The sequence below is a fragment of the Solanum lycopersicum genome, chromosome 2 (assembly GCF_036512215.1).
Source record: "Solanum lycopersicum chromosome 2, SLM_r2.1".
Taxonomy (NCBI): Eukaryota; Viridiplantae; Streptophyta; class Magnoliopsida; order Solanales; family Solanaceae; genus Solanum; species Solanum lycopersicum.
In genome coordinates this window covers 26,391,335-26,463,423 of record NC_090801.1, presented here as the reverse complement: position 1 = coordinate 26,463,423, position 72,089 = coordinate 26,391,335, and the positions used below count along the sequence as shown (strand labels likewise).

The window sequence follows — 72,089 nt, the reverse complement described above, 5'->3', positions numbered from 1 at the left end:
GTGACATTTATAAAGAAGTAAACACATGCGATATAAATAAATATATAAAACATTAGAGAAACTAAAACAGTCTTAGTTTATCAAAATAAAACAGTCTTATTTAAAGTAAACATCACTTTGAGCGAAAGTGTTGATACAATATTTTACCTCTCGCTGCCAAAGGACCATCATATACCTTGCCACAGGTATGCAAACTTACTTAACTTAGTGGATCCCCTTGCTCAATTTACGTGATCATCTAGAAAGTATGACTTGTTAATATCCAATGATGGCTATGTGGTTTTATGGAGACTTGTGTTTATATGAACTATCATACCCACATAGGTCCTCTATACTACTCCAAAAATATAATCAAGCTCATGCTTTAAAAATTAACTTGTTGTTTTCGGTCGAGATAATTTCTCAACACTTATCTTTAGAAAGGTCTCTAGGAATAAATGTTCCTTTTTATTACTCAAAACTCTTTTGGAAATCTTAGTTTCCTCTTATCTTAAATATGAACAATTATAAACTCTTAGGGAATATTTAGTTCCTTTATAACTTTTGAGAAATGAGCTCAGCTCATAGCTTTTGACAAATGAACTCAACTCTTTACTTATCTTGAAACTTAAGTCTTAAATTAGCTTTTAAGGAATAATTTGTTCCCTCATATTTCATTGAAGGAAGAACTTCAAATCATTACTCTTTGTATACATGAAACTTGAGTCATAAAATGAAGTTAAAACGTTTAGTAAAGACTCTTGAAAACTTTTGAGAACTTTGTTTTGACTTACTTCTTAACTTTAGACTTAACCCTTTAATTCTTTGACTTTAATCTTAATTTTTCTTGAACTATATAATGGATTGAAGGTTCATGATATCATGTTTATGGATGATTTCTTGATGTTTAGATGTACATTAGAGTGTTTGAATCAACCAGGAAACATGAATACATCAATTAGGAACCACTATGCAAAGATCCAGAATGAAAGGGGTGCACAAGCGTCCTTTGTGCTATGAGAGGCGTGGCGCCAAAAAATAAAGAAGCCAAGTTGGTCACTCTATCTGGCGCACTGCACCAAGGTCATATAGACAAACACTGTCCTATGGGAGGTGCGGAGCCTCAAGACCCTACTGACAGGTGTTTTGCCTTTGCTTCCCTATTTTTAATATCTAAACCCTCTAAACTTCAATGGTTCTTTCCCAAAAAACATAGAAACGTTAATACCCTACATACCCAAAAGATTCGAATCGAAAAACAACCCCCAAACACGAATCAAATCAACTCTATGCATGCAAAAACTCAACCAACAAGCGTTTCCTCAAGAACATCAATTTTAATCATTCAATCTACTAAAAATAGTTGAATTTAACAAGATTGTGTGTGGATGAACTAACCCAACACGAAAAGATCTCACATACCTTAATGGGGATCACCCACGACGAATTCCTCTCGCAATTCATTGTCATTCTTTGAGAAACCTTGCTCATTCTCCATTTTCTTTCTTCTCTTTTCCCTTTCCCAAGCCCTAAACTTAAAATAATTTTTCTTATCTGAACATAAACTTATTTTTACCCGAAATAGATCCTTAAACAAAATAGGAAATAAATGAGTAAAAACACTAGTTTTCCCTTCCTTATATCCAGAATTGGACTTTTGTTGCTTCAGCAGCCCAACTTCCAATATGCATATCTCCTTCATACTATATCAAAAATGTGTAAAATCGACAATGCTAGAAAGATATCTCCATGATAATTCCAACCATATAAAGGACTACCTCTAACTAATCCTAAGTTAGAAATTATGAATGTTTCAAAATGACCAAAAATCACTTTCTTATTTTAGGCAATTCTCTAGATTTTTTTCTTTTTTTTCCAAAAGTGAATATTTTTTAGTTCTTAGCATATTCATGGCTATTACAAGTTACGAAATTTTACAATATCTCCCCCTTGTAACATTCATCCTCAAATGAAATTTTATTCTTTAAGTTAAGAATATTAAGATAAAGTTCAACACTCAAAATCGAAAGCAAGTACAACATGCTTACTAATAGTTTATAAAATAGTAAGATGAGAATTAGTACCTTGATCTGCATTCTCTCAAGATTCAAAGCGATTTAGATATCTCTTCTTCATATACTCTTCAGCTTCCCAATCCTCTTCTTCAAAAACTAGTTCTTTCTAAGGCCATTGACTAACGCAACATCCTTTGTTCTCAATGTGTGAACTTTGTGATCTAAAATATGAACTGGAATCTCAAAAAAGGATAAGCTATCATTAATCCCAACATTTTCAGTTGGTAAAATCAATGAAGAATTATATGTGCACTTATCCAACATTGAGATATGACATACTGAATTTACCGTTGCCAACTCTTTTGGTTGCTCCAACTTATAAGCTACGTTACCAATTTTCTTGGATATTTTAGAAGTTCCACTATACATAGGACAAAGTTTCCCCTTCTTCTGAAACCTCATAATACCCTTCATGGGTAAACTTTGAAATATACCCAATCATCCACTTCAAACACGAATGGATTTCCCCTCACATCTGTTTAGAAGTTTTGACGACTGTGACGTTTTCAATCTCTCTTGAATAACCTTCACCTTCTCCATGGCTTGGTGAATAAGATATGTTCATATAAACTTTACTTCACCAATTTTGAACCACTTAATAAGAGATCTGCATCTTTTCCCATATAGAGCTTCACGTAGAGCCATTTGGATGCTTGAATTGTAGCTATTGTTGTAAGCGAAGTCAATGAGTGGTAGGTGATCATTTAAATTCCCCGTTAAATCATTCACACAAGCTATCAACATGTATTCTATGGTTTGGATAGTATGTTCTGCTTACCCATCTTTCTGAGGATGAAAACTAGTGCTTAAGTTAACCTTTGAAGCCAAACCTTTCTCGAAAGATAGCAAGAACTGTGCAGTAAATTGTGCACCTCTCTCTGAAATGATTAGAACTCCATGAATTCTCACAACTTCCTAAATATATAATTTTGCATAGTCTTCCACTAAATTAGTGGTCTTTACCTGGAAGAAGTGGCTGAGTTTCTCATTCAAATTACAATAACCCAAATTGAATCATGTTGTTTGCGATACCTTGGCACGACTGTGATTCAGTTCTTGTTAATCATCTCCCACTTTCATTTAGGAAATTCTATCTTCTCAGCCAAACCTCGAGGCCTTTGGTGCTGGACTTTCACTTGCTTGTTATTCGAGAACTTTGTAACAAACTAAGCAATGTCCATCTACATACCTTACCTCAAATATACCTCTATCAAATTGCGGTACATCTTTATGGAACCCGAATGGATGGAATATCTGTATTTATGATATTCCTCCATGATTCTTTCTTAGAGTACATCCACCATAGGTACACACAACTTGCCTTCATACTTTAGCAAACCATCTGCCCCTTGTTCAAAAGAAAATACTTTTTGCTTATGAACATTAACTTTCAAATCAAGCAAAATTAGGTCTTGGTCATGCTTATCTTTCACCTTTGACACTAGTGATGATCAGCCCCATTAGTCACCCCTATATCTCATCTGTGGAATCCATAAGTTTGACTCTAAGGTATGAAAGTTTGTGCACATATTTGGCTAACTCCCTCTTTTCATAATCAACACGAGCGGTACTCCCATGGTTAACCTTCTTAAAGCATCAACAACCTCATTAGTGTTACCTAGGTGGTAAAGAATACCCATTTCATAATGATTGAGTAGTTCCAACCACCTCTTCTATCTTATATTTAACTCCTTTTGTGTGAACACATATTGCAGTCACTTATGATTAGTAAGTATGTCAACATGAACACCATACAAGTAGTGACGCTATATCTTCAAGGCAAAAACTACAACTGCAAACTCTAAGTCATGGGTGGGATTATTATTCTTGTGAACCTTCAACTGTCAGGAGGCATAAGCTATAAGCTTGCCATGCTTCATTAACACACATCCCAACCAAACTCTAGATGCATCACAATACACCACAAAACCTTGAGTACCCTCTGGTAAGGTCAAAACTTCGACAATAGTCAACCTCTTTTTCAACTCCTAAAAGTTTTTCTCAGAAGCTTCAAACCATTGAAATTTAATTGTCTTCTAAGTCAACTTTGTCAAGGGAGATGAAATAGACCAAAAACCATCAATGAACCTTCTATAATAGCCGGCCAAACCCAAGAAAATTCTAATATCGTTTGGTGACGTGGGTCTAGGCTAACTATAAACTTCTTCTATCTTTTGGGTATCAACTTTAATACCATCACCAAAAACTATATGTCACAAGAACTCTACAGACCTAAGCTAAAACTCACACTTGGAGAATTTGACATATAACTCCTTGTCTTTAAAAGTCTGAAGGATTATTCTGAGGTAACTAACATTATATTCTTCAATACTTGAATATTTTAGTATGTAACCTATGAATACGATAACAAACATGTCTAAATAGGGGTGAAGATTCTGTTCATAAGATCCATGAGCATTTTTGGTGCATTGGTCAACCCAAAAGATATGTCAAAAAATTCATAATTCCTATATCTGATTCTAAAAGTTGTTTTCAGAATGGTACATTTCCCAACTTTCAACTAAGAGTAGCCATATCTGAGATCAATATTAAAAAAATATATGGCACCATGATGTTAATCGAAAAGATCATCTATCCTTGGGAGAGGATATTTATTCTTGATGACAACTTTTTTCAATTGGAGGAAGTTTATACATATCCAAAGGGAACCAGTTTTCTCTATTACAAACAAGACCTATGCGCTCTAGGGTGAGACACTTGGTCGAATGAATCCTTTATCTAACAGATATTTTAGCTATTCTTTCAACTCCTTTAACACTGCAGGTCTATTTTATATGACAGAATAGTGATAGAACGAGTATGTGGAGTGATGTCTATACCGAAGTCTATTTCTCTCACAGGATGGAATCAAGGTAGATCATTAGGAAAATTTTATTGAAACTATTTTACTTTAGAAACTAACTAAAATGAAGGTACCGCAGCGCTTGAGTAATTAACTCGGACTAAGTGATAGATACATCCCGTTGAAACTTATTTTCTCGCCATAAGGTATGAAATTAAACGATTCTTAGGCACTACTGAACTACTACTCCACTCTATGACTAGCGTAGTAGGAATTTCAAACTTGAAAAATCTAGTTCTACAGTCTATTGATGCATAACATGCATGAAGGCATTAGAATTACATCATAATATACCATGTCAAACTCCACTAGGTCAGCCATGGTGTTCTTGTTATTAATAGAAATAGGTCAATCACGATATACTCTTTCATCAAGAATAGACTCTCCAACAGGTGTCGAAACATAAAAAGGATAACAAAGTTTTTCAGGAAGAATCTCAAACTTATTTAAAACATAAATAGTTACAAAAGACAAACATGCTCATGTGTCTAGCAAAGCATAAAAATCAAAAGTAAATACTTTGATCATGAAAGTGACAACATCTGGAGTGTTCTCTTGCTCTTGGTGGCTAGTGATTACATAGAAACAATTTGGCCCTTCGCCAGTGCTAGAAGATGCTCCTCCAGGTGCAGCCCTGTCTAGTGGAGCAACTAATAAAGATTGGGCTCTGTTTCCCGTATTTCAACTACATTGTGAGTTCTTAGGGCACTTTTTCATGAAGTGACCCGCTTTACCACATTTAAAACAACATGTCTGTCCATCAGGAAATTCACCTGGGTGGTTCCTACCACACCTAACACATGCAGCAGCCCAACTACCTCATTGTGCCATACTTTCTTGATACTACACTTTTCTAAATTGGAAGTTCTACGAATTCTTGTCACGACCAGGGAGTACACCCAAGAATTAGCATGGCGTACTTGATCTCTCGGAGATCTTATACGAATCGATAATCATCATTCACCGCATTTTCATAGGTTAATTTAGCAAAAAATTGAAAACATTCATAAAACATCATATGCTAGCACATCACTTCAATTATATATATAAAAAATCATATTTACATAGTTAGACTCTAAGTCTCTTTGCTATATTAGATTGAACATCATTCAAATACATTAAGAACACGACCCTTACAACATAAAATATTACTAAGGTATTGCATCACTTTACATCAAGCATGACATAGGAAATCGTTGAACTTAAGGCTCCCTTTTCTTGAGTTTGGGAAACACATATCAAGCCCTTCACCTTATAGACATCTTTAAAGCATCCACAACCTACACTTTGTGTAAAAAGGTGAAGAAGAATGGTCTTAGTATAAGAATGTAGTAAGTATGTTAACCATGCAAAACATACATTTAAAAAGGACATTTTATTTTGAAACCATGCATTATTAATTTTTTAAAACTTCACAAAACTTTTATACCATAAGCATCATATAATTTACATACTTCATTTAGGCATATACATTAGTCACAACGTCTCATAAATACTTCACTTCATTCATGCATAAGTGTATAGGTGTAACTATACGAGCAATCCTTTCATATAAACTTTTTTAGGAAATATGCATATTCATACTTCATCATATCATATAAGACAACATAGCATATGAGACATGTTCATAACATACTCATGCATTCATATTCATATACATAGATAGCAACCTAGGAACTATCCTATCAAGGTACACATGTTCAATGCATAGACAATGTCAATACTAGAACACCTATCAATTTATCCTACTTAAGAGATACATAACATACTTCATGCACATATTTTACATTCATAGTACTAGACATAAGTTTGTATGCAAATATCCTTTCATTAGCCACCATTAAGATATACTACTTGGAAGCATGCATAAGGTGTGAGCATGTGTGTATATTGGTCAACATGCTCAGATAATGGCTATCAACATCACATTGAGGAAGACACCCTCTTAATACCACAATACACATTTAAGCATAGACAATCACCACATAAAAACATAGGAGACAAGATAATTTCAACAATTTCATTGTAAAAGATAGGAGACAAGATAATTTCAACAATTTCATTGTAGACTCCTAACATTAGCTATTATCATACATTAATATAGGGTACATAGGTAGGGGCCATAAACCATTATTACTTCATCAATGGAATTACCTAAACCACATTTAACCCTAACAACTTCATTCAATCAGAGTAGACATCATCAACACCTAGATCATGATACTAGAATAGAAGACTAGGCATGGTACTCCAGATTGTCATCATCATAACAACACTCATAGTTCAAAATCATTCCTTCAAGGAATGAAAAACACACATAAGGATTGGCAAGAAAGTAAACACCGCAACCATAAGTGGAAATTCTATAGAGAAGTAGAGATAATAGGTCCAACTTACAATTTATGCAAACTTTGATCATCATTGATGAATGCTCATAATTCATCCACAATTAAAATATAGGGAAGTATATAAAAGTATAAGACATAACCGAAATCATGCTTCAACCATCATAGGATTGAAGATCACATTATCTACACTACATTATCAATGTAGAGTATATGTTGGACTAAAGGTCAACTTTACAAAATATACTATACATTAAACATAATTCACCATCAATTAAAATAATAGGTACTAGCTATAATAAATTTATCATATTTGAATGACATCATAATCAATCTGACATAAATATCACAATAACAACAATATATGCTAAATTGAGAAATTAGGAGGATCATGGATTCATCATAAATTTTGATTGAAAATCACATTAAAATAATATCTAAGAATCAATTCATTATCATCATGCTTTTGAAATAGATTTTCGAATGAATTCATGGCTTGATTAAAATAATGACAATTTGATCATGAAATCTCTTTGAAAACCTTTGAAGGAGCTCTCTAGATGAATGTATATCTAAATTTAAAGGATCACTATACTTCATTATTGAAGAAAACAACGTAAACTTGATGAAGAAACCATCACAATTTGATCTACAAGTTCTTCTTGAGCTTCATCTCTTATGGAGGTATTTCTTTAGAGGGTTTGTTTTGAGAGGGAAGTTTAATTTTGAAGAATGAATTAGGTATGAGTTTTTATCTTAATAACAACCTTAATACCCATAAATACATAAAATAACCACCAATAGTCAGGTTAGGACGTGGGGTGAATTTTCCGATCCATTAATGAAATAGTGCACCTAGCAGCAAAATGCAGGTTACATCGACGCCAACCATTGACGCCTATTAGAACCATCAACGAGCCATGGTGGCAACCATAGTTTCGGTCTGAGGTTTAACATTTGGGGATTTATATCCAACCTAAGTATTGTAATACTCCCCCACTATACGGGGCGTCACCATGAATACTGACCATCGTTCTAGGCTCGTAGGTAGATAGTATCTTGGCAGTGTTCGGGGTCCTCCTCGAGGGCCTTTTGTGGGGCCCTTGGTGATTCGTGCCAGGATGTTTTAAACATAAATACGATCATATACAATATAGGGACCTTTCATATCAATTTCAATCAAAACTAACACATAAAACATATCACGGCACACCAAGACACACATGCTGGTCTCAAGGCTAACTTTTGAACGTCATCAATTTTTCTTGGACGTTTGAATTCCAAATCACTTCACATAAATCATATATAATGTAAAATACTTGATTAACATATTTTAAACCTTGTTAGACACATGTGAGTCAATTTGCCCCTTAATTAATTTTGAGGGTCCTACAATTTTTGCCATGATGCTCATTTTTGTTTCTAGGTGCAGGAGAACAAGCAGATTACAGTGCAGACCCCTTTTCTATCTGGAACTATGATCAATTCAAACCACCCTTTGCTGCCCAGACTGATTATAGTCTTAGCTTTCTGACTTCTATACTGCTCAGTCCCTCAACTTCTCGTCTTAATTTTTTTGCACATACACCATTAACCATAATATGTTTTATGGTGCTGATCAACATTGCAGCTCTTCCCTCTTTTCTTGCAAGCTCATTCTGCTCCTCATATTCATAACTATTTAAGGAGAATAGAGGGATAGATGGGTGAAATTCAACCCATATTCATGTACAGTCAATAAGTCCTATTTCTGTATGAGTATCTCCTGTACCTTAGCTTTTTTCAGTTCTCGGGGAAAGAAACAACCCGTGGGAGCTTCTTTAATGCAAGACCAACATTGATATTGTGCATACTCATTGTTTCCCTGCTTCCACTAATCAAAGCAAGTGCTAACCACGCTCTTCAGTTTGTATGCTGCTAACTCAACCTTTTCAAAATCAACAACATGCATCATATGAAAAACATTCTTCAACTCTTTGACAAAGTTTTTTTAGTCCTTGGTGGTGCTCGAACCTTTGAAAATGGGAGGATTCATTCTCAAAAACTCACGAATCCTTGATGTGTCGGCCTCTTCTTGTCAATCCCCTCTTTTTTGTCCGATTTATTTAGTCACTGCTTGTCTTAACATCTGAATACCCTCAAGAAACTAAGCATTTTTGACTTCTCCTTGAGGTTACATGATCATTGTATTAGGTACCTCTGGTGCCTCCAGATTCCTTCTGGTTGGATGACCTCTTGATTCCCTTCATAGATGAATTGTTATCCGAAACATTCACAAGTACGAATTAAAGAGTTACTTTTAGAGACAAACACCAACACATGAAAAGGAATATGAAATAAGTCAGAAATTCAATGTTGCAACCACCTAATAATAGATGTGGCACACTTTAAACTGATAACTAGGACAGTAAAGACATAGAATTATAGACTCCCTAGGACTCTTGAACTCTATATTCATAGACTTTGTAGGACACTTGAACTCTGTGCTCTTCTACCAAGTTTTTTGCACCACGAGCCTACGCCCTAGACGTAGCAAGCACGCAATGACTATTGCATCTTCAGTAAACCCTTGGCCTGTCTTATTTAACTCAGCGAAAGACCTAAGTAATTAATAAGCAAGTATTATTCCCACAAGAATAACTTTAAATAAAATGTCTTGGCCAAAATGACACATATGTCTCAAAATAGAATATATGTAATGCAAAATAAAGAGAGACTCAAATATAACCATCTTATTGACTACCTGTTTATGAATCCTCTATAACACTAAGAAAACATAGAAAGCACTAAAAGAGTCCTCCAAAATGAAAGGAGGCTCACCACTTACTTTGAGTGCTCAAACTGGATCAACAGGTCACTGGATGCTAATCCTGGTTACATGTGTTTACATATTAAGACGATGCAGGCCAACTAGAATAAGTACATTTAAAGTAGGACTATGCTAGTTTGAATGGTAACAAAATTTAAGCTTTAAGCGAGTACGGAGAAACACTTATCTTGTATCTTCTCACCTTATGGATATTAAACTAAATATATATAAGACAGTAAAACACTTGTGATATATATATATATATATATATATATATATATATATATATATAAAACTTTAGAGAAATAGAATTAGTTCATTAAAATAAAATAATAACGAACTTAACTTTACTCATTTAAATTAAGATAACTTATCTGGGAGATTCCCTAACCGACAACTAGAACTGTGAGCCTAAGTGATGATACACCATTTTACCTCATGATGCAAAGGACATTCTACATCTTGCCATCTTTATAGGACCTTACTTAACTTAGTTGATCCAATAGCTTAATTTACTTGATCATCTAAAAAGTATGACTTGTAAATACCCCAGATTCTACATGGTTTTCATGGAGACTTGAGTTAATATGAACTTTCATCGCCACATTAGTGCTCAGATTACTCTCAAAATATACTTTAGTTCATACTTTTAGAATTAACTTTCTTTCTTTGGTTTGACAGAATTGCTCAACACATAACTTTAAAAAGCTCTCTTGGAATCAATGTACCTTTTCTTCCTCAAAAGACTTTTGAAAATCTTAGATTCCTCTTATCATAAATGTGAAAACATTTATAAACTCTTAGCCAGTAATTAGTTCACTTATACCTTTTGAGAAATGAACTCAACTCTTTACACATTAGCTTGAAACGTGAGTCTTAAATTAACTCTTAGGGAATTCTTAGCTGCCTTATATTTCTTTGAAGGAAGAACTTCAACACTTTACTCTTTCCTTAACTTGAAACTTCAGTCATAAAACGAAGCTAAAACGTTTAGTAAATACTTTAGAAAACTGTAAAGAACTTTGCTTTGACTTACTTCTTAACTATTAGATTTAACTCTTAACTTGTTTGACTTTGATCTTAAATTTTGTTAAATTAGATTATGAATTCAAGATTAATGATCCAATGTTTATGGATTATTTCATGATGTTTAGATGTACCGTAGAGTGTTAAAATAAACTAGGAAACATGGGTACAACACTTAGGAACTAGTACGGAAATATGGGAAATGAATGGGGTGCACAAGCATCCATGGAGCTCTAGAATACGTGGGGAGCTAGGACCCATACTTCATGGAACAAGTTGGGGCTCTGTAGCTGGCGCGCTGCCCCATGTCCATACACACAAATATGGTCCTATAGGGCTGTGGGAGGTGAGCGCACCCGAGGGCCCTATGGGTAGGCATTTTGACTTTTCTTCTCCGTTTTCATATCTAAACCCTTAAAAATTCCATGGTTCTTTTTCAAAAACATAGAATCATTAATACCATCAATACCCAATAGATTCGACTCGAATAACAAACCGGGAAAACAAATCAAATCAACTCTATGCATTAAACAATTCAACCAAAAAGAATACAACAATGTTCTTCAAGAATTTCAATTGTCATTATTAAACCTACTCAAAATTGATGAGTTAAACAAGTTGGTATGTGGGTGAACTAACCCAACACGAAATATCTCACATACCTTAATAGGGATTACCCCAACGTATTCCAGCTGTAATTCGTTGGCGTTCTTTGCGAAACATTGATGTTCCTCCCTTTTCATTCGTTTGTTTTATCTTCTCCAAGCCCTAAGCGTAAAATAACTTTGCTAATCTGAAATAAAACTTACTTTTTCCGAAAATAAATTCCTAAAATGAAATAGGAAATGAATTAATGAAAAAACTACTTTGCCTTTCCTGAAATCGGAAATTTGTCTTTCCCTTCTTCAGAAGCCCAACTTTCGATAGACATATCTCCCTCATATGATATCAAAAATGTGCAAACTAGACGGAGCTGTAAATATCTCTCCAAGGGATTTCCAACCATATAGTGACCTACCTCTTACTAATCTTGAGCTAGGAGTTATGACCATTTGAAAATGATTGAAACTCACTCTCTTAACATAGGAAATTTTCCAAATTTTTTCCCTTTCATTCTAAAATTGATTATTTTTAGTGTCTTATCTTATTCTTGGCTATTATGAGTTACGAGAGGTTACATATCAACTCCTTTAAAAAAAGTGTACATAGTCACAAAAATAATTATGTACATGTGAATGATTATTTAATTTTTTATTTATAGGTGAGAATTATCACAACTTTTTATTTTTCATCACAATCTCAATGATTCACAATGACGTGAGTGTAGTGCTGTTGTTGTTGTTGGTTGTCATTATTTGTTTGTTTTTCAGATTATTTGTTAGTTATGTAGATTTGAAAGTGTGTAGCTCTTTGGAACTTCATGGGAGCCATGGTTGAAGTTATGAGTCTCCCTACAGACGTGTAAAATAAATCAAAAGAATATAACCGCAAAGGATAAGGTAATGGGGTCTTGTTTGGTGTTTGTTGGGGATTGATTTGGATTTTGAGTGGCTGTTTTGTGATTGTTGTTTGCTGGCTGATGTTTCATCAAAAAATAAGAATAAATGGTTTTATGTAGATGGACATATGGTGGTGATGGGTTAGTTTTTCTTTTCCGGAGAAGATAAAGAAAATATGTATAATTTCTAATGAAAGATTTCATCTATGACATTAGAGATAAAGTGAGTGGGATTTAGTCATACAGAAAATATAGATATTAGAGAATTTTAATAATCAATTAGAGATTAACTAGTGTAAAATAGAGTTAACAAAAACAAAGTTAATTAATAAAAGAAAAGACACTAAAGAATATAATAAACTTTAAAATTTGACGTGGCGCTAAAGTGACACTGACGTGAAAGCTAGCGTCATACACTACATGATACCAGAGTGGTGTTGCACATCTCAGGGTGATATTAAATTTATTTTTATACAGTTAAGGTTTGTAATAGTTTGTCTCAATAGTTTAAGCGTGTAACTGACTTTTTGAGACAAGCTTAGACGAATTTATTACTTTTCCCTATATAAATAAGTAAAATGTTAGACATGTTGATTTTGCATGCCTCTAAGGACTTGAAACCTATTTATCTTTTTTATGATTTTTTTTAGTTATTTTTAAATATTAAAACATAAAAAAGTTAATAAATATTGAAGATAGTCATATTTATTCATTCTTTATTAATATAGTTAAATTCAATTTATTTTTTTATAATATTTTTATGAATATGAGAATATGACGTGAAACCTCTTAATATCTTCTATTCCTTTTTTTTTTTTAAAAAAAAAATTTGTAGGTTTTTTCCTCCAAAATATTACTTATAATGCAATTATTTATTTAGTAGTTAAATCAGTTATGATTTCTTCCTATAAAAGGCACCATCAAAATTTTAATATGTGCTTCCCAAAAATATATGAAAGCTTGATTATTACTTAATCATGAATAATTTTCCACTATAATATTACTCATACACAGTTCCTCCATTGAAACTTACATTTCTCTTAAACTTATTATGTCACGACCCAACGCGTCGTGATTGACACCCACACTAACCATCTAATCGGAGAACCACTACTACAACCCAAATCTAATCAACTAAACAAAAAACTACGTATTTAAAAATACGTAATAAGTTTTAAATAATAAAATTTTGTTTTAAGGAACTAAACAAGTAAACTAACACAAACGCGAAAATACAATCGGTAAAACTTGAAAGTCATTGTACTAAAACTCTACTAATGACAGGTCTAATAAAAATGGGTACAACTCTAAAACTATACAATATCTTAACGAATAGTCTGAGCCCGAAGAGAGTGGGCTTAAACAAAAGAGAACTCAAGGCAGCCCAAATGAACTAGATCACCCTTGAATTCTAACAGTGACTAATCTTCTAAATGTGGTTTGTCAATAGGCGCTGGAAGATGTCCTCCTGTACTCAATTAAAATAAGAGCAAGTGCAATATGTGTACACAACCACTTTGTACTTGCAAGATCACGCCACTATCCCAAAAACTGAAACATATATAAGTAACCACAACACTATAAAACAAGGATATAGCAAACAAATACTATATCATCATCACTCATATCACTGAACAATTTCAAAATTCTTAACAATATACAATTAAATAAATTTAGATCAAAAAATAATATTTACATATCAATCATCATTAGATATAAAAGTAATCATCAAAAGTATATGCACATCACAAATCAATGGACTTCTCTTGGAACTCAATTCAATGGTCCTATCATCAGACCCAAACTCTATCTGTTAGCTTGCTGGAACGTGCCAATCTGATCCCATAATCATGTCGAAATATGACAATCGATCCCATAATTGTGCCAGAATGTGACAACCCGATCCTATAATTATGGCGGAACGTGGCAATTCAATCCCCAATAACACACCACAATTATATCATAAAGATCACAGAACAAGAGCTGATTCATGATATATAATTGTTCACTTATCCTCAATTACGATTAGGGTGATCAATAATGCAACATTCGCATACATATATGCATTATAACAAATTAATTGAAAACATTTAACACAAAACCATGAAATCACAATCATCACCTACCTAAAATCCAAGCTTGAAATCCTTAAGGAAATTAAATTTTCCCTTTTCGTACTCTTTTTGCTTGTTCTAGGTGTATAACAATTCTTAGATCAACAATCAAAGGTCTAATTACTCGAATAATAACAAACACAATAACCTTAGACCAACCATAGATCTAACTACCCAATTAGGTCTTTTTCCACCATATTTCCTAGATCAAAACCATTCCCAATCGATAATAACCCAAGAAAATAGGTTCTACAGATTGAAAATGGATTCAGGGTGTTTACACCTTACCCTTAGCCCCAATCATGGTGAAACACTATCAAGAACTCATCTAAGGTCACCTCCTTATCCCTAAAAGTTAGAAAAAAAACAAAATATTGTTGTTCAGGGTTTTATTAGAGATTTTAAGTCGCATCTGGATCGATACAATAGACCCATCCCGCTACAATAGTATGCTCTAGCGCCTAGAATCTCGCTCTAGTGGCCTCGACGAAGAAAGAATACAGTATTCACGAAAATATCATTTCTTGGATTATAAGCGCCCGAATTCAATTCCATTAAGTTTTACGGGTTATTTATCATCTTAGATATCCGCTCATGTAATAAAATTCACAATTAGATCTCTCATTCATTATTAGATTTCCCTACACCTTAATGCTTCCTATTTCATACAAATCTGGACTAGGTTGGAAAATTTCAAGTTACTACAAAAAAGTTTTCTAGCCCCAATTCTTTCTTCATTGACTTTTCCATAACAAAGAAATTAGGTATTCACAATAGATATAAATTTAGCCATCACTCGTCTCCGAGTGATTTACAAGTAAAGACTTCGGTAAAATAAAGGTAAAGTAGTGTATCAACGTCAAATTACCTAGGATACTTGTCTCGCATGCCTTTATTACCGAATCCCATCACCCCCTAAGGGTTTCAAATCTCTAACCTCAAGTCAACAAACTTAATATGTACACATCCTCTCTTACCGTGCATCAATGAAGTCATCTCCACACTCCAGTGATAAATATTATTGCATGTAAGTTAACTAATCAACACAATGAATCATAATAACTACCAAAGTTGATCGTACACATGTCTTCATCATGTTCTCAAGGACTTTACATAATCATCAAAACTAATACTTTCTCACATAATCATTAAAAAGTCTAAAATCAAAACCTACAACAATTAATGGTGAACCTAAACCAACCACCACACGTTCATGATATAGAAAAAATCATAGTTCTTGAAAACATCGCCAACCCTCCACAAAAATTTCCATAATATTTACTTTAAAACATTTAAATCTTAATACATCATATACTCCTTGAGATATATTTCCAAACATACGAACCAACAAATCATCCAACAACACTATCAAACATCTAGATTTCGTAATTGTAGATTACCTCTTATGAACAGTATAATTAGATTGGAATTCCGACATTTAATAACAGATAATCAATGCATGAACTCGATCCTAAGATGAAAATTAAGATTCCCTACAAAAAATTTTGACTCTAAGAGACACTTAATTTCATCATTTATAAATCATGATTCCTCAGTAAAAATCTTGTGAGACAAAAATAATTCGTCATTAAGTCGTTACTAAATGTGTGTCGCTAAATGTATACAACGACGATTTAGTTTGTCATTATTAAAAGTATTATACTAAATACAACAAGAGAAATTGTCCCCAAATGGTTAAACATTTGTGACAAATTAATTTGTCGTAAAAAGTCTATTTTTAGTAGATAATAGTATGTTTTTCGCTAAATAGGTTATTACTATTGACAAAATTATATCGTCTCTAATTATTTTACTTCAATCAAAGAATATATTAGTTTTCTCTAGTGTTATATGCATTTTATAGTTGAGAAAAAATTAATTTCGTTACTTTTTACTATTTATATACAAAAAGATATTTGTTTTCATTAAATGTATAAATAAGGGAAAACCTTATTGTTATAAAAAAAGGTTAATTTTCCTACTATCCTCCTCTCATCTTAAATTGATTATGAACTCATCCCTAGGAGCTCCTACATTATGCTTTCTTGGGGATTCAAATTTGCAACCTTAAGTTTGGAAATGAGGACTGCTTACCATCCGATGAAGACTCTCTTTGTCTCTCATTTTTAATTTATAGTCTACTTCATTCATTTCATTCAAAATTAAATTTTGTATATGTATATGCGTTTGTGGCATTATTGTTAAATTTCTACGTATTTTTCGACAAAATCAAATAGATCGACATAGTCGATGCAGTTTACCAATCACAAATCAATAGACACACAAAAATTTGCACTAATACTTGACAAATTATTTTTTCTATCGTCTTTATCGATGAAAGTGTATCAAATAAAAAAAGTGGTAAATCATTAAATATTAGTGATATAGTGGCAGAACCCTACCCCACTCACGATACTTATAACCTGGATTCCATTTTTTAAATGATGCATTTTATAATTTTGTAGTTTAAGAAAATACATGAATTGGACTTTTTCTATTATTCCCAAATGGACAAAATTCGTTGTTTTTAGTATTTTTCCCAGTCAATTAACAAAAAAACTCCATCTATTTCTTGTGAAGCACTTATATTATTATTTTTGTAAGTTGTAACTTCTAATTATAACTAATTGTGGCAAAAGAATTGTATTTAGTTATAAAAAAAATTTTGTAACAAAATGTTGAATCAATCACTACAAATTTTTAGTCGCCGCTATTTAACACCTTATATATTTTGTGACAATTTTTTTGTTGACACTATATCAAAAATTTATTAGAGACAATAAAATGTTTGTCACCAATTATTTATACTATTTTTGAAGAATATAAATATCATAATTAAACAAAAATTCTTATATCTAAAACTTATAAGATAAAACTACGAACTCTAATTTGTGGATATTGTAACAACATAGTTTCTAAGATATATTTTATTGGGTACAAAAACCAATAAACATTAAGATAAAATAATTTCTCATAAATTAGATACATTATTTGTTACGAAATAATGTGTGACCGATAACTTTATATTAGTGACTCACTACTTAACAAATGGCGTGAATCAAATTTTTGGTTGCAAACTTTAGCAGATGAATCATTGAAACGGATGTTTATGATTCACCACTAAAAGTATGTGTCTCATATATTTTAGTACAAAAAGTTAATTTTTCCACTAAAAAGCGAACACTTAGTGACGAATTTGATGTCGTAGCTAACAAGTTCGTAGCCACATATTATATTTGTTGTAGTGATTTTCGGACAACCATAATTACGAAAGGTAGCTCTTCTATAAAATTCTCCTCATCTAGGTGATACAATTCGAAGCATTACATACTTTAACAACTCCATGTGTATACCACATAAGTCATCAATATAAAAAATTCTTCCCAATCATCACACTCATAGAAGAGAACATCGCAGTATCTATAATCTTTGATGCACCACTAGGGATCCACTTATTGAATAAAAACACATAGTTCATCACACTCACAACCATGTACAAAACGAGAAAGATAATCATATAAGAATACATCGAATAACAGCAAAGGTTTTCCTTTGAGGAGCCAGTACCACCCATTTCCATTCACTTGACTCAACATAACATCCTTCGAATGTAGACAACTCTCTTAATACTAAGACCATCATGAACACTTCGACTATTTACATTATTCTAAAACAACACTTTTAGCATGAAAACCTTCCTTAGATACATTAACACTCAAAAGTAATAAACTTTACAACTCAAACCAAGTGTAAATCCTTGAAAATCCTAAATACCTAATACAATTGGTCATTCCACATCTTGTATATTCATACCTTGACAAGATATATCACCACGAATGTAGACTTTCAATGAACAATCTGACTAGTAACTTCAACCATCTAACAGAATCCCTTTATCTATCAACATTAGCTTATAACTCAAAAAATTTTATGAATTCATGGATATTTGCTCATCATAAATTTCATCACCATCGATCTTACAATATGTTGCCGCCAAAACATCAATCGTACTCAGTTTAAAACTCAAAACAAAACAAAAGAAATTATCATCACATTTCAGGTAGTCTCTGTACACTCACATCTACAGTCTTTTTCAATAGTGTATAACCAACTCTGATGGACTTGAAACATAATAACCATACCCAGAACAAAACGAATGAAATCACATGTCTACAAACTAAATTGTTTACCCTTTTGAAGATACCACTTTAGCCCTTGCAGTCTACAGAATATTTTTGCTCTCACCTCTCTATAAAGGCGGCACTCCGTACCACTATTTTTCTTCATTATCACTCTAGATCTTTAATTTTTATTCGAATAATGTTTCACCATATCTTAAAACATTCTATACCACCACACGATTCCTCAAATATTAGAAAACCACAACCTTCGATACTCAAAAGTCATAATTATTACATAAAATTCGCTTAGCCATAATTTTATCATATATTTGTATCCAATAAGAATCTACCATGAACTCTTATGACTATTATGCTCGGTTAGGCTTGACTATCGCTAAAAATCAATATTTTCATTAATGTAACACCTCAACTCATGTAAACTCATCAAATTCAAAGTACTAACCCTGGAAATCTAGAGTTAATGACTAAGTATTAGCATATAGGAGGATCCCATGTCATGCCAAAGATTATATTAAGTTAGTAATATCCAGCATAACCAAATAACCCCATGTCTTCAAAATCCATGAACATAACAGGAAAAATGAGATAAACAAAGATGACTACAACTGGCCCTTCGACTAGGATAGAAACATGGATAAGAGCATCAAGTATATCATAAACCCCAAGGAAATTAAACTAGAAACTGAAATGACAAGTATGAATAAGTAGAATTCAGATCAACAACACATTAGTCATCTGGTCACAACAATATTAACACTTGTGATCACAACATCTGACCCTTATATGCCCATGTTTTTCAACAAGTTTAACACATCTTATAACTTATATTCGATCTTTGAACACTAAGGTAAAATTCAGGGTCTGTAATTATGACTAGGAAAACAAGGAAAAGCTTAACAAGGTTCTGTCTGCCTTTGTCCTGCTCTAGCAGGATAAATCCTACTAGAGCAGCTACGCTCTAGACAAAACAATCCTGTTGTAGCACCACGAATAGGACCATAACCTAGGCAAAAAAAATTTCTCAGATTTTTCTATGTTCTCTAATTTCACAAAAGTTCCATCTTTATTTAGCACCTTTGGAATAATACCCATAGCTAGGACAATGATTAGTTACCCTAAGTCAATCATAACGACACACGTTCCACAATTTCACTTATGTTGCATTTGACAATACAACTCACTCATTCCTTGGATACAACAAGACATTCACATGATTATCAATTAGTCGCAATGCGCCTAATCTCATGACGATTTTCATTTCATAAAAAGTCCAAGGACACTTAAGCGATTATAATTGGTGCACTTTAAACAGTTAACAAACACATTGCACATATCATATATGGTCAAGCAATACTAGGCACCTAATCATACCAAAACATTTAAGTAATACACCCTTTATATTCATACTCAATTGAGCCAACAAAAAACAAGCATTCAAAGTTTCCAAAATAAAGTTTATTGATAAGTAAAAATTGTAAATTAATTATTTCGTTCCGTGGAAGAAAATTCCCGATCATGTATACATTCATACAACCCCTAGGGATATATAACAATTGGAATCTTCTCAACTTCTAATTCACTTTGCTTGGTTCCCTTCAGGCCGAACTACAACATCTATTTCACTCCATTGAGATACCAATTGGAATCAAGAGATACCAGTTGGACTGAACTCATAACACAAGCGAAAATAACATCCAACGAGCACCACAAAACGGCTTATTTCAATCAAAGAACTAGGTCGAACCGAATACTCAACCATTTCAATATTTTACAGATGGTAACCAGACCTTAAATCAATGTTAGAGAAAATCAATGCGCGTTGGAGTTGGTCGAAATAGCTAGTCTATACACATCTTTTCTTGCTTGTTATGGTGTAACTACTATTGTAGCTCTAGTCCAGAACGTAAAGGAAAATGGAGAGGTACAAATTCGTATCACCCAAATACCATTTGGATTCAAGTCATAACACGAAAAAGTAGAAAAAAATGAATTTTTCCAAAACTCCTATGGCCTCCCGATGAAAAAACGTTAGCATACCATTCAGCAAGACTACTAGACTCGTTTTGTTACAATGAGAGAAACGAACCTAGGTCTATGATGCAAACATGGCACAACCCAACCCGTCGTGATTGACACCCACACTAACCATCCGACATTCTATCCCTGCCAACCTGCAAGAGCGGGGGAGTTATGGCTGGATGGGGTCCTCCGTAGCGGCCCAGTTAAAAATAATTCGTAATTAAACCCCTCAAAACATTCTTATTCTATAATTTCATTTTTAAGTGATAAGAAACGACCCAAGACAAGTTCTTGATAGTTTTGCACCTCTTATAGCGCGAATAATAAGTTTTTTTCTCACATTGTTAATTTTTTAATAAGTGGAACTTAGATTCTTGGTGTGATTATCATTGGAGGAGGCTAATAACATGAAACTAATGCTGGTAAAAATCCTTAAGTTTGGTACTGGGATCTTGGTTTGGCCTACGTTTGGTAATTTCGATTGTAATACATGTAATTAGGTCTGTTTTATTAATTCTTGCATTAATTTGTTGTTTTAAGACCACGAAATAGCAAAAAGAATGTGGAAAAAGAAGATTGAAGTTCCTTAGGGGGATTCAAGATTGATTTCGAAGTAGGTTATGATTTGATTTAATATTTGTCTGATGTATGTTGGTAATTGCTCCTTGTAATACATGTAATGTGAATGAAGCACATTGACAAAATCTAATGAAATGAGTACAAACGAATGAATATATGTTATGATTCAAAACTTAAATTCGAAGGTGAACGGAGTTACTCAAAGATTATGATGTGACCATCCAATATAGTTCCAGTAAGGCTTATGTGGTGGCAGATTCTTTTAGCCAAAAGGTGGTAAGTATGGGTAGTATAGTTTTTTTGGCGAATCCAAGAGACCTTTGGCAATGGAGATTAAAACCTCAAAGTCTAAGTTTTTGCAATCACGAATCTCAAGTAAAATGTGGACATAATTCAAACTTTCTTGTCAAATCCTATAACCCAAACTTCTCTCCCTAAATCACCTTCACCTATGAATTACTTTAGAGATAGATAAAGATATGGAATTTGTACAAATACTTGCACTAAGTATGTTGAATGCATAAAAATCATGACAACGGACATTTAATGGAAATATGCTCTTGTCACGACCCAAACCGGGTTGCAACTGGCACCCACACTTTCCCTCCTATGTGAGTGAACCAACCGATCTAACCTTAACATTTCAATATAATATCAACAGAAAGTAATGCGGAAGACTTAAACTCATTAATAAAATCCAATTCAATAACTATCAATATTCAACATCTATTATTCCTAAAACCTGGAAGTCATCATCACAAGAACATCTACTTTAAACTACTAATTCTAAGAGTTTCTAAGAAGCTAAAAATACATAAGAAGCTAGTCCATGCCGGAAGTTCAAGGCATCAAGACATGAAGGAGAAGATCCAGTCCAAGCTAGAAGCGTTAGCTCACCCTGAAGATCCGGTGTGACGAAGACTGGCTTGAGTCACTGTTGAGTCGAAGATAACGGCACGTTTGCTGCACTCCACAAATAACAAGAAGAAAAACATAAAAGTAGGAGTCAGTACAAAACACGGGTACTGAGTAGATATCATCGGCCAACTCAAAATAGGGAACAATATATATCAAATACTATCGTAAATCAACTATAAAACTCAACATCTAGCAACAACAAGTACTATAATCATCAATAAGTATCATCAAGTTCATCCATGAGGGCTCAAGCCTCAATGCCATACTCATTTGGGAATTAAGTTTATTAAGTTGAGTATATTATCATCTTTCAAGATTCATTATCTTTCTTCCTCTTGTGTCGGTATGTGACACTCCGATCCCCTACTACTATGTGTCGGTACGTGACACTCCGATCCCCTAATTCTATGTGTCGGAACATGACACTCCGATCCCCTAATTCTATGTGTCGGAACGTGACACTCCGATCCCCTACATGTGTCGGAACGTCACACTCCGATCCCCTACATGTGTCGGTACATGACACTCCGATCCCCTACATGTGTCGGTACGTGACACTCCGATCCCCTACATGTGTCGGAACGTGACACTCCGATCCCCTAATTCTATGTGTCGGAACGTGACACTCCGATCCACTAATACTATGTGTCGGAACGTGACACTCCGATCCACTAATACTATGTGTCGGAACGTGACACTCCGATCCACTAATATCATTCTGTAAATCATCAAGCCTTCTCTATTCCAAGGCATCATCAATCCCATTACTTTAATTCATCAAGCCTTCTTCTATACAAAGGCATCATCATTAATAATGTATATTAAAGTTTCTTTTCAAGATTTGGGATTCAATATTTTCATCATGCTTATCTTATCACAATCACATAATCATATTCATGCAATCATACCATTAAGCATATAGTAGGGTTTACAATACTACCAATACATATCATTCACTATTAAGAGTTTACTTATGAAAGCATGAAAACCATAACCTACCTCCACCTAAGAATTGAATCAAGCAAGAATTTTCCCAAAGCTTTGTTTCTCCCTTCTCGTTTGATTCTCTCTCTCTCTCTTGTTCCTTCTATTTTCTTTATTCAAACCCTCTTTCTTTTACCCTAATTAGTATATAATTAAGAATAAAAGATGGCAATAATACCCCACTAATTAACTTAGGGTTACCTCTTTTAACCCCCAAGAATTTGAGTTATTAATATAAACCCACAAAATCTATAATTAAGGAAGGAATGGTCCAAAAACGTCCCTTAAAACGTTTAAGGAAATCCGATTCTGCCTGGGATTTACGCAACCTGTGACGGGCCGTCGTGCCTACGACGGTCCGTCCTGCAGGTCGTCGCAAGAGTCAGAGAGTCAATTTCCACTTAATAATCTATAACGGTCCGTCACTCCTGTGACGGTCTGTCCTGCCATTCCGTCACGAAGTTCAGAGAGTCGATTTTCAGTACCCAATTTCAGATTTTCTAAGTGTTTAGAAACGAGACCCTGCGACGGTCCGTCGTGCCCATGACGGTCCGTCGTTGGGTTCGTCGCCTCAGCCTATTTTTCCAGAAATAAAATCTGCTGCTCAAACGACTAAACAGGTCGTTACAATAGATACCAATTTACCCATCGTTCGTCCCCGAACGATCACAAGAAGAAAAACAAGGGCGAGAAGGAGTACCTGAATCTTTAAACAGATGTGGGTATCTTTCTTGCATATCTGCCTCCTTCTCCCAAGTGGCTTCTTCAACCGGTCGATTCTTCCATTGCACCTTGATGGTTGCAATCTCTTTTGACCTGAACTTGCGAACTTCTCTATCTAAAATAGCAACAGGCTCCTCCTCATAAGACAAGTTCTCATCAAGCAAAACTGAATCCCAACGGATAATGTAGTTTCCATCCCCATGGTATCTTTTCAACATCGAAACATGGAATACCGAATGTACTCCAGACAGCCCTGGAGGCAAGGCTAACTCATAAGCAACCTCTCCTACTCGCTTAAGTACTTCAAATGGTCCAATGTACCTTGGACTTAGTTTACCCCTTTTTCCAAACCGCATCACCCCTTTCATGGGCGAAACTTTCAACAAGACTTGTTCACCCTCCATGAACTCTAAGTCTCTAACCTTTCGATCTGCATATTCTTTTTGTCTACTTTGCGCCGCTAGAAGCTTTTCTTGAATAGACTTTACTTTCTCTATCGAATCCCTCAAAAGGTCAGTACCCCAAGGTCTAACCTCGAACGCATCAAACCAACCAATGGGAGACCTACATCTCCTCCCATACAATGCTTCAAATGGGGACATATTAATGCTCGAGTGATAGCTATTATTGTATGAAAATTCCGCTAAGGGTAAGAAGCTATCCCAATGGCCACCAAATTCTATCACACACGCACGAAGCATATCCTCCAACACTTGAATCGTTCGCTCAGACTGACCATCGGTCTGGGGATGGAACGCAGTACTAAGGTCCAAGCTAGTACCCAATTCCGCATGCAATGTTTTCCAAAACATTGAAGTAAACTGACCTCTATCTGATATGATGGATAGTGGAACCCCATGCAATCGCACCACTTCCGAGATGTAAAGTTTGGCTAACTTTTCTGCATTGTAAGTCACCTTGACCAGAATGAAATGAGCAGATTTAGTTAACCTATCAACAATCACCCAAATGGAGTCATACTTACCCATTGTCTTCGGAAGACCAACCGCAAAATCCATTGCAATTCTTTCCCACTTCCATTCCGGAATGGGCATTCTCTGAAGTGTTCCTCCGGGCCTTTGGTGTTCATACTTTACTTGTTGATAGTTTGGACATTTGGCAATAAAATCCACAATGTCACGCTTCATTCTACTCCACCAAAAGTGTTGCTTTAGGTCACGGTACATCTTGGTTGCACCCGGATGTATCGAATACCTCGAACTATGAGCCTTTGTCAGAATAGTGCTGATCAAATCATCGATGCGGGGTACACATACCCTTCCCTTGATCCTCAAAACACCTTCCTCATCGATTTGTGCTTCCTTAGCCTCTCCTCGCAATACCTTATCTTGAATTCTGCGCAGTTTCTCATCATCAGACTGTCTTCCCTCAATCTTGTCAAGAAAGGAAGATCTTGCCTCCACAGAAGCCAACAATCCTCCCCTCTCATTTACTTCTAATCTCATCAAGTCATTAGCTAGAGTTTGAACCTCTCTAGCCAGTGGGCGTCTAGAAGCTTTCAAGTGAGCTAGACTTCCCATGCTTCCCGCCTTTCTACGTAAAGCATCCGCTACAACATTCGCCTTCCCCGGATGATACAAAATAGTGATATCGTAGTCCTTTAGTAACTCCATCCATCTCCTCTGTCTTAAGTTCAAATATTTCCAAGTAAAGACATACTGAAGGCTACGATAATCTGTATAGATCTCACACTTAACCCCATATAAGTAGTGTCTCCATTGCTTTAATTCAAACACTACTGCAGCCAATTCCAAATCATGAGTTGGATAGTTACGTTCATGCACCTTTAATTGCCTTGAAGCATAAGCAATCACACTCTTCTCTTGCATTAGTACTGCACCCAAACCAAAATAGGATGCATCACCATAAACAATGAAGTTCTTACCCTCTACTGGCAAGGTAAGGATAGGTGCGGTAGTCAACAAAGTCTTGAGCTTCTGAAAGCTTTCCTCACATTCGTCCGACCATACAAATGCAACATTCTGCTTAGTCAAGTTCGTCAATTTGGAAGCAATAGAAGAGAATCCCTTGACAAATCGACGGTAGTAGCTAGCTAATCCAACAAAGCTCCTTATTTCTGACACATTAGTAGGTCTTACCCAATTCTTCACTGTCTCAATCTTAGAAGGATCCACCATCAATCCATCCTTGGAAACCACGTGCCCCAAGAAGGACACTGTATCTAACCAAAACTCACACTTAGAGAACTTGGCATAAAGCTTTTTCTCCCTCAACATTTCCAATACCATTCTCAAATGCTCTTCATGTTCCTTCTTGCTCTTTGAGTATACCAATATATCATATATAAATACGATCACGAAGAGGTCCAAATATGGCTTAAAAATCCCGTTCATCAAGCTCATGAACGCAGCAGGGGCATTCGTAAGACCAAAAGACATCACTACAAATTCGTAATGCCCATACCTCGTTCGAAAAGCAGTCTTTGGCACATCCGTTGCCCGTATTTTCAATTGATGATAACCGGATCTCAAGTAAATCTTAGAAAAGACACAAGCACCTTGTAACTGATCGAACAAGTCATCAATGCGGGGAAGAGGATACTTGTTCTTTATGGTTACCTTGTTTAGTTGTCTGTAATCTAAACACATTCGAAAACTCCCATCCTTCTTCTTCACAAACAAAACCGGAGCACCCCAAGGAGATGCACTTGGTCTAATAAAGCCTTTGTTCAATAACTCTTGAAGTTGTGCCTTTAACTCTCTTAACTGCACGGGAGCCATTCTATAAGGGGGTATCGAAATGGGGCGAGTACCCAGTTCAAGGTCAATACAGAAATCAATATCCCTATCTGGTGGCATACCAGGAAGATCTGCAGGGAACACATCCAGAAACTCACGAACTACTGAAACCGACTCAATCGAAGGTACTTGGGTAGTGTCATCCTTGAGATGTGCCAAGAAAGCTAAACATCCTTTACTAATCATTTTCTTAGCACGAAGAGAGGAGACGATGCGGACCGGATTGGAAGTGTAGTCACCCTCCCACACTAACGGGTCTGTCCCAGGCTTGGCTAACGTCACCGTTTTAGCATTACAATCCAAGATTGCAAATTGCGGAGAAAGCCAAGTCATACCCAGAATCACATCAAAATCATCCATTTCTAAGATAACCAAATCTACATAAGTGTTGCTCCCCACAAAGTTTACCAAGCAAGACCTATATACCTTTTTCAACTACCACAGACTCACCCACCGGAGTAGAGACACGAATAGGCATATCAAGAAATTCACAATGTAAATTTAGACCATTAGCAAATGAGGAAGATACATAAGAAAATGTGGATCCGGGATCAAATAATACAGAAGCCATGCAATCACAAACCAGAAGATTACCTGTGATGACAGCATCAGATGCCTCCGCTTCAGACCGCCCAGGGAAAGCGTAACAATGGGCCCTATCGTTTGTCTGTCCGTTGCCCCTACCATGTTGTGATGTAGTGGCCCCAGTTTGCCCATTACCTCTGCCGTTTTGGTGACCACCATTACCTCGACCACCACGTCCTCCAGAATAACGGCCTCTACCATGACCACCTCTACCTCTAGCTATTGGGGGTCTATAACTTTGTCTGGGACAATTTTTCCTAATATGTCCAATTTCCCCACATCCATAACATTCTCTGGAGTCAATCATAGGCCCCTCGGAGAAGTGTTGACCGGTCTGTGGTGGTCCCCCAACTACAGTCTGTAGTGAAGACTGAATTGGTCGGACTGAGTAACTTCCCGAACCCTGTCCTCTAGTGTAAGTATCATTAAACTCACCTCCCTTTCGAAACCTTTTTGATGTTGATGTCGTAGTGAAGTCGTCTGGCTTCACTCCTTCCACTACTATCACAAAGTCTACCACCTCTTGGAAGGATTTTGCCGTTGCCGCTATTTGTAAGGCCGAAATCTGCAATTCAGACCTCAACCCCTTCACAAACTGGCGAATTCGCTCTTGAGGACTGAAACAGAGTTGAGTGGCATGTCTGGATAGTGCACGAAACTTAGCCTCATAAGCATTGACCGACATTTTACCTTGCTCTAGGCTCAATAACTCATCCCTTTTCCTATCCCTCAAAGTCCGGGGGATATACTTCTCCATAAACAAGCTAGAGAATGAGGCCCAAGTCATAGGTGGTGCCTCTGTCGGTTGACACTCAACATGGGATCGCCACCACATTTTGGCGTTCCCTTGAAACTGATAACTCACGAACTCCACACCAAAACCGTTCTACTATACCCATCTTGTGTAGTAGCTCGTGACAGTCAACCAGAAAATCATAAGCATCCTCCGATTCAGCACCCTTGAAGATTGGAGGTTTCAATTTCAAGAACTTACTGAAAAGTTCATGCTGATCACTTGTCATTACAGGCCCTGTAGTCAGACGAGGAAATGTGCTTATTTCCAATGGAACATCCATGTGGGGAGCCATAGTAGCCGCGTGTTGTACCTCCGGATCCTGAGGTGCTGGTGCAGAAAACACTGGGGTGTCTGGCCCTGATCAGATAACCGGCTAAGATAAGCCAGAACCTGATTGATCATCTCTGGGGTAGGTTGGGGTGGCATTTCCTCATTTTTCACTTGTTCATTCACCCCATCCTCCCCCTCTCTTATTACTTCCTCAGTCGGTGGAGGAGTCACCGCCCTAGTACCAGATGGGCTCGGTGCTCGTCCTCTTCCTCTAGAGGACGTCCTCCCATGACCTCTACCACGGCCCCTTGCCGCTGTTCTTCCTCGAGCCACAGCCCCAGTGGCTGGCTCAGTTGTTTCTTGTCTGTCCGGTGTTGGTATCGGCGTAGTCGTTGCTGTAGTTCTAACCATCTGCGAAAGAGAGTGAAGATGGTCAGATACCAATTCGTATCGCCTAGATACCAATTGGACTCAAGTAGTAGCACGAAAGAAAGAATGAAAGAGTGAAATTTTCCTAAAGTCTAATAGCCTCTCAAAGAAAAGTAAAGGCGTCCCCCTACCGTTCCTTAAGACTCTACTAGACCTGTTCTTGTGTGATGAGACCAACGAACCTAATGCTCTGATACCAAGTTTGTCATGACCCAAACCGGGTTGCGACTGGCACCCACACTTTCCCTCCTATGTGAGTGAACCAACCGATCTAACCTTAACATTTCAATATAATATCAACAGAAAGTAATGCGGAAGACTTAAACTCATTAATAAAATCCAATTCAATAACTATCAATATTCAACATCTATTATTCCCAAAACCTGGAAGTCATCATCACAAGAACATCTACTTTAAACTACTAATTCTAAGAGTTTCTAAGAAGCTAAAAATACATAAGAAGCTAGTCCATGCCGGAAGTTCAAGGCATCAAGACATGAAGGAGAAGATCCAGTCCAAGCTAGAAGCGTTAGCTCACCCTGAAGATCCGGTGTGACGAAGACTGGCTTGAGTTACTGTTGAGTCGAAGATGACGGCACGTTTGCTGCACTCCACAAATAACAAGAAGAAAAACATAAAAGTAGGAGTCAGTACAAAACACGGGTACTGAGTAGATATCATCGGCCAACTCAAAATAGGGAACAATATATATCAAATACAATCGTAAATCAACTATAAAACTCAACATGTAGCAACAACAAGTACTATAATCATCAATAAGTATCATCAAGTTCATCCATGAGGGCTCAAGCCTCAATGCCATACTCATTTGGGAATTAAGTTTATTAAGTTGAGTATATTATCATCTTTCAAGATTCATTATCTTTCTTTCTCTTGTGTCGGTACGTGACACTCCGATCCCCTACTACTATGTGTCGGTACGTTACACTCCGATCCCCTAATTCTATGTGTCGGAATGTGACACTCCGATCCCCTAATTCTATGTGTCGGAACGTGACACTCCGATCCCCTACATGTGTCGTAACGTGACACTCCGATTCCCTACATGTATCGGTACGTGACACTCCGATCCCCTACATGTGTCGGTACGTGACACTCCGATCCCCTACATGTTTCGGAACATGACACTCTGATCCCCTAATTCTATGTGTCGGAACGTGACACTCCGATCCACTAATACTATGTGTCGGAACGTGACACTCCGATCCACTAATACTATGTGTCGGAACGTGACACTCCGATCCACTAATATCATTCTGTAAATCATCAAGCCTTCTCTATTCCAAGGCATCGTCAATCCCATTACTTTAATTCATCAAGCCTTCTTCTATACCAAGGCATCATCATTAGTAATGTATATTAAAGTTTCTTTTCAAGATTTGGGATTCAATATTTTCATCATGCTTATCTTATCACAATCATATAATCATATTCATGCAAACATACCATTAAGCATATAGTAGGGTTTACAATACTACCAATACATATCATTCACTATTAAGAGTTTACTTATGAAAGCATGAAAACCATAACCTACCTCCACCGAAGAATTGAATCAAGCAAGAATTTTCCCAAAGCTTTGTTTCTCCCTTCTCGTTCGATTCTCTCTCTCTCTCTCTTGTTCCTTCTATTTTCTTTATTCAAACCCTCTTTCTTTTACACTAATTAGTATATAATTAAGAATAAAACATGGCAATAATACCCCACTAATTAACTTAGGGTTACCTCTTTTAACCCCCAAGAATTTTAGTTATTAATATAAACCCACAAAATCATTAATTAAGGAAGGAATGGTCCAAAAACGTCCCTTAAAACGTGTAACGAAATCTGATTCTGCCTGGGATTTGCGCAACCGGTGACGGGCCATCGTGCCTGCGATGGTCCGTCCTGCAGGTCGTCGCAAGAGTCAGAGAGTCAATTTCCACTGAACAATCTATGACGGTCCGTCACGCCTGTGACGGTCCGTCCTGCCATTCCGTCACGAAGTTCAGAGAGTCGATTTTCAGTACCCAATTTCAGATTTTCTAAGTGTTTTGAAACGAGACCCTGCGACGGTCCGTCGTGCCCATGACGGTCCGTCGTTGGGTTCGTCGCCTCAGCCTGTTTTTCCAGATATAAAATCTGCTGCTCAAACGACTAAACAGGTCGTTACAGCTCTTTATTATTAAAGCATTATAGTATAAGCATAAGTACAACATTTAACACCTTAGAAACACATAACAAATCACATAAGCATTTTATCACATTTTAAGGAACATTACAATGAACTATGTCACTGCTATAGTAAACTACTTCAACCATACAGTGAAGTAACTCAAGATTCACAGTGAACTCTTTTACCATGCAACTCTCTCACTAAAAGCTATCCTAAGACTCACTTAAGTAGGACAAAGACAGACCGCCTATACACCCTCTCTAAGCACACCTAAATAATCCTTAGGAGTGCCTTTATTGACATGAATACACTTACAATACGTCAAAACACATAACATGTATAATATGACATTTTGCTCACCAAGGTTATCAAAAGAATTATAAGTAATTCTAGAAGAAAACACCCATACACCCTCTCCAAGATTACCTAAATAATCCTTAAGACTTCCTAAGATTAGATCATTCCTAAGGTATCAACCAGCTTTCCTAACTAGAGTCATTCTTAGGACTTCCCTGGATAAGACATGAAGAGATCATCCTTTACACCCCCTTCACACTTTAACTAGGCAATTGTTAAAGTTATAGTAGACTAGGTACTCATCTGTTACATTCTTCCTAACTTAAGTCACTACTTCATTAGTTCATCAAGATACATTCTTAACATAAGAAAATTCAAGTAATGGTCTTGCAGAAGACCTAGGGAATCACTCACTAACATTCTTTAATGCCTAAAAGTGATGTTACGACCTGCAAGTACCCCCCCCCCCCAGAAGTTAGAGTACTCTTAGATTGCAAAACGGTGTCGTCGACCCCTCGGAGGACTAAGACAAGCCCTTAGATATCTTTCATTGTATAATCGTAATAACAATAGACAATAGAAGAACATTTAAAACCTTTCAAACAACATCTTACACTAGAATATTACTTTATATATACATAAAATATCATAATACATAGTATGACTCTAAGCCTCTTTGCTATATTACGACACAACTAAATAGAATAGAATGAGGACACAGCCCTTAACAACATGAAATATAAGTCTATGCTTTTACATTAACTAGAAGAACATCTTGACGTAGGCAACCCTTGAATCATAATAGTCACTTTGCTTGAACATGGGAGATATATCCAAGATCTTAATTTAGGAGAAATCCTCTACCCATTACCACCTACACTTTGTATAAAAAGATGAAGAAAAATGATATTAGTACAATAATGCACTAAGTATGGTAAACATGCAAAAACATGTACTTGAAGAGGACATTTAGTTTAAAACCATGCATCATGTCTTTTTAGTAAACTTCGTAAACATTGGCATATATAAGCTCAATATAGTTCACATACAGCATAAATACATCGATAATAATCATAATAGCACATAAAGCTATTTATAATACATTGAGGCATATTGAATACATAAAATACATTACATCTCTTTTATCTTATTCTTTCCTCAAGTAATCCTCAAGTGTACTTAGTACAATGTATCACTTAAGGTCATCTTATAATAGTCTTTCATAGATATTTTTCATAAGACAACCACATATATTCATAAGTCTGAAGAAACTCGTAGACATCAAATTCACACAAGGACCATGACCTAAGACAACTCCTATGTTACACTAGTGCATTGCGTAGGTAGCACCCCATAATAATACATCCAACAAGGGTATCTAAGAAGTTACCATCGACAAGGAATAACATACTTAATAAGTCATAACGCTTTCATTGGTAATTAGACATAAGGCCACATGCTTCATAGCATCATATAAGGTCTTTTTCCTTTCCTAAAACCGTAGTCAAAACTTATTTTGTTCATATCATAGGTAAACCGACCTCATAACCCCTTCACAAGCTTACTTGTGCAATGTACACATAGAGTCCCATACCCCCACATTTACTTAGTAAACCCATTTAGAATTCATAAATGTAATTCACACACATACACATAATTCAAGTCTTAATCATAGAAAAGTTACTTAACAGTGCATTCACACAGTTCATACATAACATCACATAAGTCTTACTTGTATACATGTACTAATCTTATCCTTTCTTAAAGTTCCCTTGTGCAATGCATAAGTAGGGGCTATAATCCTACCTATACTAACTAATCCTCTCAAGAAGATGCGATTAGAGTCAATAATATTATCTTAGTTCATTATTTACATTGGGAGATTTAGCCATAACTGACATAGATCATGTATATGGAATCCCGTGTTCTACTCCCACACAAAAATGAGAGGTTCAACACTTGCCTAAGGTGTAACCAATCGTTCATAGCTATATAAGTGGTGTCCATAATCTATAACCTACGGGGACACAGTTATGGAATACGGATATTTCATCTAGAAACCTTGACTAACTATCGTGGAGGTTTCCATTTCATGAGACAACATCTATTTTGGGAACCTAGACTTGCTAGACGTGAAGTTTCTCTTTGTGGGAAGCCGTACTTTCTAACGTGAAGCTCCCACTCACATTTTTTATGTTCACTCGCTGCTAGGCTCTAACTCCCTTTTTAATCTATATTTAAGACTTTATTCTAGTCATAAATAAGTCCTTAGGAGTTTTCTCCTTTATATATCATATAGCTCAAAGGATTCTAAGATGAGAATGTTCTTTCATCCAAGACCGTAATTCATGTGAGAATGTCCTTTCACATGTTGATAAAATCGTGCATCATGTGTATGTGCATACAATGTGAGATATACATTCATGTAACACCTATATTCACACATGTTCATAACTTCATAAATCATATACTTCACGTGCGTATAAATAGGTAAAGATGCACAGGAGAACAATCCTATCCTTAGTCATAACAAATCTACCCTACTCATAAATATGTGTGAAGTGTGTGAGTACATTGGTCAATATGATCACATAACGGCTGTCATATAGCATTAAGGAAGCTACCCTCAAAATATCACAATACATGTACACCATTCCGCAATTCTTTAATCAAACACATCTAGGGTATCAAAGACTATTGACTACACACACTCACATTACATTATAGAAGGAAAGTACACATTAAACAATAGAATAGAAGACTCCTAGCGTACTTCAATTATACATTCATATAGGGTTCATATAGGTAGGGTTCATGCAACAAAGATATTCATCATCACTATCAATATATACCACATAACCCTAACATGATGATTATAAATATACGTATAACATCAGACACACCTAGATCATATAAGTAGTTTAGAGGACTATTCATATACTTTACATAACATCAATTCACTTAGAACATTATAATTAGAATCAAGGATAAATCTTTTATCTTCCTAAACATCGAAATTGTCATATAAATTCATCATGCATATAATTCCTTCAAGGACTTGATCATAATACATGAATATGTAGAAGAATTTAAACACCTCCACCATAAGTGGACCATACCAATCAACACAATTCAATGAACATTGTAGGCTAATTAGAAGAAATAGGTGAACTTACCAAATATCCAATCTAATTATAATCTTTGTTTAGTGCTTAAAAATTCATATTCAATTTATATAGAAAGTAATAAAGATAAGGAATTCAATACAATCTAAAACTCTCTAAACATGAAATCAAGATCACAAGACCCACATTATTGCCCAATTTGAGAAATTAGGAGGATCATGGGTTCTATGTTAAATTGGATATAAATTCATCATAAAATCATTATCTAAACATAAATTCATTATTATAATGGTTTTGAAATCAATTTAAGAATGAACCCATGTTTAGGTTGAAAATTGGGAATTATGGTTATTGAATGTTGTGTAGAAAACCTTTAAAATGACTCCATAGATAAATGGTTATCTTGGGATGAAGGATCACCATACCTTATAAATGAAAAAGCCCATGAAAATCTGAGAAGAAAGATCTAAAAATCCTACTTCATATTTTCTTCTTGGTCTTCAATGGAGGTTTTGGGGTTTTTGTTGGATGAGAAGAGAACATTAAGAATTTGATTTCTTAATGGGTTTTAGGATTTTTTCTTGTTCAAGGGTTTATAAATTTCTTAAAAAAAGTTCATAAAACGTCCCATAAGTTACAAAAACACCCCCACACGATTTAGGACTCTTAGACATGTAAAAATTGACTTAAAAACGACAGAATTGGATTTGGAAGTGGGATGCACATCCCGGGGCAGCCTCCCAATTCTGACCCAAATTATTGTTGGGACAGTGAGGTGCGTGCTAGGTACGCGTCGCAAAGGGAAAGTCAAAATCTTGGCCTGCTCGCGACCTTGGGTAGCCTCCTTTTCCAATGTTTGGATCCTCCATGGGGACCCTACGGGTTGTCTACGAGGAATCGTACCCCGGAAGTTTTGACCCTTAACATGTGTATTAAGGTACTAGGTTCAACTACACTGCTTCTCAACTCCAAAAAACACATAAATACGGGGCAAACATACGAGAACTCATCACGTCTAAACACCAACTTTTGAACGTCTTGGACGTTCTAGGGCATTTGACCTCTATCTTACTTGAAATGAAATATGCAAACTATAAAACACTTAATTAACACGTTATTAACATTTTTAGGCAAAGGTGAGGCTCTAGCTAACTTAGTAGATTTTGAGGGTGTAACAATACCCCTCTCCCTTTTGGGAACATTCGTTCTCGAATGAAACTTCAAACATTTTTATCACTTTCAAGGACTCAATGACTTCCACAGCAGTTTAAAACACTCCAACATGTTATCACATAAAAGTCAATGCACCAAATGAACAAGGAACACCAACTTCATTGTAACATGCATTCAAGACAACATAATAAAGCATGAAATACTTCTATAATTCATTCCATGCATACATACTTCATCATATTCATTTACATTTGGAGCAACTACCTTCTCCAACTTTAGGAATGTTCAATATTTCATTACAAGGTTAAACATACTATGGATTCCAATTGCCCTCTTAGGCATAATACACAATTCAACTCATTAAAAAATTTGAACAATTCATTTAGTTTCACAAGAATCATGAATTATATAGGTTAATTACACTCTTATAGTGTAGACATAATGCCATGCTTAGCTTTGTTCAAAAAGTAACTACCTTCTCCTAGTCAAAACATACACACATGGTTTCATAGAGTTAACATAAAAGAAATGCTTAGAGGTTATTTAATATTTAGGAGGATTTGTTTATTCCAAACCATATTATGCTTACACTTCCTTCCTAATGAAATCATCATTGTAGGTCATAGCAAGCACATCAAAACATTAGGAAGTAAATTTACAGCTTTCTATTTTTAGCACTTGACAAGATTTGAGAAACATGAATCATTTAGGAAAATTTATCACTATTTATAGGCACACCAAAAGACATAGGCTAGACAAACCAACACTCAAGAGTGAGCCTATAATAACACTTCCCAGATCTCAAGAGTCAAACATTTTTCATCCATCTTATCTTATTTAAAGGAGACTAAACTTCTCATTTTGGGGAACAAACCACACATCATAAGTGACATCTAGCATGATCATTAAGCTATCTCATGAAATCAAATTGCAAATTTATCATATACAGATGCACAACTACATGGGCAACATGCAAATTTATCAAAATTTCCTTTTTCATGCAATAATGACCTTTCATAATATGCATAACATATTGTCATTAATAACATGATAATATTTGGAGAAAATGCAACTTATCCTTTTATAAAAGACTCCTATCATGAACAAACTACTTAGGAAATCTTTGGTTTTATGTGTGAGTAAGAATAGAAAAAAAAGATAGGTATGTATATAACCTTACTACTAAAATCATCCTCCCACACTTAGGATATTTTATTGAAGACTCATATCATGAACAAAATACCTATGAAATCTTTGGTTTTAAGTCTGAGTAAGAATAAAAAGAAAAGATAGAGATATCTACAACCTTACTACTTAAATCATCCTTCCCCACTTAGGATAAACACATTTAAGAGCAACTCATCCCAACTCTAGGGGAATCTTAACTTACCAACCTTATTAACTAAGCACATCATCCCTCTCTTGGAAAGTAATCTTATGAACACCCTGCTTACCGTCACTACAAAGTTAATCTCAACCTAGATAATCTCAAGGGAACTCAACATAAGGACATCAAAGGGAACTTAAAAATCTTACCACTATGCACATTAACCCCACTTGGGGTAAGCCTAATCACATAATTCCCTTAAACGAAGGGTTGAAGCAAATCAAGACCAACCCAGAAGAGTCATATCTTCAGGTGGGACTTTCAAACCAAACATGCCTAGGTACAATCTAAGCACTTCCTCAACTGACCATACTCAAATTAAAGCTTAAAAGGAAACTAACCACTTCAAAGTAGGTCAACCTCAATTCACTCCTTCCCTTTAAGCGCTAAGGGGTACATACCATATATCCCCGATGTCACCTTAGGGTTATCATACTTCTAACTTAAGGAAAAACCCTTTTTCTCACTATTAAAATAGGTTCATAGAGAGAATCATTTCGTAGACATTAGGTTTCTACAGTTAACTAGCATACTACACAATCCCTTATAAGACTCAACGCACTATCTCTCCTCCTTAGGAGAAGTCCTATACAAAAGATTCAAATCCACATAAGGAAAACTATGAAGCATTACACATATACAAAGGTAACATGATCTCTCACTATTTACCACATTCTCCAAGACTTTTCAAGACTATATCATTATATCATGATATCATTGTTCATAATCATAAGGAATTCCATGACTCCAAGGGGAACTCCAGTCAACCATAAAATCTACTAACAAGCTATAACTGGCACATCCGGGTTTACCCGCTAGACGTAATAGGTGTTTTTCTCCTTTTTAAAGGACTAAGACTAGCCTCTTAGTTTCATGTTATTACATTCATAGGTTGAAAATTGTAGAAAAATTTAAAACTATTATAATCTCTACTTGGAGGTTTACATAGACCTCTACATACACATAATATATATTTATATAGAATATACATAGACCCTTCATATAGGAAGGTTAAATATCCTTCAAATTTTATTGAACATATATATATATATATATATATATATATATATATATATATATATAGAAATAGTATCAATGATGTATCATCTCAGACCATCTAAACGGATATAACATTATGGGTATAACCCTAACATCAATTCAACAAGACCATGTATAGGTCATACTAAATTACAATATTCAAATAACAAGGAAAGAAATGTTAGATTTAGTAAGCTCTTAAAAAAACCAAAGCGAGAAGATGTCATTTCCCTCGAGAGTTGAGGACCTACCCCACTTGGATGAAAGGACGAATCCAGGCCTTCAACAATACCACCCTCCAAACTCTTCAAGATCAAACACTAAAATGTTTGGGAGATGGGAAGAAAAATGGGGTTAGTACTCCTCATGTACTAAGTATGAGATCTTATGCACATACACAAGCAAAACATTTGAAAGGAACTTTTTATCAAAGCATGTCATTCTAATGCAAAGTCAAGTAAGTCATATTAATCAACCAAACTTGCTTACTATGTCAACAAGTAATACTTATCACAACACACTGAAACCATGATTTACTAAAACCCTAACATCAAGGAATAATATCACAAGAATGAATAAGTGTTAAATATATCATAATAAGAAAGACAACTACTCATAAGTCCTTATAAAGTCAACAAGTGCAATGACCAAGTAAAGCCTCATAAACTTACTCAATCAAGTATTCTCAAAAAAAAACATGACCAATGTCCAACATTACATATCATAGCGTTTAGCTTGCATTTCATCATGTATTATCATTATAACCCAAGGCATATTCATAAATTAGCTAAAAAACATATATTATCAACAATGTGCCATGCTCATCATATATACATCATACATTGTCATTACATAAAACATACATAAGAACCTCCTCCTAAGACTCCCCTTAAGGCTAACTAGTGAAATGTCTAGGTAGAGTCCCATACCCCTACCTAGACTAAGATAGACCCCTTTGGTTATCCAAGTTAGAGTTCAAGACCTTTAATTCGTTTGACCTTTTGGGAAGATCTATCCCTAACCAACATAGACTAAATGAGCTAGTGTTGAAGCCAGTGTCATAAAACCATACACAGAAAGAAGGTATCCTACTTGCCAAAGTAGTACCAAAACATAAAACATATAAACTACGTGGATCATTTAGCTAGTATTCTTATGGAGGAAACATAGGTCAAGACCTAGGAGATTTAGTTGGGACTCTCTTTATGCACCATACATTATACTCTCTAATCTCGAGAGAATTATAGTGTTCCTATCTTCCCTATGTGGGAAGGGACACTCCTCTATCTAGTTTACTCGTTGCAAAATAAGAGTTCCTTTTTGAAATGTTTTTAAGCCTTTAATTATGATTAATAACTTAATTTTGGCCATAGGGTCTACCCCTTGTATAATCATCAATAGCTCAATAATAATTGTATGAGTATAAATCGTTTCATAACAATTCATATAAGTGAGGTTTAGACATTAGCATTTCATAACATATTAAGGCACATTGATAGTTTTTACCATCCTCATATCCCATACACCTTAATCAACCTCAAAAAAAAGTTAAGACATTTCAATTCAACACCATACCACTATATAATCCTAGTAAAAGGCATTCTCTAATGTAATATTATGACTTAACAACAATTAATCACAATTAGAAGTAATAATAGAGATTCTAAGACTTACCAAGTATTTCTCATAGTCTATCATCAATATATAACCATCAACCCATAATTCAACCCAACTTGGGGAGTAACATCGTTACACAATGATAACCAATAGAATAACAATGCCATTTGTATCTCTATAACACAATTGATCTATAGATCACAACTTGAGACAAGGTACATAGGCTAATTTCACATTATAATTCATAACCTAAATCATATATAAAGAACTAGCATGATATGCCTATAAATTTATCTTAATTTAATCATAATAGAACCATAGGATAGCAATCAGATAAACAACCAACTCAATTGAAGGATCACAATACAATACAGGTTAAGATCACTCACTACCTAGGTTTAGGGATAAAGCATAATATTCTTTTATTTAGACTAAACCATCAAAAGTTACCATAAACAAGTGGTATCACATGTTATTCTACTTAATATAACCCTAAGAATTCATTAAAAACTCAATCCATGACTTCAATTTAGTAATTGAATGAAACCCATAACAAAACTCGACTTTTTGAAATATATTTTGAAGGAATACTTTGAGAAAAGAATCTCAAAGGTGAATAGAACCCATACATTAATGTTTCTCAACAATTTGATGAAGAACCCACCTTTTATTCCAGCCCCAAATCGTAGTTCTTGCTAGCCTTCAATGGTGAGTTCATGTAGAGAGGCAAATAATAGAGAAGGAAGAGAGTTTAATTTTAGAGTTGTCTTTAGGTTAATGAGGGTTGAGGGTATTTATAGTGGGGCTTAATTAACTTAATTAGTCCCTACTTAATCCCTAACTAACCCCTAAACCACCTAAATTATAAAATGAAATCATTTAAAATTTAACAGTGAAACTCAAAACTAACCAACGACGGTCCGTCAAACAGTCAACGAACAACCCCCTCCGTCTTGCACTCCGTCATCTCGGTTAGAGAATTTACAAGCTAGAGTTTCCTCCAGTTTTTCTAAGTTTGGGTTTTCGGTGCAATCGACACTCCGTTGATCCACACACCAACCGTAGCCTACACCTCTGTATTCCATCGATGATTCTAGAAATTGTGCAGGTGAAGGGACATTCTCAAGGCTATGCTACATTAAACTGCAGGGGTCCTTCTCAAGGGCCCTTTCTTGTTCTTTAGGAAGTCGTACAAAAACATTTCAATCATGAAACAACTCAAACACGTATTAGATAACTTTCCACCCATTTGCATACATTATTGAATCCTAAAAGTTAGTAAAAAAGGCTAAGGCACACTAAGATCCCTTTGAACCAACTTCCCGAACATTTTTTGACGTTTTGGTTCTTAAACCTCTCATTAAAAATGTAAGTAGAAATAGTGTTAAGACTTTATGACCCCAATGTTAGGCCTTACAATGAATCTTTGACTTTTAGGGTGTAACATTATCCCCCCCCCCCCCTTAGGAACATTCATCGCAGAATGACACAAATTCTTTTGAAGGAAGGAATTGACCCAAGACTAGTAGCGCAACTAATCAACAATATCCGTTAAACATAAATCATTTCACTTCAACACGACAAATATCAAACTTCATATTACCACACCTAAACGTCAAAACACTTCATCATGAGGCATTTCCTACTCATAATACTTAAGAGCTCAACATACATCAGATGAGTCAATTAGCACAAAGTTTAACTTAATAACATGTTACCTATAATTTTATGAAGACTCACTATGTCAAAATGCACAACATAACCCAAAGCAAGAAAAAATCAAAATTTGATGTTTTTAATAGCAATCCTACTATGACTTCACTGTAAAACTTACTGTGAGGTTTCCAAAAATGCCATTTATTAACACATCACCCAAAAATAAAGAAACTTCAATTTCTAATCATATTTATATTTTAAAAATATTCACTAACCTTAATTCTAAAAAATATTAGGGTAACGCGGCTTCATGTCGGCCTAGGCCTCCAATGTTGCACCCTCAACTACATGATTTCTTTCATAACACCTTTGCGGAAATCTCCTCTTTATTCCTCCACTTTTTTACATGTCTATGAATAATTTTAATCGAAAATTCCTCATAAGAGAGGTTATACTTCACACCAAGACCCTCTATAGGAAGAATCGCCTCGGGATCACTGATAACTTTTTCAACATTAAAAAATGCAAAACGTGATGAACCGAAGCCAATTCGCTAGGAAGTTTCAATTCATAGGCAACCTTACCAACCCTTCGAAAGATTTCATACGGAACCACATAACAAGGACTAAATTTCACTTTCTTGCCAGACCTAACAACCCCTTTCATTGGTGAAATTTTCAAATACATCGCATCACCTTCTTCAAAATCCAAATCCCTTCTCATATTATCGGCATAAGACTTTTGCCGACTGTAGGCTGTTTGCAACTGGTTCCGTATGATATGAACCTTTTCCAAAGTCTTATAAATCAACTCAGGATCAAGAAGCGATGGCTCACCCACTTCGAACCATCCAATAGGAAACCTACACCTTCTACCATACAAGGCTTCGTAGGGAGTCATGGAAATGGATGAATGAAAAATATTGTGGTAGGAAAATCCACTAAAGGTAAATGCCTATCCCAACTCTATTTAAAATCAATAATGCATGATCTAAGAAAATCTTCAAGGGTTTGTATCGTTCTGTCCTTTTTGCCATCCGTCTTGGGATGAAAAGTGGTGCTCAACTTCATTGTAGTACCTAACCGTTTTTGGAAAAACCTCCAAAATATAGATGTGAATTGTGCGATACTATCCAATATGATGGATAATGTAATGCCATGGAGGCACATAATCTCATCTAGGAAGATTCTTGCATAATCCTCTACAGACTATGATATCTTCCCACTACAAAGCCCATATTGATATCTTCCCACTTTGAAGTTTGAATTTTAATATCGTGTAGTAAGACACTCGGCTTTATGTGTTCGGCCTTTACTTGTTGGCAATTCGGACACTTAGCAACAAATTATGCTATGTCCCTCTATTGACCTTTCCACCAATAAATTTCCCTTAGGTCATGGTACATTTTTGTCAACCCTGGATGAATTGAGTAGTGGGACCTATGTGCTTCTTCTAAGATCCTATCCCTCAACCCATATACATCGGGAACACAAAGTCTCCATTGGTACTTTAGTACACCATCCCCCCATAAGGAGAATGATTCATTCAACTTGCCAAGAACCGATTCTTTCAACTCCATAAAGGCTAAATAAAGGTGTTATTTGGACTTTACCTCAACCACTAAAGATGACTCACAGTTATTATGAACTATGGCACCACCATCCATAAAAATCTCCAACCTCACGCCCAACCTACCCATCCTATGCAATTCCCTTGCTAGGACCTTTTTGGCTTCATAAAGATGGGATGCACTATCTACAGTCATCCTACTTAGGGCATCCGCCACTACACTAGCCTTGTCGTGGTGATAAAGGACACTCATATCATAATCTTTCAAAAACTCAATCCACCGTATTTGTCGGATATGTAACTTTTTTTTGGGTAAACACATAATGGAGACTCTTATGATCGGTAAAAACATCCACATGAACCCCATATAAGTAATGCCTCCAAATTTTTTAATCCAACACCACGGCCGCTAATTGAAGGTCATGAGTGGGGTAATTTCTCTCATTTACCTTTAGTTGCCTAGAAGAATAAGCTATCACCTTCTTGTTTTGCATAAGCACATACCTCAAACCCACTTGGAATACATCGCAATACACCACCAAACCCTTTGTACACTCCGGTAAGGTCAACACCGGAGCTGAAGTGAGCCTATATTTCAACAATCGATAGCTCTTCTCACATACCTCTGACAAATATAAGTTTTCACTCTTAAGGGTCAAAGTAGTCAAAGGAGATGCAATGGACGTGAAACCATCAACAAACCTCTGATAGTGAGCCGTTAAACATAAAAAACTCCTAATGTCAGTCGGACTCAATGGTCTAGTCTAATTTTTCTCCGCTTCCGTTTTCCTTGGGTCTACATCAACTCCCTCACTAGAAATGATGTGCCCAAGAAAAGTGACTTATATCAACCAAAACTCACACTTACTATATTTGGCATAAAATTGATGTTTTTTAGGAATTTGCTTGACAAAGTCTTTATAAGGCCTAGTATATGTCAATGGGGTGCTCTGGTGTTATTTGTCAAAAAGAAGGAGGGTTTTTTGAGAATGTGTATTGATTACCACCAACTCAACAAGGTCACTATTAATAATAAGTACCCTCTCCCTCGTATTGATGACTTATTTGACCAACTCCAAGGGTCAAGTTAGTTCTCAAAGATAGACTTGAGGTCGGGGTATCATCAACTCACGATGAGAGGGGAGGATATACTGATGACGGCCTTTTGGACTAGGTATGGGCATATTGTGAAGCAAATACTTGAGTTGAGTCTTGAACTCTTCAAATTTTTCCAAAGAAATTCGATATGGAGGGATTGAAATGGGATTTGTTTCCTGTAGCAAATCGATACCAAAATCAATTCCCCCTTCGGGAGGAAAGCCGGGAAGGTCATTACGAAAAATGTCCAAAAATTCATTCACTACAGGGACCGACTCAATAGGAGAAAATTTGGAATCCAAATGTTGGACTCTTACTATGTGATAGAGACACTCTTTGAGATAATTTTACATGCTTTTGACAACATATGATGCGAACTCTAGTAATAGAATTTCCCCCTTCCACTCAACAATGGGTTCATTTGGGAAGTTAAACCTCCCCATTCTTGTTCTTTAATCAATGGATGCAAAAAATTCATGCAACCAATCCATACCCAATATAATATAAAAATCAAGCATATCAATTCTACTAGATCAACACAAGAAACTCTATTGGGCAACGAAATGGTAAAATTTCAATAGACTGATTTAGGAACGACTGACTCTCCTACCAGAGTAGACACTAGAAAAGGATCAAGCAAAATATCGGGTAAAGCATAAAACTTTTTAGCTACTAGAGGTGTAACAAAGGACAAATTAGCACCCGGATCAAGTAAATCATACACATCAAGAGTAACGATGTTTAACATACAAGACACCACATTGGGAGAGGTCTCTTACTCACCCCTAGAGGAGAGAGCATAGAAGCGGTTCTTTTTTGGAGCATCACCAGAACCACTTGGATGAGCTTGGCCACTACGCTTGTCTTGACTCTTCAAGTTTGGAAAGTCTCTCATTTTGTGACTACTCTTTCCACAACTAAAGAAATTATCCGTCCCCTTAAGGCACTCACCATAGTGTTTTTTACCACACTTTCCACAAGTTGGCTTCTTGTGTGTTGAATTAGTACCTCCTTTATTTAATGTAGGGTTAGACACTCTATCACCACTAGCTGTAGGGAATTTGGAAGGGACTTGATTTGAACCCCACTTCTTAAATTTAGGCTTATCTTTTATCTCAAGCCTATTCATTGAGGAGCCTCCATCAATTGAGCTAGCCCTCTTAGCATCTCTTCTTTTTCGAATAGCTCTTGCCTCCTCTATTCTTTTTCCCTATACCATAAGAGGGGAAATGTTCATGTTGTCATGTAGCATGGACGATTGGCACTCCTATTGTATGTGCTACAACACCCCCCATCACAAAACTGATTAGTTGGTCTCTAGGATCGGAGACTAAAGAACTAGCATATCTTGAAAACTTAACGAGTTCTGAAGAGTACTCATGAACACTCTTCCCTCCTTGGAGAAGATTGATAAACTCTACCACTTTCTCCTCCCTGATCTCTCTAGGGAAGAACCGATCTGTAAAAGCCGCCTTAAAGATCTCCCATGTCAAAGGACCCCCCCTCAACGACCTATTATGCCTCCATTGCCCATACCATGTTTGAGCCACATCCTTGAGTTTATATGAGTCCAACTCATCCATCTCACTTAAAGTCACCTCCATAGCATATGGCACCTTGTAGACCTCATAAAGAAATTCTTGAGGGTCTTTATCAACTTTAGACCCATAGAAATTAGGAGTGATCATCCGAGTGAAGTCCCTAAGACAGGAAGCCATAGTAGTGACTTGTTGATGAGGACGGACAGAAACATCCGGATTGGGTTGAGCTGTCAAAGCATGGGCATGAACCGTTGAAGCTTGTGCTTGAGTAATCATGGCTTGGGCCATTTGAGCAATAATAGACCTCATCTCCGACTCCCCATAGGTGGAGGGTTGCACGGGGCTTGATCAACATTAGTATTTTCCTCAAGTGGAGGAACTTGCTCATCATGAGAGGAGCTCCCACATTAGCAACTTCCTAATCAAGTCTTCGAGCCGCATTTTTCAAGTCTTCATGCTTCCTATAAGCACAACAATAGGATTAGATGCAAGGCACACAATAAGTATGCTCTATTTGCATGATATAAAATTTCCAAGAACGAGAGTGATTAGTAAGCTTCATATAGGTTCCTACTTATAAGTGTGGCGCGCTTCATAATTATGAATACAAACCTACATAGACGTGTTATAGAGAGAGAAATAACTCAATGGTATTTAACCTCATGCTTTAATATAAAGTTTGTCACATCCTGGTTTACTCACTAGACGTAATCGGCCTTGTTGTTCTTTTTAAAGGACTAAGACTATCCTCTTAGTTTCATGTTATTACATTCATAGGTTAAAAATGTGGAAAGATTTAAAACTTTTACTATCTCTACGTGGAGGTTTACATAGACCTCTACATACACATAATATATATTAATATTGAGTATACATATACCCATATAGGAAGGTTACATAGCCTTCTACTTTTATTGAGAAGAAATATAAAAATATATAGAAATAGTCTCAACGATTGTATCGTCTCTTACCACTTAAATAGATATCACACTATGGGAATACCCCTTGCATCAATTTAATAAGGCCGTGTATAGGTCATACAAAAGTATAATATTCAAATAAAAAGGAAAGAAATGATAGAGTCAATAAACTCATAAAAAAATCCAAAGCTAGAAGGATGCATTGCCCTCGAAAGTTCAGGACCTACTCCACTTGGATGAAGGGAAGAACCCACGCCTTAAATAATAACGTCCTCCAAAACTCTTAAACCACCGGAACCTAAAATAATTGGGACACGTGTAGAATAATGGGATTAGTACTCCACATGTACTAAGTATTAGATCTTATGCACATACGCAAGTAAAACATGCTCCAAGGGAATTTTTATCAAAGCATGACATTCTACCCCTTTAGGGTGTTAATGCAAAGTAAAACATTCTTACTATCTCAACAAGTAATACTTATCCCAACACACATGAAACCATGATTTACTACAACCCTAAAATCAAGGAATAATATCACAAGAATGAATAAGGGTTAAACATATCATATAAGCAAGACAACTACTCACAAGTCCTTATCAAGTCACCAAGTGCAATGACCAAGAAAAGGCCCAAAACATTACTCAATCAAGTATCGTCAAGAAAAAAACATGACCAATATCCAACTTTACATATCATAGTGTTTTGGCTTGCATTTCATTATCATTATAACCCAATGCATATTCATAAATTAACTAATCAATATATAGCATCAACTATGTGCCATGGTCATCATATACATCATATATTATCATAAAATAAACATACAATCTCATCCTAAGACTCCCCTTAAGGCTAACTAGTGCAATGTCTAGGTAGAGTCCCATACCCCTACCTATACCAAGCTGGACCCCTTAGGTTATCCAAGTTAGAGTTCATGTCCTTTGATTCGTTTTACCTTTAAGGAACATCTTGCCCTAATCGACATAGACCACATGAGCTAGTGTGAAATCCGATGTTATAAATCCCTACACCAAAAGAAGGCGAACTACATGCTAAGATAGTACCAAAAAAACATAGCAACTACATGGTTCAACTAACTAGTATTCCTATAGGGGCAACATAGTTCAAGAACTAGGACATTTAGTTGGGACCCTCTTTATGTGCCATGAATTATACTCTCCAATCTCGCGAGTAATGTAGTGTTCCTACCTTCCCTATGTAGGAAGGGACACTCCTCTATCTAGTTCACATGGTGTTAAACTAGAGTCCCTTTTTGAAATGTCTCTAATACTTTAATTATCTTTCATAACTTAATTTAGGCCATAGGGTCTACCCCTTGTATAACCATCATCATCAATAACTCAATAAGAATTGTATGATATAAATGCTTTCATCACAATTTATATAACTGAGGTTAACACATTAGCATTTCATAACATATTAAAGCACATTTATAGTTTTCACCATCCTTATATCACAAACACCTTAATAAACCTCACAACATAGTCAAGATGTTTCAATTCAAAATCGTACCACCCTATAACCATAGTATAAGTTACACTCAAATGTATTATCCTGACTTAACAACAATTAATCACAATTAGAAGTAAAGATAGAGATTCTAAGACTTACCAAGTCTTCCTCATAGTCGATCATCAAGGTCTTACCATAAACCCATAACTCAACCCAAATTGTGAAGTACCATCAACTTACAATGATAACCAATAGCATAATAAGGCCAATTGCATCTTTATAACACAATTCATGTTTAGATCACAACATCAGACTGTTAGGACCGAAAAATAAGCAGGTGTAAACGCGGAAGCTACCAGTGCAAACTTCAAAAGACCACGAGTAAGAACACCACGAGAAATATACCAAAAGACACAAAGATTTAACGTGGTTCGATCAATCAACCTACGTCCACAAAGGAGATGAGAAATCCACTATAAATATGAGAGTACAAAATACATAGAGAAACAACCTCAACCAATTCACTCGGAATACATGCGAGGTTCACAAAATTGATAACGTATCAAGATTGTGACCCATAAATTCTCCCTCTAACCAAAACTCTCAAAGCCCTAAGACTACATTATGAATGCTGATTAAGTTAGAAGGAACATTCCTCTATTTATAGAGTCCTAAACCTTTTCCTACTTGAAAAAAGATTAGTCAATTCAAAACATTTTCCTAAAAGGAAAACCTATTTATGGTAAGAAATCAGGGCAAATAAAACCCAACAAATCTGTCCCTTGACCTGAATTTCTGACAAAATATATTTGTCCACCTTCTTCCCTTAATCTTCAACAACTTGCTTCTCCTCTCCATAATATTCTTTGCAAAATTTATGTCTCAACATAGAGAACCTCTCTGAAACTATTTATCCAACAAATTCTTCATTACTGTCAAAAAGGTTGCGACTACAACTACACCCATCAATATTAACACCTCTTTCTAACCTGGCTCAATCATCGATTATCGAACCACTGATCCTTACTCCATCATTGAATCTGGCTCTGATACAACTTGTTAGGACCGAAAAATAAGCAGGTGTAAACAGGGAAGCTAACAATGCAAACCTCAAAAAACCACGAGTAAGAAGACAACGAGAAGTATACCAAAAGACACAAAGATTTAACGTGGTTTGGTCAATCGACCTACGTCCACAAAGGAGATGAGAAATCCACTAAAAATATGAGAGTACAAAATACAGAGAGAAACAACCTCAACCAACTCACTCGGAATACATGGGAGTTCACACAAGTGATAACGTATCAAGCTTGTGACCCATAAATTCACCCCCTAACCAAAACTCTCAAAGCCTTAAGACTACATTGTGAATGCTGATTAAGTTAGAAGGAACATTCCTCTTTTTATAGAGTCCTAAACCTTTTCCTACCACAAAAAGGATTAGCCAATTCAAAACCTTTTCCTAAAAGGAAAACCAATTTATGGTAAGAAATCAGGGCAAATAAAACACAACACATACAAGGTACATAGGCTAATTTCACATTATAATTCATAACCTAAATCACATCTAAAGAACTAGTATTATATTCCTATAATTCATCTTAATTAATAATAATAGCACCATAGGATAGTAATCAAATCAACAACAAACTCAATTGAATTATCACAATACAATACAGGTCAAGAATCCTACCTAGGGTTATGGATAGAGGATCATATTTATTTAATTTAGACCAAACCATCAACAATTAATATAAACAAGTGGAATTACATTTTAATCCACTTAAAGTAACCGTAAGAATTCATTAATAACTCAATCCATGACTTCAATTTCGTAATTTAATGAAACCCATAAGAAAACTCAACTTTTTGAAATCTATTTTGAAGAAACCCTTTGATGAAAGAATCTCAAAGGTGAATAGAACCCATAGCTTAATGTGTATCCACAATTTGATGAAGAACTCACTTTTTCTACCATACCCCAAATTTGTAACAACCCTAAAAATGGATAAGATAAGAAATGCATAATGTGTCAACAATGCCTATGATTAGACTAGGGTTCACACGTATTAATGCGCATAGAATCAGACCTCGAAAACCTTTCTACAGCAAAGCCAACTAAGTTGGGGATTTTTTTATATTTGAAAGGTTGGGTCAAACCATGAAGGGCTCTTGAATATCATTATTTACTTGAAGGAGTCTTTATCGGACTTAAAAAGGGAAAATCTTAGGTTTGGAGGGTCTAGGGGTAAAAAGGTCTTTTTCCAAGCTAAGGGTAGTATCATAATTACAATAAATATACAATTAATTATTATATTAATAAGGTGGAGGGGTATTTTGGGGAGAGAGGGACGAAATTGGGCTCTTGAAGTGAAGTCTTGATCAACACGGGTTCGAACCTAGGTGGAAGCAATGAATTAAAGTGATTTTTTATTTAAGCTATTGAAGTAATGTAATTACTTAATAATTATCATTCATTATATGATTTAAATAAAACAAAAATCAGATTTTTATTAAATAAACAAAACCTTATTGACTAAGTCCTAAAACTAGACTCAAAAGCCTCCTATAACTCCAGCTCTCTCTCACGTTTATCTCTCCTTTCACACCGTCAATCCCTCTTCCTCTTTCACAAGAAATTTATCTGCCAAAATAAGATTCAAAAGCATAAAAATAAACCAAGTTCTTCACACTTGAAGAATTCACACGAAGTCAAAATAAAACTAACATTAATCGCACACTAGGCTAATGTAGGCTGTTATTCGAGTGAAGTTGATATTGAGGAGGTTTAGACGTGTTTTTGGGTGAAGTTTTCGAGCAGAAATTAAATATTTTAATGTAGAAAAGCTATGTGTTTTCTCTATTGGAATCCTTTCTCCAAGAGAAATTTCATTCTACAAAATTCAAACGTATTAAACTAGGTTTGTCCCCTTGAATGTTGAAATCCTTGTCCCTAGTCACCTTCTGATTTAAATCTAAATTAGCTTAGAAATAATGTTTTTGGTATGGTTTCTGGTAGTTAAGTGTGAAATGTGATATTCTTTGTGATTTTGTGTACGGAAATAGCAAGCATGTTCAATGATGTCAACCGAAAATGATGTGGTGCAATATGTAAATGTTTGGTGTTGTTGTTATCCATTTTAACGTCTTAAAATGGTTAGTTTGATTGCCGAAATTAACGTGCATTAAATGTGTAATTCGTGATGTTCATATCAGGTCTATGTGACTGATTTTAAGTGCAAAGTTGCAGTTAAAACAGCAACGAATCTACACCTAAGAATGTGTTAAACGAATCCATGAAATCTAGCCCAAAAAGGTGTTAAATGATCCTTGAATTTTCCAAAGTTTTCAAGTGGAATATTGGTGAAAATAAGGTAAGAAAATGATTAATTTTCCAGAAAAAATAACAAGTTTAGTTTAGGCTAATGTATAGAGGAGTAATCTTGAAACTTAATTGGTTTTAAAAGAGATGAGGCCACCAGGATTCGAACCTGTGACCTCATCCGTGTGATGCCTTAAATTCTCAAGAAAACATATGGGGTCAGGGGGGATCGACATGGGGAATGCAGGCTGAAAGTGTAGAGCACAAAAAATTAATAAAATAAAATGGGAGGCGTGGAAATCGAACCCACGACCTCTAGGCAGCGAATGAAAGGAATGAAAAATAAAAGAAAGGAAGTGTGACGTGTGGGAATCTAATCCACTACCTGAAGGTTGTAAAGGAGAAAGGGACAAATAGAAAGAAAATAAAGTGAGGCTGTGAGGTTTCAATCCCACAACCTCACTGCCAATGCATCGCTAAGTCAAACTTTAAATAAAAATAAGATAAGATGCTATGGGGGTTTGAACCCACACCCTCATAGTCCCTAGCGAATTAAAGAATAATTAAAGAGATGTTGTGGGTGTTTGAGCCCACAACCTCATGGTCTATGAAAAATTGGACAAGAGGAATTAAATTTTAAATAAAAAAATGAAATAAAAGGATTTGTGGGGGTTCGATCCCACAACCCGTCGACCAAATTATAGGGAATCCAAGGAGAAAAATAAAGATAAAATGTTGATGTTGGGGCTTGATCAAGGTCCCAATGTCATGAAGACTAAAAATAAATTCAAGGAAATTGTATGTATTGTCCAAGGGGTTCGAACTTGGGTTCCCTTACCCAAATTTCCTATTGATACATAAATCATACGCTAAATTAATGTTCAATAATAATGCCAACTATTACATAGAAAGTGAGATCTTGGCATAAATACAAGATACATAAGTCTTGCACTACATAATCTTAGGAAGATATGAGTCACTTAAAAAATTATGAATGAAGCCTCCTGGCTTGTATGTATAGACCCATAAGTCTAGCATACGATTATAAACAAGTGAACCTAAGATGTATGTAATGAAATGATTAAACCCTAGAAGGGTTAAGTAAGAGTATAAGATACACTAAATGACAAAGTGCATTGGCATATGATCAAATGAACAATTAAATGATTAAATGAACAATCAAATGATGAAACCCTAGAAGGGTAAGTAAGATTGTGAAACACACCAAATGGACATGTGCATTGGCATATGATGCAATAAACATTCACGTAAAAAGGGGTTAGTAATTATAAGGAGAAAATGTGTTAATGTTAATGAATGTGGTGATAACATGATTTTAGGCTAATGTAAAATACAAGAGCAATCTCAAATGAGCCTAAGTAAATTTACCAAAATGTACTCACCTATGACAGTGTAATATTAATGAAAAGACCAGTCTTTATGAACACTCTAATGAAAGTATTGAGATTAAACCACTTAATACTTATGATGAGATGATATATCATCTATTGAGAGATGATGTACTCATACTAGAAGCCAACTTCCATTACGTATGAGTTGAATGTGAGAAAACTTTATACTAAACACCAATAGACTAGCTATAAGCGGTAATGCTTTCTTTCGAGAAAGGCGGAGGTCACGTTACTATCATGAGATGATACTGTCTTGCATGCCAGGTATGGGTCTCCTTATATCTCCTAGTCTTCAAATCTATAATTCCAATATAGGGATCTGTAGGGGTTCAATTCCCATGTGCGCTAGCATATTTTATGTCACTTTGGCCGGTGATACCACCTCTTTTTATTGTGGGCTTTCATGACACTATATTTCATGATTCTCACATGATCTATGTTGGTTAAAGTTAATGTTCCCACTGAATGAGTGAGGTCAGCCTCAAAGATGTACATCATAAAATGAATGATACCAAAGGTGTTAGGATAGGATATTCAAAAAGTAAGTTATATACAAGTAATAACATTACTTAATTCTTGGTCATTGCACAACAAACCCGATGAAAATCTTAAACTACATCCTAGGTATTACAGGTGCTTACGCTAGCCCATGAATGAAATGAAATGGAGTACGTATGAAAGAATGAAGCAGACTCTGTGTTTGCTAAAGAGGGATCCCTGGTTGAGGGAAGTCCTAACGTAAAGTGCATGATCCCAAGGTTACATGGAATATGAAAGAATGATATGAACTTGAAATTTGTTATGTGCTGTTAGCAAAATGAGATGTTTGATGATGAACGTTACACTCATAGAATGACATTCCAAATCCACATTTGGCAAGTCCATTGAGTTGACATTTCATAAATCATGTTTTTAGGAAAGAGCTATTCCTTCTCATGCATGTTTTTAGTGTGTACTTGCATATACCCATACTTACTACAAGTGTGTAGTAATACCAAACAAATATCTACTTTTAGGTGCAGGCACAACTGGACATTGGATCTTATAGTAGGATGTTAACGCTATCCGGACGTGGAGCTTTCATCTGGACTTGGTATGCCCTCATGCTTTCGAGGCTTTCTATGGTTATTATCTAGATTACATGTGGGTTTTAGCTGGTGGAGCATGTTACACTAGTTTTACTTTCCACTTTCATTTCAGACTTTGTTTTGGTGACGTTTTGGCAAAAATACTTTTAATGCAATTATAAATTGTTTCTTTTATTTTATTATCTCTATATTAGATGGTTGATTTGTGAACGCCTATAATGTTAAGTTCAAAATGTTTATCATGAATTAAGAAAACAAGAAGTTCAAATTTTCTGCTAAAACTGACCTAGTTGAAGTAAGAATGGCGTATGTAGGCTTGTCTCCGACCTCTGAGAGGTCAACAAAGCCGGTCTTGTATAGGTCTAGATTCGGGTCGTGACAAAACCCTAGTTGTTTCTAGCCTTCAATGATGAGTTCATGTACAGAGGGAAATAAGAGAGAAGGAAGAGAGTTTATTTTTAGAGTTGTCTTTAGGTTAATGGAAGTTGAGGGTATTGATAGTGGGCTTCATTAACTTAATTAGTTTCCCTTTAATCTCTAACTAGCCCTAACAAACTTAATTAATAAAATGAAATCATTTAAATTTTAGTAGTGAATCTCGACCCTCACCGACGATGACCCGTAGGTCAATCAATGGACAACCCCTCCTCCGTTCTACACTCATCTCTTGGTTAGAGACTTTGCAGGTGAGGGATTCCTACAATTTTTCTACGTGTGGGACGATGAGGCATCGACACCCCATAGATCAATACACAGACCGTATCTTGCATCTCTATATTCCGTGTGTGGGACGATTGTTGCATCACCGTCCCATCGACCCACACACGGAGCGTCGTTTGTCTAGTCAATGCACACTGCCAGGCAGTGTTGCATCAAACTGCAGGGGTCCTCCTCAAGGGCCCTTGGATTGTCCTTGGGTAGTCGTACCCAGACGTTTCAATCATCAAATAACTCAAACACTAATTAGCTACCTTTTCACCCATTTTTGTACATTTTTTACTCCTAAAACTTAGTCAAAAAGGCTAAGGCACACCAACATCTCTTTGAACCAACTTCCCAAACGTTTTTGGACATTTTTGTTCTTAAACCTCCTAAATGACCTATATTCGTTAAAAATGTACCTAGAAAGATTATTTAGACTTTATTACACCTATGTTAGGCATTACAGTGAATCTTGGATTTTCAAAAAGGTGTTACAATAACCATATTATATCATAACTTCTCAACATAACATCTTCTTCCTTATAAACCACCTAGATCCACAAATGGCATCACATCAACATATATTGAGTTCACCTACACATACAAAAACCAAACCATAAAACCAAGGTAAGCATCCAAACTCACTTTTTCTCCCTCAAGCATTAACATATCATCCCAATCCAACCAATCACATTTAAAATACCACGGACATGGAAACATATGACAAAGATCATATAGAGTATGTTTTATGAAACGATATGAGAATAATAAAGAAGGGAAACTCTATTGTCAAATAGACTCCCGCATCATGTATGTGTCATGACTCAAAACCTATGAAACGAGTATCTATTAGACATGGAAATACGAGACTTTTAAACCTATGGACAAAACACAAAACCATATGCTGTAATACCATGTTTGTTACGACCCACTATTATTAGAAGTTAGAGTTCTCTTAGATCGCCACATTGAGTCGTCAACCTCTTGGAAATGTAAGACAATCCCTTAAAAATCTTTATTACCTCTTGGAGATGTAAGACAATCCCTTAAAAATCTTTATTTGGATAATCGTGATAATAATAGAGTGAAATTTTAAAGTTCTCATAGCACATCATATGCTAGAACGTTACTTCTTATATATATATATATATATATATATATATATATATATATATATATTATCATAACTAATCGTTAGACTCTAAGTCCCTTTGGCATCTTAAGACACAGCTCAATTGAACAGAATAGAGACACGACGCTTAAAAACATAATATATAAGTCTAATCTATTTAACTTTAAGAACATCTTGACAAAGGCAAACCTTGTATCATATGGGTCCCTTCACTTGAATTTTCTGAGATCTATGAAAGATCTTCACTCAGGAGATATCCTCTACCCATCACCACCTACACTTTGGGTAAAAAGTTGAAGAGTAATGACATTAGTACAAGAATGAACTATGTATGAGAACCATGAAGAAATATTTATGTGAAGAGGACATTTAGTTGGAAACCATGCATCATGTTGTTTTAGTAAACTGCGTAATCATTGGCACATATAAGCCTAATATAGTGCACATACAACATATAGACATATATACTACACATAATAGCACATAAATCTCTTTATCACACTTTGAGGCATATTCAATACATAAAACACATTACATCTCTTTTATCTTATCTTTCCTTAATTAACTATCAAGTGTACTTCGTACAACGTATCATCTTGAGGTCATCTTATAATAGTATTTTCATAATATGAATCTTAACATAACAAAATATATTCATAAGTCTTAAGCATCTCAAAGACATAAACTAGACATAAGGACCATCACCTAAGAAACCTCCTAAGCCACACTAGTGTAATGTATTGGTAGCTCCACATAATACAACTTCCACAAAGTGTATCTTAGAAGTCACCCTAGACTAGGCATAACATACTTAACAAGTCATAACTTTTTCATTCATAATTAGACATAAGGTCGCATACTTCATAGCATCATATAAGGACTCTTTCCTTTCCTACAACCTTAGTCATAACTCATTTAGTTCATATAGAAGGTAAACCACCATCAAAACCCCTTCATAAGATTACTTGTTCAATGTACACATGGAGTCCAATACCCCCTCATATACTAAGTAAATCTATTTAGAAGCCATAAGTGTAATTCACACACATAAACATAATTCATGTCTTAATTATAGCAAAGTCGCTTAACAATGCATTCATACAATCTGTACATAACATCACATAAGTCTTACTTGTATAAATTTAGTAATATTATCCTTTCTTAAAGCTCCCTTGTGCATTGCATGGGTATGGTCCATAATCCTACCTATAAATAAGTTGTCCTCTAAAGGAGTTGCTATCAGAGTCCATAGTATTATCTTATTTCATTATTTACATTTGGAGATTTAACCATAGCAGACAAAGACCATGTGAGCTACATGAAATTCGATGTTCAAATACTACATCGAAAAAGAGAGGGTTAACACATGCCTAAGGTTTGAACAATCGTACAAATCTATATAAATGGTATCCACAAGATATTACCTAAGGAGGCACGTAGTTATGGGACATGGATATTGCTTCTAGAAATGTTGACTTTCTAGCATGAAGGTTTCCATCTCATGAGACAGCATCTATGTTGGAAACCTGGACTTTCTAAATGTGAATGTTATCTTTTTCGACAGCTGGAATTACTAACGTGAAGCTCCCACTCTAATTTGACATGTTCACTCGGTGCTAGGCTCAGACTCCATTTTTTATCTATATTTAAGCGTTTAATGCATATTGATACAATCATGCATCATGTGTGTGTATATATAATGTGAGATTTACCTTACATAACACCTATATTTACATATGTTTATAACATCATAAATCATATACTTCACATGCATAAAAAAAGGTTATGATGCATAGGATAACTATCGTTTACTTAGTAATCACAAATCTACCCGAATCATAGATATGCATGAAGTGTGTGAGTACATTGGTCAATATGATCACATAATGGCTATCACATAGAATTGTGGAAGCTACCGTCAAAATATCACAAAACATGTACAACATTCCTCAAGTCTTGACTCAAAAACATCTAAAGTATTAAAGACTATTGATTACACACTCTCACATTACATCATAGGAGGCAAGTACATATTCCACAATAGAATAGAAAACTCCTAGAATATTTCGATTATACATTCATATAGGGTTCATATAGGAAGGGGTCATTCTACAAGTATATCCGTCATCACTTTCAATATAGACAACCTAACCATAACATGATAATCCCACATATACATAAACATCATACACACTTGGATCATATAACTAGTTTGGAGGGCTATTAATATACTTCACATAACAAGAACTCTAAGAACATGATAATTACAATCAAGGCATAATCATTCAATTTCCTAAAGATGGAAATTATCGTGTAAATTTATAATGCATCTAATTCCTTCAAGGCACAAGAAAGTAAACACCGCCACTATAAGTGGACCATACCAATCAACACAATAATGTACATTCTAGGCTAATTAGAAGAAATAGGTCAACTTACCAAATCTCTAAGCTAAGGATCATCTTTGATTATTCCTCCACATTCATATTCAATTGATATAGAAAGTAATAGCGATAAGCAATTCAATACAATCTAATCGCAACTGTATAAACATGAAATCAAGATCACAAAACCCATATTGTAGTCCGATTTGAAAAATTAGGAGGATAATTGGTTCTTCATAAAATTGGATATGAATTCATCTTAAAATCATTATCTAAACATAACTTCATCATTAGAATGTTTTTGAAATCAATTTGAGAATGAAACCATGGCTAGACTGAAATTTGAGAATTTTGGTATTGGAGTCTTGTTTAGAAAACCTTCGAAACGACTCATTGATGAATGGTTATCTAGGGAATAAGGATCACCATACATTATAAATTAAAAATCCCATTACAATCTTAGAAGAAAGATCTAAGAATCCAACTCAATAGCTTGTTCTTGAGCTTGGTCCTCAATGGAGGTTTTGGGGTTTTTTTGAAGAGAAGAGAACTTTGGGAATTTGATTTATTAATGGGTGTTGGGGTTGTTTTCTTGGTAAAGGGATTAAAAAGATCCTAACATAAGTTAATAAGACGTCACTAAGTTACCAAAATATCCCCACACGAATTGCGACTTTTATACATGTAAGAATTTACATTAAAACGACACAACCAGATCTGGGAGTGGGCTTCGCGTCCCGGGAAAGCTTCCATATTCTGCCCAAAATAATCTTTGGGATAGTAAGGTGCGTGCTAGGAATGTGTCACACAGGTAAAGTGCAAATCTTCACCTTCTCGTGGCCTTGGGCACCCTCCTTGTCCAATTTTTGGGTCCCCCATGGGGGCCCTTCGGGTGGTCCTCGGGGAGTCGTACCTTGAAGTTTTTACCGTTAACATGTCTATTAAGGTTCTAGGGTCAACTACACTGCTTCTCAACTCCAAACAACACATATATAAAGTGCAAACATAACAGAACTCGCTAGCACATTTTAAGACCAACTTTCAAACATCTTGGACATTCTTTAACGTTTGATCTCTAAATAACCAAATGAAATATGCATATTAAAACACTTAATTAACACGTTATTAACCTTTTTAGGCACATTTAAGGCTCGATCTATATTAGTTCATTTTGAGGGTGTAACAGTACTCTCCCACTTGGGAACATTCATCCTCGAATGACACTTCAAACATATTAAACACTTTAAAGGACTCAATGACCTCCATTGCAGCTGACAATACTTCAACATGTTATCACATAAAAGTCAATCCACCAAGCATACAAGGAACACCAAATTTATTCTAGCATGCATTCAAGGCAACATAATCTAACATGGACTACTTCTATAATTCATTCCAGGCATACATAAATCTTCAAATTCAATGACATTTGGAGGCACTACCTTCTCCAACTTTAGGATTGTTCGTTATTTCATTACAACGTTAAACATACTATGGATTCAAATTGCACACTTAGGCATAATCCACACTTCAACTTATACGAAAATTATAACAATTTATCTAGTTACACAAGAATTATGAATAATGTAGGATAAGTAAAATGTTGTAGTCTAGACCTAATACCATGCTTATCATTGTACAAGGAGGAACTACCTTCTCCTAGTCTCAACATATACTCATGGCATCATAGAGTTTACATACATAGAGGATAATTCATATTTAGGAGGATTTCTTTATTCAAAAAAACATTATGCTTATACTTGATTCCTTATGAAATCAACATGGTAGGTCACGCCAAGCACATCACAACATTAGGAAGTAAATTAAAAGCTTTCTATTCTTAGCATATGATTAGCTTTCATATACATGCATCATTTAGGGAAATTTATCACAATTTATCGTCATAGAAAAAGACATATGCAAGACAAACCATCACTCCTCAAGAGTGAGCCTATAATAACACTTCCCAAATCCAAGAGTCACATTTTTCAAAGAGACTCATCTTATCTTATTAAAGGAGACTCAACTTCTCAATGTGGGGCCAAATACCGCACATCATAGGTGACATCAAGCATGCTCATTAATCTGTCTCATGAAATCAAATTGCACATTTATCATATAAGGATGCACAACAACATGAGCAATATGCAAATTTATCAAAATTTACTTTTTCATGCAATAATGGTCTTTCATACTATGCATAACATACTATCATTAATTACATGCATAACATATGGAGAACATGCAACTTATCCTTTTATGCGAGACTCCTATCATGAATAAGCTACTTAGGAAATCTTTGGTTTCAAGCTTGAGTAAGATTAGAAGGACAAAATAGGGATATCTACAACCTTACTACTCTAATCATCCTCCCCTACAATGTGATTTTAAACCTAGAGAAGTTCAAGGAACTCAACATAGGGACATCAAAGGGTACTTATATATATTACCATCTATGCACATTATCCCCACTTAGGGTAAGCCTTATCACATCAATCCTTTTAACCAAAGGACTACGCAAGTCATGACCAACCTACAAGGGTCATCACTTTTCGTGGAACACTCAAACCAAGCATGCCTGGGTACAATCTAAGCACTTTCTCAATTGACCATACTCCAAGATTAAAAGGCAACTAACCACTTCAAATTAGGTCAACCTCAATTCTCTACTTCTCTTCAAGAGCTAAGGGGTACATATCATATATCCCCTTAGTCACCTTAGGTTAATCATACTTCCAATTTATGGAGCAATACCCTTTTTCCCACTCTTAAAATAGGTTCATAGAGGGAATCATTTACTAGTCATATGGTTTATACCATTAACTAGCATACTTCACAATGACCTTACAAGACTCAATAAACTATCTCTCCTCCTTAGAAGAAATCCTCTACAAAATATTCCAATCCACAAAAGAACAACTATGAAGGATTACACATATACTAACGTAACATTCATCTTTCTAACTATTTACCGCATTCTCCAAGACTTTTAAAGCCTATAACATATAATCATACTACCATCCTACATAATCATAAGGAATCCTATAAATTTAAGGGGAACTGCATTCAACCATAAAAACTACAAACAATATATAACCATATCATATCATAACTTCATAATATAACATCAAATCCCTAATAAACAACCTAGATCTATAAATGACATCACATCAACGTATCCTTAATTCCCGTCACAAATACTCACCAAACAATTAAATCATGGTAAGCATCAAAACTTACTTTTTCTCCCTCAATCATTGAGACATCATCCCAATCCAAGCAATCACATCTAAAAGACCACCGAAACATGGATACATAATATAGGGATCATATAGAGTAAATTTCTATGGAACGATATGAGAATAGTAAAAAAGGAAATCTACATCGTCCTATAGTCTCCCACATCACGGATGTGTCACAACTCCTCAATAATGAAACATACTCTTTTAGACGTGGTAGTACGAGTCTTTGAAACCTAAGGATATAACACAAAACCATATGCTCTATGCCAAGTTTGTTACGTCCTACAATTACCCCCTACATGTTAGAGTATTCTTAGATCGCCACACGACGGCGTCGACCTCTCGGAGCTCTATGACAAGCCATTAGAAATCTATCATTTCATAATTGTATTTACAATAGATGATAATTTAAAACTCTTCATAGCATATCATATGCTTATACATTACTTCATATATATATATAAAATAATAATAATAATAATAATAATAATAATAATAATAATTATAATAATAATAATAATAATAATAATAATAATAATAATAATAATGATAATAATAATACATAGTAAGACTCTAAGTCTCTTTGTCATCTTAAGACACAACTCAATCGAATAGTATATAGGCACACGAGCCTTATCAACCTAAAAGTTATGTATAAGCTATAACATTAACTTTAATAACATCTTTACATCGACAACCTTGAGTCATAAGGGTCCCTTTAATTGAACTTGGGAGATCTATCCAAGCTCCTGAGATAGGAGACAACCTCTAGCCATTAGCACCTACACTTTGTGTAAAAGAATGAAGAGGAATGATATTAGTACAATAATGCATTAAGTATTAAAATCATACAAAAATATGTATTTGAAGAGGATATTTACCTATAAACCATTCACTTATTAAATTTCATCAACATTGACACATATAAGCTCAATATAGTTCACATACATCATATAGACATGGATTATAACGCCCCAAAAAAACTAAGGTGAACTAGATCATCGTGAGTGTTTCTTGAGATATTTTAATTTTAAAAGGAGTTACTTGAGTGTTATTAGGCAGTGTGTGATGTTTAGTAAATCTTGTAGGTCAATGAACTAAGAACGTGCATGACGTTCGGAAAGGTGTACCTTAGAAAGTACTTCTGTGTCTTTAGATGTTCAAGTGAGTTTTATTTGTTCATTTTGCTTGAAACTTAAATGATATGTTCCTCAGACCTATATGATTTAGTTTAGGGGTTTAATGTGTGCCGACACCCCACATATAAACCACAAGAGACTCTTGATGAAGGGCCCAAGACTTGCACCAAAACTGCCAAAATGACTGTTCCATCAATGGAGGAAGTCTATTGGACATACACCCATCGATGCCCCATTTACTGGGGGCTGTAGTACCATACGTAGTACGAATTCTAGCCCCCAATGAAGCATCCTCTTAAGACTTCAACGCCCAGAAGGATGGGTCGTCAACCAAGATACTCCGCGTAGCTTGGGTCGTCGATTGGCTCCTCCAAAAAACAGCTGAAGTTTGCTGCAAGCTTGGGGTGTTTTGTGTTAATTAATCCCAAGTATTTATAACCTAGGTCATTATTTTTAGTGTTTTAGGTCATATGAAGTTATTTTTAAGTCCTATACCTAGACAAGACCCCTCACTTCAAATATTGAAACTCCTTCTCTAAAGAAAACTCTCTCAAAGTCACCATTGGAGCTAAAACTCAATGAGGGGCAAGAAGGGTTGGTTTGGACGTGTATCATCATCAAAATTAGTGTTTTTCATTCTCTTTGAGGTATAGTATTCTTACACGCCTAAACTTACTTCTCAAATAAGACAAGTAGTTAACTACATTTATCTTTTCTGCACCCCCAGTTATATTTTTTAATACCAACCCAAGATCAGTTCTCATCTGAGCCATTTCTTCACGAATCTCATCAATAGTTGAGTTGTGAGTAGACTACACTGCGAAGGTATTTCTCCCGGTATCTCACTTCCAAGTATTCCAAGCTTTATTGTACCGGGAGATTTTCTTTAACTTTTAAACAATATCAGCATACGAACACTCCCCATAAGATCCACCTGCTATAGTGTCCAACACCGCTTCATTATTATCATCCTGTCCCCGAGGAAAACAATTTAGACTTAACTTCAATCTATTATTAGTATTGTTCAATCAATTACTTCCTTGGAAATCAAAAATAATAAATGGGGGGGTTCTATTATAAATAAATGAAAATAACTAGTGAAATTAAAGGAGACAACTAACAGCTTCAAATGTTGGAGTTTAATCAATTAATAAAAGTAACTAGGGTTTCTGTGTTCCTCGCATGTTCATTACTTGATAATTCTTACTATAACAATTCTTTCCCAGTATCTTGCATGCAATGTGATAAGTTATGTATTTCTAAATCCTTTGTCCGGCATCTAGAAAATTTCACTCCGCCCCTTGGTTCGGCTACGTGTGTTACTATACTAACCCTTACCTTTACCTCATATTAAGCATCGTATTCGATATTTGACTAAGTTATTACATCGTACCAATCAATACTAGCCTATTAGATAGTATACACTAAATCTATGTTGATAATTCTTTTCCTATTATCTTCCTCCTTGGTCGGGCAATTAGCATTAAGGCGAGTTCTAACGTTGTCCATCCGTTAAAAAGACTTCTAAGCAAAAGAATTATCAATACATGCAAAACACTATTCTAGAATTGTTATTATAGTTAGGTTTTACCTCATTATTCGCCTACGGTTCCCACAACCCTCGTTATGGAGTTTAGTTACCCATACTCATAATCACAATATTCAAATATATGATATAAGAATTCATGCACATACTTCAATGAGAAAGAGTAAAATCCAAAAGTTCACTTGATTAATCAACAAAAATCACCAACAATCAATTACTGCATTTAATTAAATACTAAAGATTCTCCAAAAGTGTAATAATAATCACCAAGTCTAATCCACAAAAGAAGCTCAAATAACCAAAAGTCTTACAAAGAGTCTAAAATATAATCAAGAGTCTAACAAAGAGTCTAAAAATATTCAAGAGTCTAACAAAGAGTCTAAAAAATAATCAAGATTCTAACCCCAAAAACGAGGTTTTTAGAATTATTATAAAAATAAAAACCTAATTAAATAAGGACTCTATTTGTTTGAAATCTATCAAAACAGGGTTGGGTGGATGGACCTCGCGACGGATCGTCGTGGTCACGACGGGCCGTCATGGATTCCGTCGTCCTATACCTGTGCAATTTATTCTGCTGCTCTTTTCATTACCCTCGACAGCACGTATGACGGATCCTCAAAGGAACAACGGTCCGTCGAGGGTCTCTATTCCAAAACACTTGAAACTCTTCGAATTTGGGTACTGGTCAGAATTCCTTATCTTCCTTCAGCAGCAGCATTACGATACCACCTACGAATCGTCAGGAGCACGACGAACCGTCACAAGCTCCGTACGTGGTATTTTTCTGTATTTCTTGCTCAAAACCTCCGCATTTATCTTTTAGACAGATTTCTTACAAATAAAGAGAAACTTACATAAAAATTATTACAAAAAGGCTTTTGGACACACTAAACTTAAGGAAAAAACATTAAAAGACCGTGAAACCACGGTAAATCAACACCCTCAACTTAAAATTCATTTTTTTGTCGTCAAGCGACGCACTATGACTCAATACAAAATCTTTGTACAATAGTATCCATGTTTTATCCTTTGTAATCATGCTATCAATTCCGATCAATCTCATCATATTTATACATGCTATCACTATTAGGCTTGAATTATGTGGAATCAAACCATGTCACAGACTCACCATGCACTAACACCAATCCTCTTCAATTTCTCATCGAGGTGCTAATATTTTCGGTATTGCAACTAGTGTCCTCACTTCAAAAAAAATCCTCATTTTCACACAATGATTTCAGTTTCAGTATAAGGATTACTTTTAAACACTCACTCTCAGAACAAATTCACACTCCTTCATACATATATCCATAAGCTTGATGTTATTTTCACTGCTTTAAGTTCGCTATATAACCCTTAGGATCACAATAGGACTTTCTTAGCTCGTAACATAGGCTCAGGGTTAGGTACGGTATATTTAGGTATACTTTATTGACTTTTTTCCATCCTTAACATATTGGCTAAACATACCTCTTTTCATCATTTTCCCAATTTCCCATATTCTTGTACCTTGGTCTTTTCCCTTCTTTCTTCATTTGTGTAAGTGACTTTCTTCTTTTCTTGCTTGTATTGTTTTTAATGTGATTCTTGAGTCACTTTACTTTTGTTCTTTATCTCTCTTTGTTCTTTCAACCCCACTTTCCAGAGCATTCCTCATAATGGCCACCCTCAACTCCTGACTTTTGCATGAGTCGAAGTACACAATACCTAAAGTTGAGTTAGGGACATAAACAAAGGTTGTTTACTGCATTAGCCACCCTCAACTTATACATTTGGCATAGGATGAGGTGCATATTTCCAAGGAGGGACCAAGGCCAACACATTATTCTCAGAAAATATTAGTAGGCGTGAAAAAGAAAGGTCTAGTTTAAGCTCAAATCATTTGAATGAAAGAAGGATTAATTTCATTTGGTTTTCTTTTATTTAGGCTAAAAATGGACTATATTGAATAAGGGCCTATGATCCTTTCCTAATTGTCTATTACAACTTGCTTTTAGGAGGACTAACAAGGAAATTTCTAGCTTAGTACAAATAGTGGAGTATTCATATCTTTGTCACACTCACTTGACATCTCATTACTCTACAAGATTATAAGACACCTAGTTTTAATTTTAGACTTTGGGTCATGCAGTGGTGTACCTCTATGTCATGCTTAGAGCCACACATTTATAAACTACTATTCCTAGTCATGCATTATTTTCATTTTATTAAGATATCTTTTTACCCATCATGCTTCAGAATAAAACTATGTACACAAGATATCAACATGCCAGTTCAACAAATAAAAAAATAATCAGTCTCTTATGGAAAAAGAACACAAGTAAAAAAAACCCAAAATAGGATAGTGAATTGGGCTACTCAGTCTTCACCCTAGTAGTCACTTTCCATTGACCTCACCCCCAACAAAAAGACATTCAATTTTCCCCAACGCTTAAAAAAATTTAAATATAAGAGTGGTAGGTGAATCAAACCTGGGGCGCAAAGGACCGATGATCATTAAGCCGGTGGGTCCGGTTCCCCGAAACCCACTACCTCTGTAATCTGGACACCCTCAGTAGTGTCCTCAGCATCAACAAAACTATCAGCAGTGCCTCCCACTATCTCCACATTTCAGTATCTAGACGCCCCAGCAGCTAACTCTATTGCTCTCATCTGACGCACCTCCTCATCAGCAAGCGAGGCTCTCCTCGCAGCCTCAATCTCACGGTGCTACTTCTTCCGTCCTCGAGCTTCATCCTCCTCTCGACCCCTATGCCTCTTGTCATGATCTCGAGGGGGAGGTGGTGGAATCTCTGAAGTGGCGAATAGGGCTGCCATCACTGTGACTTCAGCAGTCTCTGTAGAAGGTGCCTCAGACTCAGGCACCCTAGCCTCTAAAATCATATTGATGTCTGCGCGAAGACTGTCGAGCGCAGCCTGAAGGGTCGACACGTCCACCTGAGGGGCTGGCTGGGCTAGCAGCCGAAACTCTAAAGCATCCAAGTGCTGATGAACCTCAGCGATCCTCCGCTCTTTGTGCTGGACCATTATCCGCTCCAAGACCTCTTCTTCCTCATCAATAGCCCTCTGTATCAAAGGCTGGATGTAATGCAGAAGTGTAGCCATTTGTGCCTCTAATTTTTGGACCCTAGCAAGCGGGACTAAAGAGGGGAAAGGGGCTGAGCGAGAGGATCTGGGGGCAGTGCTACTACTCGGAATAGACTCGACAGGGGTATTGTCAGTGGAAGCCTCCTGCTTAGCGGTGCGGGCCTGTGCTACCATATTAGCCAGATTGTCACCAAGTGTAGGCAACTTTGGACGGGACCCTCTGCGTGGATCCAACTCATTGTCCTCATCCCTAATGAGGCCGATATCAGTAGTGCCAAGCGGGGTCTTGAGCTGATCAACGTGCCATATAGGCACACCTGCGGACATGCATAGATAAAATATCATGCACGGGAAAAGGTAAGTAGTTGTGACGTTAAAAGCTCTCTCGTGCATGACCGCCTGTAGAAGCCAAGCAAAATACACCTCAAACCCGGCTATCATCGCCTCTATCAATATTGATTGATCCTATGTGACCATATTATCAGCGGTTGTGGGGGAAAGACAGTGGTAGAAAATCAACCACAAAAAAATCGCTAAAGGTCAGGTTAGCCTTCTTGATGGATCCCTTCGGCTCGGTCACCTAGTAAGCACCCTCTCCATCAACGGACAAGTGCAAGGCCATACACCTTTTGATGGTCTCTCTTAGCGATGGCTCACGCAGGAATTGGCCATCTTTGACAATTTGCCACCGATAGTCAATATTGGCAGTGAGAGAGGTCTGGTTGGCATAAACATTCTCACCGTATAGATACCGGTGGATGGCAGACAGGGAGAAAACCTGAATGCCACATACTCAGACATGTTTCAGTGGAGACTGCTTGGTTGGAGCAGCCAGCCTATCAATATGTAATCGGAGAGTAGCTACGTAGGAGGCGTAGAACTCTCGGACCAACTCTTCACTATAACGTCCCAATGGACGCGCTGTCCACTCAAGTCAATATTTGGTGAAGAGATTGTGGATATCTGGCATAGTTGGGAGACTTCCCATAAGGAACCGCCGCTCTAATGTAAATGTCCGTGTCATGACTCCTTTGTCATTCAGGAACTCTGCATCGGAATAAACTTGATATTGTCGGTCGACAAACCATCGGTTGGGCTGCTCGGCAACCGGGGTGAGAGCATGAGTCGGTGAGTCGGGGGTGGATTTAGAATTGTCATCCTCATCAGACGAGGCACATTGTGCACCGGTGGAGGGAGAAGGGACCTCACCAGATCCAGAGGCTTCCTCCGACCACGAAACTACTAAGGAGTCAGTCGCTCCTTCTTCATTGGTATCTGACCCAGAAGGTGTGCCGGTCAGTGTGTGCTCCTCATCTTGCTCGGAGGCATAGACTACGTCGAACGCCACCTTTTTGGGTGTGGCTTTGGCAGCACGTACATCTCGGGATGGGGTGGAAGTTCCTGGGGGCACGTACTTGGGTTCACGCTCACAATCAGAGCCAATGACCAGGCGGGTAGATGGGGCGACAGACTTTGATCACACGCATGCGTAGACTCAATCTTGTTTTGGTGCCTTAATAAATAGTACTTGTAAAGAATCAATATTAGTACTACAGGGAGCAAACAAGACAAGCAAAACCACAAACTAAATAAAAAAGTTAAGATGTAATTACATTTCTATAGTAACAGTGAAACACGATGGACCAGATGACGGCTCGTCGTGAGTACAACGGACCTTCATGGGGTCCATCATGCCTTACTTAAACTATATTTATGTGGAGAACCTTGAAGGAAAGTCTATGACAATTATGACGGTATATGCAGGACGGACCGTCACAGGTATGATGGTCCATCGTAGGTGTCCGTCAGAGGACACTTAAAAAAATGTGGAGACCCTTAGGAGAGGGGTCTCTGACAAGTATGATTGTATATGCAGGACAGACTGTCGAGTGTATGACGATCCGTCGTAGTTGTTCGTAAGAGGACACTTTGAAAAAGTATGGAGACCTTTAGGAGAAGGGTCTCTAATCGTCATAACGGTTATGCTGGACAGACCATCGAAGGTATGACGGTCCGTCGCATGTGTCAGTTGGAGGACACTTAGAAAAAGTGAGATACCCTTAGGAATAGGGTCTCTGACAACTAGAGCGGTTGTGATAGACGGATCGTTGTGGGAACGGCGGTCCGTTATATGTGACCGTTGGTGGACACTTGTAGAGAATTGGAGAGTGGGGTGTTAGGGATGTTGGGACGGACCCAATGACGGTCCGTCATTGGTACGGCGGTCCGCCATCGGGGTCCTGTTCTGTCATTCAGTGATAGAACTGGGGATGCCCCATTCATCCCCTATGACTCAAATGGAATTATTAGTGTTTTAACCTACATTTGTCTAACCCAAATACCTACTAAACTGGCAAAGCTAAAGCACCTATTTCTAGAGTTTTAACACAACAATTTTGAGGATTCTCAACCTAGGTCAGACAGAATTCGTATTAAAGAATGAACCCATCAATAAGAACTAGGCTAGTACTAATTGATAAAAGAAAATGCAAAGTAGATGGGTGGAAATTTGAGACACATACATGAGAATATGAGAAAAACAAGAGAGGAAGGTACTTGGTTATTAAGTAAAGACCCACACTCTCAGACTTCGACTAGTAGATAGTGATGATTTGGAGTTGGTGAATTTGGGGAAAATGATCGGTTGTAAGAGAGGGGGGTTAGGATCTTTGGAAGTTTAAAAGGGAGGGAAATGGGATAAAGAGGTAAGGAATGGGGTGAAATGAAGAGGTGGGGGTTTAAAATGTTGAATTTTTAAAAAAACCCAGCCGGGTCTGGTCGAGTACGCTTCATTAATGACGCGACGAGTCAGTGATGACGGTCCGTTAAAGTTGTAACGGTCCGTTGTTTGTTCTGTCGTATGTGCCCTAGTTTTGAAAATAACAGAAAGACATACCTGGCATGCCGGATTCATGTGACAGTCTGTCGCAACCGGGACGGGCTGTCGATGTATCCATCAATGACTGCTGCAGAGTGATTTTCTACAGAACTTCTTGGTGATGTACCTGCAAATTTAAAACCCATTAGTAGAAAATGTTACCATTACTAAATAGAAAAAAACTATAAGTATTGGGTTGCCACCCAACAAGCCCCTGATTAAACGTCGCGGCACGATTGAGGACACTTGATTATTCAACCTACATCAAGATGGTATGCCTTTATCACTTCATTCACCGATGCAGTATGCCCAAAATAGAGTTATGTTCATTCTCCATTCATCTTAAACCGCACTCCCTCCTTTGTTTGTAACTCAACTGCTCCATGAGGGAATGCTTGGGTAATCAAGTAAGGGCCAGTCCATTTCGACTTGAACTTTCTCGGAAGCCAATGCAACCTACAACTGTCTAAAAACACCAAATCCCCAACCATAAACACTAGGTTTTCACTTTTTAGGTCATTATCCTTCTTCATCTTTTGTTTGTAAGATACAACAGATACCGATTGTAAGATACAACAGATACCGATTGGATCTCACCACTCTGCCTCATGGACCTACAAATGTTGAAAGTCGCTTCTTAATAGTTCAACCGAAATTATATCTTCCCCTTTTCCATATATATTAAGGCTCTACCCGTAGCAAGGAATGGCCTCCATAGAATAATAGGCACTTCAAAATCGACTTCACAGTCAAGAATAAAAAAATCTGCCGGAAATATGAACGACTCCACTTTTACTAGCACATCGTGGAATATCCCTATAGGAATTTTCACTGTTCGATCAGCCATAAGTAGCCGCATTGCAGTGGTCTTTGGGTGAACCAAACCCAATTTCTTGTAAATCGAGAGGGGCATGAGATTTATGATTGCCCCCGGATCACATAATGTTTTCGCAAAATTTAATGACCCGACTGTACAAAGAATAGTGAAGGCACCCGGATCTTCTTTCTTTTGTACGAGACATCTTGTAGCAATAGCACTACAATGTTGCATTCTATCATCCTCCTCGAAAGTGACTGATCTTTTCTTTGTAACCAGATATTTCATAAACATGGCATAATCGGGCATTTTTTCTAGAGCTTCTACCAAAGGGACATTGATAGAAAGTTGCTTTAACATTGTTATGAAACACAAATATTTACCATCCACGGTCTTTTTCACTAATCTCTGAGGAAAGGGAGGGTGGTCTAGGCATATGAATTACCTTTATAGGAACTTTCGCATCTTTTACAGTGCTCTCTTCTGCTTCACCACTACCATCTACCAACTTATCATTATCCTTTCTCACCTTTTCCTCATTAAACGACATAGGTGGGTGAATGGTTTGCTTACCACCCCGAGTAGTGATTGCCATACAGTGTGCATCATTTTTCAAATTTTGGACATTGTTGCTAAGAAGAGTGCCCGATTTCCGTGTGTTCACAGTCACAGATAATTGGGCCATTTGCAACTCGATCTGCTTAATCGATATTGCATGTGTATCGACGTTTTTCCCAATACCCGCTAAATCACTCCTTAACTCTTTAATGTGCTTATCATTATCATCGAACCTGCTCATCATTTTGTGCAACATATCCTCAACTCGCGCCATACTATCTCCACCATCCCTAGGAGTAATTTCACGGGTTTGAGGAGGGACATAGGGCTCATTCCTATCATTTTTGTTACCGTAGTTACCCCTGTTGAAGTTGTTGTCGCGGTTGTAGTTTCCATTTCGGACATAATAACCCTCACGGTTATAGTTACCATAGATACGACCTTGGTTCCCTTGACCTTGGCGCCAATTATCGTGATGTGAGCCTTGGGCACTCAGGTCGGAAACCCCCCGTCTGCTCGTTTACCGCATAGGAATCCTTCGCATAATAGCATTCATCATATGGTGGGGGTGGTTTAGACAAGTAGTTAACTGCGTTTATCTTTTCTGCACCCCTAGTGATATGCTTTAGTACCAACCCAAGCTCAGTTCTCATCTGAGCCATTTCTTCACGAATATCATCTGTGGCTGGGTTGTGACTAGACTGTACTGCGAAGGTATTTCTCCCGGTATCTGACATCCTAGTACTCCAAGCTTTATTGTTTCAGGAGACT

The 72,089-nt window shown here is 36.2% G+C and overlaps 1 protein-coding gene across 1 annotated transcript; it reads right to left on the bottom strand.

Annotated features, from left to right (window-relative positions):
• Positions 1-44,846: 44,846 nt before the first annotated feature.
• LOC104645233 (uncharacterized) lies at positions 44,847-45,921 on the bottom strand. The gene is made up of 2 exons (XM_010316566.2): positions 45,370-45,921; positions 44,847-45,281 (listed from the first exon to the last, which is right to left on the bottom strand). The coding sequence occupies exons 1-2, from the start codon at positions 45,919-45,921 to the stop codon at positions 44,847-44,849; spliced, it is 987 nt and encodes a 328-aa protein (XP_010314868.2).
• Positions 45,922-72,089: the final 26,168 nt, after the last annotated feature.

Excerpts from the sequence above, each read along its gene's own strand:
- LOC104645233 (XM_010316566.2), bottom strand. The coding sequence starts at position 45,921 with ATGAGGTCTATTATTGCTCAAATGGCCCAAGCCATGATTACTCAAGCA. Across the intron at positions 45,282-45,369 it reads GAGACCAACTAATCAGTTTT|GGAAAAAGAATAGAGGAGGC; the intron begins GTGATGGGGGGT and ends CTTATGGTATAG.